Source organism: Nyctereutes procyonoides, unplaced genomic scaffold (genome assembly GCF_905146905.1).
Source record: "Nyctereutes procyonoides isolate TBG_1078 unplaced genomic scaffold, NYPRO_anot_genome, whole genome shotgun sequence".
Lineage (NCBI taxonomy): Eukaryota > Metazoa > Chordata > Mammalia > Carnivora > Canidae > Nyctereutes > Nyctereutes procyonoides.
In genome coordinates this window covers 41,692,140-41,764,228 of record NW_026575052.1, presented here as the reverse complement: position 1 = coordinate 41,764,228, position 72,089 = coordinate 41,692,140, and positions in this window count along the sequence as shown.

The following is a 72,089-nucleotide window of genomic DNA, read 5'->3' as shown; positions in this document are numbered from 1 at the left end:
AAAAAAAAAAAAAAAAAAAACTTATGCTGTATAAACTTAACTATGCTTATTAATATGCTTTCCAGATTTCTTTGGGTTATTTTTAGAAGGCAAATAGTACTTTTAGCTATCTTAAGGCAAAATTGTATACCTTCCATTATAAATATCACATTTTCATTAGATTCTTCATAGCTTACCAAAAGTGCAGCCAAACCATTCATCAATCAAGAACTATAAAGTCGGGACGCCTGGGTGGCTCAGCAGTTGAGTCTGCCTTCGGCTCAGGGCATGATCCCATGGTCCCTGGATCGAGTCCCACATTGGGCTCCCTGCATGGAGCCTACTTCTCCCTCTGCCTATGTCTCTGCCTGCCTCTCTCTCTATGTCTCTCATGAATAAATAAACAAAATCTTTAAAAAAAGAAAAAAATAACTATAAAGTCAAAAGGAGTCCCTATTCCCTGGATTTGAAAGTATTTAAAAAAAAAATCCTGGGGGCGCTTGGGTGGCTCCATGGTTGAGCATCTGCCTTTGGATCAGGTCATAGGATCGAGTTCCATATCAGGCTTCCTGCTTCTCCCTCTGCCTATGTCTCTGCCTCTCTCTCCATGTCTCTCATGAATAAGTAAATAAAGTCTTTAAAAAAAAATTCTAGAGGGTATAATGCTAAGTGAAATAAGTCAGTCAGAAAAAAGACAAATACCATACAATTGCACTCATATATGGAATTTAAGAAAGAAAACAAACAAGGGGGAAAAAGATTTAAAAAACAAATTCTTAATACAAACAATAAACTAGTGGTTGCTAAAAGGGAGATGGGTGGGGAGATGGATAAAATAGATGAATGGGATTGAAAGTACATTTATGAGCACTGAGTAATCTACCAAATTGCTGAATCATTGTATTGTACATCTGAAACTAATATAACACTGTATGTTAATTATACTTTAAATTAAAAAAATAAATTATTAATTTACTTGTTAAGCCATGATATTAACATTACTACTCAGAACTTGTCTAGCAACCTCAATCAATTCAAAACGTGGTACTGATCAAACAAGGACAAAAGTTGGGAGGAGCTTCTGAGTAGGCAAAGTAGATATTAAAAACATTTGTACGTAATAGACATGAATTTCATTCATAATAGATATTTCAAAATATCGGTGAAGGCTAAGTTACCCTTACTTTATCCCCAATTCTGACTAATTTTCATTTGATTTCTCCCATTGTCAGGAGATAAAAAAACAGCAAATCAGAAGTGTGTAGACAGAAGGAAGAAGACTTCTTACAGCTGTCAGCCAATAATCCAACAAGAATGGTAATTATATTCTGGCACTTTAGTGGGTTTTAAGAGACAGAAAAGTAGAAGTTATTATCCTTGCCCTCCATAGCTTATACTTTGGTTGTGGGTAGAAAAGAGCACCACACAGGAAACAAATAAATTATGTAGCACTGACCATAGCTTTAAAAATGTCAGAGAAGAGAGAAATCAGCATGGGAGAGAATAAAAAAGATTTCTCTGAGGCCAAATCTCTCTCTTTTTTAAATTTTTTTAAAGAACACACAAAAAAGATTAGAAAATTTAGAACAAGCCCTGTGTCTGAAAGACAAAAAACAAAATGTGTGAAAGGTGATGCATTAGAATCACTGTGGGAGACATTTAAAAGTTAAAAAAAAAAAAAAGTTTTGCTCAGAAGAGAAGGTAAACAGAGAATTGGGAAGTTTCAAGTATCGAGCACAATGATTTCGAAAGACAGTGTTTATATCTAGAAAACCAAATAAGGAGAAATCAACTTACAGTACAGAAGCAAAGTCTTAAATAAGGCATTGGAATGTATTTATAAAAACAATTGCTTTTTAGGTTTTCTTCTTATATACTGATCTTTAAATGGTTTCAATGAAATAGCACAGAGGCAGAGTAACGGGTGCAATGACCCATTCAGTAGCGCTGGGTTGCATAACCTGCGTAAGGTCAGTCTCCCCTGCTCCCCTCTACCAGCTCTGCCAACCTATAGGATCACTGACACCTTCCCAGCAGCAATGACCCTTCTTCAAGGAGTTTCACAGAGACCATAATCTGTAATCAGGATTCTGAATAAGAACTTCATAAACTGCTCTATTCATGACCCAGGTTCGGAAAGAGGGCCAAGTCTGTCTGCCAGCATCGGTGGACAACAATGACGATAAAGACCATGGGCCAAAGATTCTGTAGGAGGACAAATGTGCACACACCACACTTGCTGTCTGACTCCTTGGAGATAGACAGATGCTGGCTTGGATTTGAAGGGCACCAAGAAAACCCCCAATTAAATCTCTTTCCTACTTACAAGAAAAGCAATACAGTATGGTAAAGAGAGGATAATGGTTATTTCACCCCCAAGTAACATACAGGTAATAAAAACAATAAAGTTCCTACCAGCCTGAGATAACAAGTGACATAAATTCCAGGTAAGTGGCCATTTGCAAATCTGTCCTAGATCAAAGACAGCAGAGAATAGTCTTCAAAAAAATGAAAGAATATTTTCCCATATTCTTTGATGCCATTTACAATGTAACAAAACAGACATGACATATTTTTCCATTGGGTTTGCATTATCAACATTTTCTCTATCAATTTTTAAAGTCTAGACTCTAGACAATCAACAAAGCATTAGATCAAGCCCCAATCTGCAACATTTGTGAATGTCTATGGTTTAAGTACTTCCCCCAAGGCCAATTTCAAGCTTCCAACATAACATCATTGAAAACAGAGTTGGGAAAGGATTAGAAACAGCCCACCACCATATAGTGTTTCTATCACAAAGATACAATAGATAGAAGAAATCTCAAGAGCACAGAAATCTCAAAATGCAGTAAAATAATTAGGAAGTGATGAGTTTTTTGGATGTATTATCTTTAAGTTTAATATAATTTTTAGTCATGAGTTTATCTAATTTAACTTTTAATAGTGGCTACATATAATGGCACTTACAAAATTCCTAAAAATCGAATAATCAGCTCTCAAGAACAGTATGAGGCAGATCCAACACAGCATAGGTTCCAATCATTCCTGAGACCTACCTATATTCCCATCCTGATTCCAGGAACTGACAAATGCCCTTGTTTGTACAATCTATATAGATCAAGTTGTTTTCTGGCCACCTGCAACCAAAAAAATCTTGGCTTATTAAAGAGATCCCTGACAGCTAAAGCAGATGAGGATGACTTCATCTAAGAGGCAGGGCTGAAGCTAACACCTCTGAAGGCCAATCTTCCAGGCTGCTTAGCTTTTTCTGTCTTTTTTTTTTTTAACTGGGCTTCCCACCTTGTTAAATGGAATGTCCAACTATGAAAAACCTGGTCATGCCACGCAATGGTCCCTTTAAATGTCTTCTCCAGATGAAGAATGTTTAATCAGCTGAGCAGAGCCTGCAGGCCCCACAGGAGTTGGGAGGATGTTAACAGCTCACAACCACTCCTGCATTCCCAGAGGCCACAGCATCACTTTGTGAAACTGCACAGGGTGGAGTCTTGGCTTTTCCCTGGGGAGGAAGTGGCTACTGAAATGCCAGATGTGCCATTCCCACGGCAGCTGGTGGAGGGCCCATCTCTCCCAGGGTGAGAAGCAGCTTCTGCAGAGACCAAGCCCCGGAAGTCTAAGAAATTTCCACACACTTTCCGGGAGAACCCAAGCTGCATGGGGTCTGAAGCAACACAGGATGATAAATACATCATTATTCAGGACTGATGCTCCCACCCACCTCCTTTGTTTCCGTCCACCAGTGTTTGGAAAACCTGTTAAAGAGTTATTCCAAGTGTTTTCAAACCTCTAATCTGTCTTCAAAAATATCCTTGAAGAGGAAATAAAGGTTGCTTGCTAGCAGTGAATGGGGTGAAAATGGCTAGGAAAAGTCTTTTCAGCACACCTAGATGAAAGCCACAAATCAGGGTTGAGGAGAGCTTGGACAGAAACCAGCTGTCTACCAGTCTGCTGCCCTCTGCTTGTCCTGCATTTTTAGTAGGAGGGGCAACTCAAGTCCACTCCTCTGTGTGAAAGCTGGAGGTGGAAAGATGAGGGCAAAAGGGAAATGGGGGGCAGGGGTAGAGAGGCTACAGATGATTAGAAAGGGGAAAAGGGCTAGACATGGGAAAACAGGAGGGAAATCAAGTGTGTGGTTCATCCGAAATCTTGTTTAATGTACATTTTCTCAAGGGGGTTGAGCTGAATCCTTCAGCCATGCATCCAGAGGTGACTAAAAAACCTGAAATTTCCTGTAATTGGACCTCATTAATAAATTCCTCAGGGTTCCAGGAGGCTCTGAAGAGGTAAAACAAGGGTCTGGAGAGATGAGAGCAACAGGAGGTTGTAAGATCCCAGACATGGAGTTAATTCCATTTAATCAGCCTGGAAAAAGTCTGCATTCACAACAATCCCCAGGACATGCTGAGCCCTCCTGCCCTCTTCAGCAAGGCGGGATTTTCTCTCACTCATTGTGCCCTTACTTTTTAACCCCTATGTCCAAAATGGATAACAAACTGCCCCACAAGTTCTGCAAGTCAACTGTTAGGAAGTGATGACTCTCTTCTCACAAGGAACCTCACTGCTGCTATGGCGGGTGTGATTCCAGTAGCTGAAGCAGAAACGCTGCCACCTTCCAACCTCCTCTGTTCATTCCCATCCACGAGGTCCACAGCTGCTTTGCCAGAACCCATCTCCTCCCCTCTTGCCTTTCTTCCCACCTCTATCCCCAGTTGTTAGCTTGATCCCAAATTCTCACATAATCCCAAACCTTTATTGAGACATTAGCATTGGCTTGTTACCATACATTGGCTTCTTGAATGATTAATAAAGTGGCAAATGTACTTGGTGTGAAATGTACCTTCTCTGTTTCCTGTACTGGAGTGAGTCTGAGCTACAAAAAGCTCAAGGATCAGAAGTCTAGGGAAAAAAACAAGAAGCAAAGGGTAATGTCCAATTAGGAAGTCAACTTCCAAATGGGAAAGGAAAGGAAAAATCAAATGCAGATTTTTGCCAGGATTCCAAAGGGCCCCTTCTTATAGTTCTCTATATCTTGCAATTTCTCCTTCCCTCTCTGGGGATTTCAGTGAGAAGTGTCATTTGGTAAGACCAGAATGGAAGAGGCATAGTAATATGACCCTCCATCCCCAAGAACCCGAACGTCACTGGTCCTCAGAGCAAGACTCATCCCAAGGCAAGGGCAGAGTATCTTCTGTAGGATGTGATTGTTTTCATTGTCCAGACTAAAGTTAAGGTGCAGAGAAAAGGGATAGAGATGGAGAAGAGAGAAAAGGTCAACTTACCAGAGACAATGGATCCAGAAGAGGTGGTTAAGGCAGATTGGCAGTTACCTTCCTTTGCATCCACCCACAGACATCTTCATACCCCAAATTTGAGCTTGGGAACATAAGAACAAGTTGCTCCTTTCACTTCTAACTTAAACTCTATTTTCCTGTTCCCTTACCAGGCTGCCTTTGGAAATGTTCTTCCTCTCAACTCTTCTCCATCCCTTACTCTAACATCTCTTCACCCCCACCCCAATGTAGAAAAAAAGAAGCTTCTTTGCACTACTCTTCCTTACAATTATAGAGAAATCTCAGGTGACCCAGTGTCTCCATCATATTGAATGGTAACTAAGCTATCTCTCCCTTTTTTTGAAAGCCATCTTTGTGTTCTTCCTCACAGCATGGAGCATTATACTCTGGCCATCATAAAGGAAAAGACTGATGAATGTGTCTACAAAAAAATAAAAATTAAAAAATAAACTTCTATAAGGCAAATATGGTGCAAATCATAAATGAAATCCAAAGACAATGGGGATCCCTGGGTGGCTCAGTGGTTCAGACCTGACTTTGGCCCAGGGCATGATCCTGGAGTCCCAGGATCAAGTCCCACGTCAGGTTCCCAGCATGGAGCCTGCTTCTTTCTCCTCCTGTGTCTCTGCCTCTCTCTCTCTCTACATCTATCATAAATAAATAAATAAATAAATAAATAAATAAATAAATAAATAATCTTTTAAAAGAAAGAAAGAAAGAAAGAAAGAAAGAAAGAAAGAAAGAAAGAAAGAAAGAAAGAAAGAAATCCAAAGACAAAAACTGGAGAAAATTTCTTGAAATATATCTGACAAAGGTCTGGTTTTTTAATAAACAAAAAGAATCCTTACAAATCACTGGGACAAAAGGGCAAAGGAAATTAACTATCTACTCATTAAGAAAAAAAGAGATTATACAATAGGTGTGCAACATCACTCAACATTAAAAAGATAAAAATCAAAACAAACCGCTGTTTTTCCCTATCAGATTGGAAAACAGTAAAGGTGTGGTAATTCTCCAATGTTGATGAGGATGGGGAGAAACAGATAGTCACATACTATTGGTGGGAGTCTCCATAAGAATAGCTCTTCAAAAGTAAATTTGGCAGCATCTAGCAAAGTTAAAAAATGTACATACACTCTGACCCAGAAATTCCACTATGAGAAATGTATACTACAGATATAAAAATACCCAAAAATACTTGTACAAAGATCAAAGAAACTTCATTTGAAATTTTTAAAAATTATCCATATATAGGCCATTATTATATATATTAAGATTTTATTGGGATCCCTGGGTGGCGCAGCGGTTTGGCGCCTGCCTTTGGCCCAGGGCGCGATCCTGGAGACCCAGGATTGAATCCCACATCGGGCTCCCGGTGCAAGGAGCCTGCTTCTCCCTCTGCCTATGTCTCTACCTCTCTCTCTCTCTCTCTCTCTCTCTCTCTCTGTGACTATCATAAAAAAAAAGATTTTATTTATTTATTCATGAGAGAGGCAGAGACATAGAGAAAGAAGCAGTCTCCTCACAGGGAGCACGATGCAGGACTCAATCCCCGACCCGGAATCACACTGAGCCACCCTGAGCCAAAGGGCAGATAGATGCTCAATTGCTGAGCCACCCAGGCATCCCTATATTGTTTTCTTTTAATTCTAGGAAAGAAAATGGTAAAGGCAGGTAACTTAATCCATTCAAACTACTATAATAAAATACAGCAGACTGAGTGCTTATAAACAAAAGAAATTTATTGCTCACAGTTCTGGATGCTGGAAAATCCAAGATGAAGGCAGCAGCATGGTCGCCTCCCAGTGAGAGTCCCTTTCCTGGTTCACAGGACAGCAACTTCTCACTACATCCTCACACGGTAAAAGGATCTCTCTGCAACCTCTTTTACAAGGTACTGATCCCATTCATGAAGCCTCTGCCCTCATGATCTAATCAGTTCCCAAAGGCCACCTTCTAATACTATCATCTTTGGAGGTTATGACGTTGACATATGAATTTTGGGATGACACAAATATTCAGACCACAGCATTAGGACTGGAGGTAAGAAGAGAGGCTTTTATTTTTTTATCCAAAATTTATCTGTCTTAATTTTTTACCAGGTGTATTTTTTTTTTTACAAAAACATTCATTTTTAAATCAAAAACCAAACACACACACACACACACACACACACACACACACACACAAAACCCTCCAGCTGTACCTGTTGGTTGCTAACTCCTTTCTGGTGCCCAAGAACTCCCCCAGACAAACACGTGATTCACCTAACCAGTCCCAACTAACCAATGCTTCAAATTGAGCAAAACCTTTGATGGAAACACCCTGCATCAGAACAGTTGACAAATGACCCCCCCCAAAATTAATTTCTTGATGGTTTCTTTCCAAGTGACTGGTTCAGAAACAGTAGAAAGAGGATAGGTTATAGGCAATCAATTGGGATTTTGAAGTAAGCAGCCACCAGCTTCACCCTGCTCCCTCGTGGTGGGGGCTGGCCAGGGTGGAAATGGGAACAGATCAGCAGGGAGATGAGTAATCTCAGGGGCACCTACTGCTCTGACATCAAGTGGTCCTGCTCTCTCTACTGTACCTACTGTCAGGCAGAATCAAGGAGGCTTAGAATCCGGCCCCAAAGTATGATTCCAACCGTATGACAGTAGGTCAGATGTCTGCTCAAGTCTGCCTTCATTCATCTTCCTCTTTGTCTTTGCCCTGTTGCCTTCCCATGAGCTGTCTCAATGGAATCCACACCAGGATGTCCTCAGATCCCACCACCTTCTCTGTTCCCCCAAGAAATGCAGGCATACTCAGCATTTAGTAAGTTTAGTAACTCTTTGGGGAGTTATGAGAAGTATAGCAGGGCTCCATCCCCAAATGCCTGCTCCCTACCATTTTCAGCTGGTGGGAAGTGGAGTTCATATTATCTCACTACCTGCCTTCCTCGGTTCCCCTTTGGAACACTAATGAATCCGTTTCTTTCCATTTATACAAACTAATTCTAGTTGATTTAAACCAAAAGAAGGATATGCACTAAGGATATAGGGAGTCTCAGGAAATTCAGATGGACTGTAAGAACTGGAAAGCCCTGGGCAGGACTGTCTCTGTATCGCCCCTCTCTGCTTATCTATGTGCTGCATTCTTCTTTACATATAATGCCTTTTCTCTGCTTCTCTATCCACATACGGATACATATTTACACCCTGGTTACCAAGTATCCAGCTACAAAGAACAATAAACTGGCTGCCTCAGAACCCCAAGCCCAAATTCCTGGGAAAGAGTGTCAGATTGGCCCTTGCCTATTATTGTAGCCAGGAGAAAGAGGGTCTTATGGCAACAGGTCACATGAAAGGTGAATGGCTCATGGCTAGGCACTTCTCTGGTCTTTAATTTCCTTGTCTAGGAAATTAATATAATTATAAATCTAGAAGGTGGTTTTGTGTGTGGAATGCTCAAATTTACCTAAAGCATCCACTTCACAGTAGGTTCTAGGAAATGCCGACTCTCTTTTTCCTTAATTCTATTCTTGATGGAGTGAGACTAATCATTCTACACCTTAAGACTTGATGAAGTGAGACTAATCATTGATGCCGTAAGCCTTGATGTGGCTCCCCAATAAATCCTCAGAATTATGTCCTATCTCTTCAGGATAACATAAAAGGTCCTTAAAATCTCTCTCTTCTCCACACTATTCATTCCCAATCACATCTATCACACCTATGCCTCTGCCATACCAAGCTATATGTAGTTCCTCAGCAACCATCAAACTGTCATTGTTCCTCTTCTCCCCACTATGCTTCCAATCTTGTCTGTCTACTTCTTCCTTGGCTGGCAAGGCTGACCTAAGACTCTCTCCCATTTACTCCTGCACAGAAACCTTCCTCTGCTTTGCTGGGAACCAGATTTCCTAGTGCTTTAACAGTTTTAAAGGCTGTGTACTTCAAGGCAGCCCATTCTACAGCTAATTTCTAGAATATTCTACCACCTTTATCCCAAATGGCAAGAGAACTGAAAAAGCCTCCCCAGAACTCCTACTCAGTGGTCATAGCTTTTACCCTGGAACAATGTTCAAATTACTGGAAGCTTGGGTCAGTTACTCTCTCCCCCACTTCCTCAAACTTCTCTCTCCATTCCCTTCCACTTAACCTCAGGAGGTATAGTTCAGAGAACATTCATCATCCCATGACATACTCTGGTTTACCCCTATTTTTCCCAAAGCCTGGTGTTCAAAGGTGAGTTCAACCACCACCACTTCCCTCATTATGGATTCTACAAAACTGTGCAGCCTGAGTTACTGAGGCAAGCCGCCTACCTAGGTTCTGTGGAGCTTCTAGTCAACCACACATACTCCAGATCCCTATCATATAATCTGCTATCTTGCCAAGTTCCATATATCCCCACCCCTGGACTTAACACAAGTGACTGAAGTTACCCAACAAGCCAAGGGCAGAGACCAGGAGACATCTCAAAATTTATGATTTTTAATCTAGCATGGTTCAGCAATACATCTGTTCACAATTCTTTGAACTGATGGCCATATGTTGAAAACATCAGCAAGTGTGGCCACTGAGGGTCTACCCTGTGTCAGGCTCTGAGCTGACCAGTACACATCCATATTCTCATTTAACCCCCATGGCAAGTACCTTACAGATGAAGAAACTGAAGTCTACAGAGATTAATAAATGTAATCAATAGCTCTATAGAATGGAGGTCAGGTTAAACAACAAAGTAGAAAGGTCTCAGAGCATATCAAATATGGAAGACTTAGATGCCCATATTTCTGTCCCATAATTAGGACTGTGGCAAATTCTTGTTCATATATTTAACACAATTCTGAGAGTTCCTTATATTTAATTTTTAAAAGTAAAAAATGAGTTATTATTATAGGTAAACCATGAAATGAGAAACTGACAGCAATTGGGTTGATTCCAATGTAAAGAAAGGCTCATAGGCCTAGTGGCCTTCTGGTGACACTGATCAACTTGACAGGCAGATAAAGAAGTCTTCAATCACATCACTTCCCTTGTAATCACTGTATAATGATGAGAGATTTGTCCACCAAACCTCTCACCCAGTTCTGGAGCTCAGGAGGACCAGAGGCTGTCAGCCAACATCCTAGACAAGGGCTCCCCATGGAAAATTTCTGCTGGTCTAACTCAGAACTTGCCTTGCTTGTTCTGAAGCAGGATCAAACATCTGACTGCTCACTGTGTGGTTTCCCAGAAGATTCAGAAACATGCTTGATGTGGGTATGAGATGGGGACAGGGGAATTCTTGTGGCCTACAGGGTAGAGGAAGGTTCCAAACACAACACTAGGGTTTGGCAAAACCCAAGAACATCATGCCAAGACCTTTTCCCTTCACTTTTGAGCCCATATGCATTTCAAAGGGAACTTAGTCCTTATTTCAGGAGTAACTGAACAGTTATCATCAGTATTCAGTAATTATACCACTAAGTCTTAATATGTGAAATGTCCACCTTTTTATTTCTTACCTAATTTCTGTTTATCTGTCAGAATCCAGTTCCTTTCCACCAAGACTTCTCCATTAAGTCTTCAATGAATACTCTACCCCATAGTAACCACTAGCCTATGACAACATTATGCCCATAGCTAGCAGGATGTCTCTGGACCATGTGCAACCTATAGCATCTTTCAAATTGCTTTATTTGCATATACATACATGTATCCATATACGTGTTATAACTTTTAATGTACTTACTCAAAAATGGTTTACTGAGAACCTGCTACTGCCAAACCCAACTTATAACTGAGGATGCAATGGAAAACAAGATAAGCAGGTCTTGGGCCTTCCAGACCTCACAGTGGGGAATCGTATCAGTCAAAATTCAGCACAGACAAGAAAACTCGCTGTAGGTTATTTCCAACTGAAAGGGAATTAGTGTAGGGAAAGGAGTGCTTATAAAACCACTAGATGGGCTAAACAGGAAGTCAAGGGACCACTGCTGGACAACATATTTCAAGGACATACAATTCTAACTTGGATCTTGAAGTAGGGCACATGCTACAGCTACTGATACTGTGATCTCCCCACAAGTGTATCAGTCACAGAGCTGGAGACTAGACATGGAATGCTTAGCCTATTCACCACAATTAACTCTAATGTCTACATGGCTTTGCTTACCAGCAAAAGAACTTAAGGTATTTCTTAAATTTTGGAAAGGGAAGAATGAGAAGAGTGGTTACAGATTGCTGTGTTCTGGACAGTACAGCACACCAGTCAGGCATATGCTAAATACACAAGACTGAACTGCCTTCTCCATTCTGTAGATGATAGATTTTTAAGTCAGGCAATGTTTCATAATTGACATTTCTCTCTTCAGCTGAACTGGTTTGTTTTTCATACATTTCATTTTAGCTACAAAACCCCCTTTCATCTTTGAAGAGACAGCTCAAGCACCACCTTTTTTATAAGGTCTTTCTCTGTGCTGCCAAGATAAGAAGTGCCACTCCCTCCTTGGGGCCTCATGGAAGCAGACTCTCATCATGGTACTTGCCATACTTCTTTCTACTCATACCAACTTTTCTGCTTAACTTTCAGCTCTTTAAAGCAATTCTGTAACACACAGTATATACAGAATTAATGACTGCTGAATGAATGGGCAAGGCTAGGGTCCTTACCATAGACTCACAAGTAGGTAGTGATTCCAGGGGTGCTTGTTACCCTACTGAACCAAAGAACTGAGTGAGTGGGTCCTCCTGTTTTCATGAAGGCTAAAATTTTGGACAAGGTTAGTACATCTTAGTACAGCTCTGGTACTGTTTGGAACAATTTTAAGACCCTGGGATAGCTTGAACAGGGAGTAAGAAGCAGAAAGAATGCTTAGTATCTATTAGTATTTTTTTCATTGCATTTGAAAGAGTTGAGCTAACAGAAACTAGTTGAGCTAACAGAAACTCAGCTCAAATGAAATTTTTAAAAAGGGTGCAGGGAAGGCACTCACCAGCATACCTGAAAGGTCATAATGCTGGTTTTAGGCATAGCTGGATCCAGTATATACTTTATGTCATCAGGGGTCTGTCAATGTGGCTCAGTTTTTCTCTGTGGCATATATTCTAATACTGACTCTTCCCATGTGGTGATCACCACAACTCCCAACTTATACCCTACACAGTCAGTAACCTTAGTGAAAACAGAAGGCCTCTTACCCAATACTTCCCCCCAAATTTTTCAAGATTGACTCTGATGTAGCCCAGGCTGGGTCCCAACTGTCCTGGACCCAAAGCCAGGAAAACAGAAGATGTGCTAACCCTGAAACCCAGGGGCCTTCGCAGTCTGGTTAACCTCACCAATGCCCATGGAAGGTGGTGGCCTATTTAAAAAAAAAAAATCAAGGTGGTGTTATGACAAAGAATAAGTACAGATAGTGGGCAGGAAAAATAATACATTTCCTGCAGTGAGCATCTAGTACTTTGCTATCTCCAAAGCCCTACTCTTCATTTTAAAAGAGACTTTCAACTATTCAGAGGATCAAGAGCAACAGCAAAACTATAGCCATTCTCAGGGTGCTTCTCTGATGGGCTATCCAAGGAGACTGGTACAAAACAGAAAAATCTGACATAATTTCTAAGTTTCAGTTGAGACTGGGGAGAGAAAGGAAAAACCCATCAGTTTCAGGTCTTGAGTAGTAAAATGAGAGTGAGAAGGAAGAGGAAAAATGCTTGGGATGTAAATGTAATGAACAACAGAAAATAATTGAAAAGGAAGTGGCTTCCTCTCGTGCGTCAGTTAGGCCTTGTGAAGAACAAGAGAAGTACCTTTTCTGGAGCCTCAGCTGCTCTGCTGCCTTTCCAGCCTCCTCCTTGGGAAGAATGAGGCTTTAACAACTAGCATGGTGTCAGGGCTGGCTTCCACCCAAGCCTGAACAGTGCCCCCATTGAGGGACCCCAGGGACAGCCCTGGAAGCCTCTCCCTTCTCCTGCTCCCCTCAATGGGCTATTTGTGGGACTAACAAGGACAGGGAGACACACTGCCCATCTCCTACAAGACCCCAGCAGCTGCAGGAATCCTCAGGAACTCCACAGGGTCCCTGTACATCTCTGGAAAGACATAAACAACAGGAATGTCAGATTCATAAAGGGGTCCCCAGGGGCCTTCTGGATGAGAGAGAAAAATACTCTCCAATCCCCTCTCCCTTCCAGGCCTTTCTTTCATTTTCTAAGATGGGAATCTTAGGAATCTTCACCCCTAAAATATTTGATTTCTTGCCTTCTTTGTGGCACTGATACCTTCTCTTTTCCACCCTCCTTGCTGACTGGCAGAGAAAAAAGAGAAGAGAAATAAGCTGAGAGTTTACAATTGCAGCCATGTTCAAACACTGTACCTCTATTGCCCACTTCCAATGCTGAGATAAAGTGACCTCAAGTAGAATAGGAAGTGGTGGAAATTCTCATCAAATACAAAACTTCTGTTCTTACTGATCTTTTAATCCCACAAGAGTATAAAAGGACAGTAGACAGATTCTAATTTTTCTAATTTTTCTGTGCCCATTAGGTAATGACTGCTACTACCCTGGGAAAACAGACAAACATATGATACAGAACATACAGGTGAGAATGCATTGTTTCTGGCTTCCTACTTCCGTAGGATAGAGAAGCGTGCCTATATGTTCTCATTTAAGAGGTACAAGTTGACCCCTACCCAAATCTTTCCCTGTAGCAACTTCTTACTGCCCATGAAAATCTCCCATCCTTATAACATTCTTTTTGTTTGTAGGCTGATGCAAATGGTGGTCTGCAAGAATAGAAACATACTTATTTGGTGGAAATTTTCAAAAGCATAAATTTCTCTGGGCTCCAAACATCAAGTCCTATAAGTGATAAATATCATGATGGGATACAGGTGATCCTAAAGTTTCCCAGAGTAATAGCTGAAATAAAGAGGAGAAAGGACAGCTCCAGAGACCAATTCTGACTTAGCAATGAACAGAATCTGAAGAGTAATCCAGTACAACGTCACCAACTTCATCCTTGAATTCCTCCACAACCTCCTTGACAGAAGGTTGATATCTGGCCATATTCTTCAGCATCAGGGGACTCCCTCTTCCAACGCCACTCCGTTCCACTTTTGGTTTTTTGGTTTTTTCTTAAGATTTTATTTATTTATTCATTCATTCATTCATGAGAGAGAGAGAGAGAGAGAGACGCAGAAACACAGGCAGAGGGAGAAACTCTCCATGCAGGGAGCCTGACATGGGACTTGATCCTGGATCTCCAGGATCACACCCCGGGCTGAAGGCAGCGCTAAACCACTGGGCCACCCGGGCTGCCCTCCATTCCACTTCTGAACAAACCTTATTCACCCGAGAATTTCCAATTTCATAAACAATTTCCTTACAATATCCAGACATTGACCTGGGTCCTGCCCCAGTGCTACATACTCTAATCCAGGAAATCCTCAACCCTTCAGATAAACATTTCTATGCGGCAATCCTGAGCTTTTCCTTTGTGTGCTAAATCATGGCTCCTGCAATTCCTGCAAGTTTCCTATGAGAACTGTTGCCTGATTTTTACCACCTGGTTGACTGTGCCTACACAAAATCCAATTTGTCTTGGACCCTGTAATGATAAGGAACTCAGCTGAGGCTTGGCCGAGATTAAAATACAGGACCATTACCAACCCTTGACAGGAGGATTCTACTTCCATGGATGCATTCTTGGGTTGATGCCTGTCAGGGGACATAGGGCTCACACTGAACTTCATAGTGATGAAACTCATGAGGCTTTTCACATGAACTTCTGTTAAGCCAGTCATCTCCAGTCAATTAATTGTTGTAAATCTAAGATCTAATACTGATTAAACTTTATCCCCTTACATTTCAATCCACCAATTTAATACATACAGATCTTTTAAGGATATTTAATTCAGGTATTAGAACCTCCCAAATTTACATAAATATCCAAATATATTTTCTGTAATTTCATTTAAATTATTAATAAAAGTGAAGGCAAAACTGAGAAGCTGAGGTAAAGAGCACTAAAACCCAGTGTCAGAGATTTTTCAATGCCACGTTCAAAACCGTATCAATACAACAAAATGGATTCTGGCACCCTGAGAGCTCTGTCCTTCTTTCCAATCCAGAGAAACCTCACATAAAAGAATATCTGACTACTTGACATAAGGAAATATTTTTATGTTTTCCTTAAGTTGATTTTGGATAGGGGTGGTCAGTATTGTTTTTCGTATTATACATACACAAAATTCTATGGAGATAAATCACAGAAGCAGTGGCCTTTTAACCTACCTTATGCATTAGGTAATGAGTCTCAGTCTTTAAAAAGATTGCTTTTAATCAAGAAAGGATACTATACTTTGTCAGATGCTTTTTCTGCATGTACTGAGAGGGTCATACAGTTCTTGTCCTTTCTTTTATCAATGTAGTGTATCACACTGGTTGATTTGCAGATGTTGAACCACCCCTGAAGCCCAGGAATAAGTCCCCCTTGGTCATGGTAAATAATCCTTTTAATGTACTATTGGATCCTATTGACTAGTATTGTAAAATGGTGAGAATTTTAGCATCCATGTTCATCAGGGATATCAGTCTATAATTCTCCTTTTTGGTGGGACCTTTGCCTGGTTTGGGGATCAAGGTAATGCTGGCCTCATAGAAACAGTTTAGAAGTCTTCCTCCATTTCTATTTTTTGAAACAGCTTCAGAAAAATAGGTATTAATTCTTTGTTTGGTAGAACTCCCCTGGGAAACCATTAGACCTGGACTCTTATTTGTTAGAGATTTTTTTATTACTGCTTCAATTTCTCTGCTGGTTATGGGTCTGTTTGGGTTTTCTATTTCTTCCTGTTTCAGTCTTGGTAGTTTTACATCCTAGGAATGCATCCATTCCTTTCAGATTGACTAATTTGTCAGCATACAGTTGCTCATAATATGTTATAACTGTATTTCTTCCATGTCAGTTGTGATTTCTCCTGTTTCATTCATGATTTTATTTATTTGGATCCTTTCTCTTCTCTTTTTGGTAAGTCTGACTAGGGGTTTATCAATTTTATTAACTCAAAGAACCAGCTCTCAGTTTCATTGATTGGTTCTACTGTTCTTTGGTTTCTATTTCATTGATTTCTGCTCTAATCTTTATTATTTCTCTTCTTCTGCTGGATTTAGGCTTTACTTGTTAGTCTTCATGCCAAAATCCTATGTCCTCCTTTTTAAGGCCTCTAAATCAATGCTAATCCAATCAATATGACAATAAAAAACACACCAAAACCTTATCCCTTATTGTGTTGGGGTTCTCCAAAGCTGCCCCCAAGAGGCACTATGTATTCATTACTCATAGAAAAACAGAACCATTCTATACATTATTTGCAGATAATAGCATGAATCTTATATCTGAATTTTTGCAAAGCAGATTTGAATATTCAGCTAAGGCAGCTCTAGAGTGAAAGCCTCTGTTTGAATGCAGAAACCCCGTCTGGCAAAGTCATGTGAAAAATGCAAGCATGTCTCAAATCAAATGTTTTTCCTAAGCCATTCCCTAGCTTCATGTCTCAAAGAGGTTGAGTGCGAGCTGAAAAATGAATTGGATAATAACATGAGAATAAATAAGTCACTTATTTTGGGATTCTAATGGAAAAAAATTTTGCCAAAAAAAAATTCACAGCTAAATTCAGGTTTTGAACTAGTCTAATCCTGGGATGAACCACCAGAAAGAAAACTCAAGTAATTCTATTACTTTTTTAGTTCATAGTAATCCCTTTCCTACATGGTCCTATTACAAATAATAACTTGGATCATAGCATACCTTGCCACAATTCAGTCTTACAAAAGGAAGTTTACCTTTCTCCAGAAGTTGTTTACCTCTCTCCCTTTCCAAAAACTGTTCAAAATATCTTGTATTCTTCTCATTTTGCAGTTCTCCTGTGATGAAATATTACTTCCTTAATGCAGTTCTAATGCCCAGCACCTTCGTACACATCTCACCAAATCCTTCCTTCACAATATCTCCTCATTCATTCTGTCCTTTGTTTTCCCTTATTACTTCCCATTAGAAGGAACTATACTTTCAAGCTGCAGGATCACCTTTTCCATCAATAACCAAATAGCAGTCTTAGAACCACAAGAAGTGTAGTACCCATTGCAGTATTTCAGAAGACGAGCCACAGGATGCTGCTTCTGGGAACTGCCAGCCACCTATCTCCCTAAAACCCTTGTTCCTGGCCCCTCTGAATCCACCTGCCCCAATTGTCTACTCCTTACAGTCGTTTGTCCTTCGCACATACTCTGGTCTTGCCCCTTCCTCACACAAGGCATTACTAACATAAGGCCATACTGTATAATACTTTGGGAAATTTTGGAAAGGAATTACAGCAGCATAAAATTTAATTCAGTCATCTTCTATTGCTAATGTCTACCCATAGAGTAGACAAGTTACTGGTCAAGTTACTGGGCCTGCGCTCAGAATGGAGTCCCAAGCATCATTTCCTCTTTCTCATCCACCAAAGGAAAATTCGATCTTCCTTGATATTAAGAATTACAAACAAAAAAAACAAACCAGCCAAAAATCTACAATAATTCAGCAACCTTGAAGCACAGATACATCTGTAGTCAGGTTTGGTTTTTTTGTTTTTTGTTTTTTTGTGGGTTTTTTTTTTTTTTTGGTAGCAATTTTTTAAATTCAGCAAGCAAAAAGTATTTTTTAATGACAGAGATGCAAAATTACTGGAGCACTTTTAAAATCATAGTACATCCATATGATATAATAGCACTTTGTTCTTTAAAATTATTATGCTATCTCTAAAGGAGCAGATGTTTGTAACTTCTTTCAGTTGTGGGAAAATTGCTTATTGTGAAATGGTACAGAAAATCAGGACACAAAACTGTAAATAGAGTATGATTTCAACTGTAAAATATTGGAGGAAAGCATGCCAGATTATCAACAGGGATTACACGGGAATGGGTGATTCCTATGTTATTGTTTAAGCTTTCCTGTGCTTCTTAAAATCCACTAGATAATCAGTTTTTTATGACCAATGTAGACCACTGAGTTTACTTACATGGACACCTTCCTGGCTATTTTCATGCTGGGGTTTACCCTACTCCCAGGGTAATATCTTATTCTGTAAGATTCAGCTCAAACATCACCCATGAAGCCCTTTATACCCACCCATCTTCCCTTCTCACTAGGCAGGTGGTTGCTTCCCCTACTGTCAACCTCTAATACTCTGAACAATCTTTCTTAGTATTTCTCATTTCTGTATCAGTAGGCAGCAAGAAACAAATAGCACTCTTATACTGAAGACAGTTTATTACAAAGACTCTTTAAAAAGAAGCAAAGTATATGGAGATTATAAAAGATAGTGCATACCCCAGATAAAATAAGAGGGAGTTCTGTTACCACTCTTAGCCTGAAAAAGTAATGGGAGAAAGTGGCTCCAGAGCCTGGATAAGGGATGCAGCTGCCACCATCGCTAGAGGGATTCAACTGGCCTATTACAAATCCTCAGGAAAAGAGCCAATGCTCTCTCATCCCTCCCTCCAATTATCTACTGATGCTCAATACTGGCCATTCCAGCTGGAAGCCAGGGTACAAGAGAGTCCTTTGATGTGGTCTATACAGGGCAGCCTCCCAAGAGGAAAGCAGGGAGAAGAATGGTGAATGGATCTGGAGGGGCAAATCAGAAATCCAGTAGAGCAACATAACTACTGATTGACAGGTGTGGCCCTAGTGTATTGCCTGAACTTGAGGTGACATTCCATGCCCTGCAAAATCCAGACCCAACACCCTTTCCATCTACTTTCCAAAGTAGCTCAGAGGGGAGGCTTCTCTTGAGCCAGGCCTTGCTACATCCTGCATAGTTCCTTTCCCTAGACCACTTCCTCCCATGCTGGACACCACCCATCTTCCTTCCTTTTTCTCAAATCAGCATGAATTCAAGGATTATTGTATGTATGTGACTTTTAACTAAAGGGTAGAGAGTAGAGGTGGTAGCAGCAGCACAGCATAAGGAACAACTTTAAAACCTTTATTACTTATCTCTTTCATAAATATTCATTAACCATTCTCTACTATGAAGAATTTCTTGACTATGCTCACCATCATCTTCCAGGGACTCCATCTTCCCAAGGGCTCTCCCCAAAGACAACCCTCCAACCCTAAACTCTTGTATACAACTCTTTGTCTAAACCTTTAGATATTTTACTGTGTTAGTATTGAAAAAATCAAAATTGGCAAATTTTATAGTTTTTTTGGAACCAGGGCCAGAATTAGGGTGAGGAAAGTAAGGCAAAATCATACATATGCGGGTTCATATCTTCTTTTTACACAAAATTTTCATAGTCCTGGCTCTGCCAGGGAGGGGAAAAAGGGGGCAGAAGCGGAAGGGAAGAGGCAGAGGCTCATCTTTCTACATTAAATATGCCCATTAAGGTGCTTTTACAAACCAAAAGATAACTTATTTTCCCAAGCATAGTTTTCCCTTCAAACTCCTGCCAGTTTTGAGAATAATTTTTTTCTTGCTATCCCTCCTCCACTAGACCATGAGATCCTTCAGGATAGAAAATGATGCTTCATCTATTTCTTATATCCCCAGTGCCTAGATTTAGATGCATTAAAAACATTCACTGAATACAAGGGTCTAGTGTAAAAATTCATAAGCAAGTTCAGTTTTTAGAATGTTGAATCTATTTAGAGCTTTTCTTTTTTGCATTAAAATCCAAAGTCCTAAAAAATTAGATGGCAAAGGCCCGAAGAGATCATCTAATCTATAATCTTTTCATTTTACACATTAGGATACTAAGGACTATGTCGATGGTTATATTTATAAGCAAGTTGCTCAGGATTTATCCAGAATAATTAATATTTCCCATGTTAGGGAGCCATCCCATATGAATAATTTTTTTAAAGATTTATTTATTTATTGGAGAGAGGGAGAGAGAGAGTGTACGCAAGCACATGCACACAGGAGGGAAGAGGGAGAGAGGACCTCAGCTGACTCCACACTGAGTGCTGAGCCTGAAGAGCCGCAGAGCCTGATGCAGGGCTCAGTCACAACCCTGAGATCACCAATCTGAGCTGAAATCAAGATTCAGACTCTTAACTGACTGTGCCACCCAGGCACCGCTGAATAATTTTGATAGCATCCCAGTAGACAGAACAGAGGAAAATTCCTTAAACATGCTATTGTTTCTCCCAACAGAAATCTCAAGCCATGGAAAGGGGAGCTTACCATGTGAAAACACACAAGAGATGCAAAATAAGGAAACTACTACACCCAACCAATGACCTGAGTCAGAATACAGCCTTTATCAGAGCCAGATATAGAAATACTAATATCAAGGAGAAACTGGACTTTTAAATCAAAGTCAGAAAAACGTATTTGCTAAAGGTAAAGGCATGAGTGAAAGATTTACAGAGAGAAGGACAATGATAAGGAAAGCTTGCTTCTTTACAATGAACTCATTGTATCAAACTCGTGAGACACCCAGCAAGCTGAGAAAGGTCCCTTCACCCCTGTGTCCAGGACAATTTGGCCAAAGGACATTTAGGGTAACATGCCTCAAACAGTCAGCACTAATCTCTCATCCCGGAATAGACCAACAAACCAGTCAAACCTGACTGGCTGACTTTTAGAAACACCTTTGGAATTCTTTGTTCAGTCCTGCTTGGTTTACACTGGATGGCCTCTTCTGGGGCTTCTCTAATGACCTAATCTTTGTCCAGGACAACTTCCCCAAGAAATCTACCAGCCCCCAGATCTACCCAGCAGGTGACAATAATAAGATCTAATTAAGAGCAATGCTTTCAAAACAGATGAGGCACACATTTACACACAAGTCAGAGCTGCCAGCGTCACTTCTTCCTCGCAATATTCTCCTGGCAGGAAAAAGGTCAAACTGACCTTGAAGAAGAAATATCCTTTTTTGACTAGTTACCAAGACAACACCAACCGTCTCTCTGCAGGGTACCTGCCTGTGGGGTTTGCACCTGCCAGCTGGTAGCAGAAGTGGCCCAGCAGCCTTAGTTCCCTGTCACTGGGCTCATTTCACCAACAAAGGTGCCAGCAGTGCCAGTTGGCTTCGCGAAATGGATACCTGCCCACTAAGCATTGGCCCAGAGATTGGGGACTTTCACAAAGGCCAGCCAACAGCTGGCAGGCAGGCACCGCCAGGTCATTGTCATCCTGGGCTGAATAGGAGACAAAGACACTGTCTGTAACACGGTATCCTTCCCTCTGTATTTTATTTTCAGCTCCAGGTCCCTTCCTATGGGAAGGCCTTGTAGCTGAAGGTGCCTTTCTTGGCTTTTTGTTGTTGTTTCTTTAGCATCACCCTATCTATGCATGCTGGTGTAGAAAAGCCTTCCCCATCCCGTGTCTTGTTTTACTGCCAATCAAAAAGCTCACTGTAAGTCACCTAGAGCCAGTGACTTCTAATGTGGAGCTGTAACCAGAAGCTGCATCAAACTTTTTCCCCTGGCTTCCCACTAAGGCTTCTGAGGATTCCTTGTCACATGAGGTTAGTGTAGTTTCACATCCTCTAAAGCAAATCTCTGTTGAAACTCTACTCTCACATGGCTTCAGCTCAAAAAAAAAAAAAAAAAAAAAACCGCCCCACTCAGCTGTCTTTCTGTTTCAAGCAGTGAGTCAGGAGACCTGGGTTCCAGTTTCAGCTTAATCTATATGACCCTGAGCAATCACTGGTCCTCCACCACTTCTTAGGGAATATTAGGGGCCAACATAGCTGTCACTAGGGTCCATTTCAACTTGCATTCTTTAAAAACAGAAGAGACAAACAAAAAAACAAAATCCTTTATTTTCCTTACTGCTTTCTATAGAAGCTGCTAATTCAAGAATTTCTAAATACTAACAAGAGATTACTTTGGCTTAAAAAATAAATGGGGGAGAAGGGGCGTCTGGGTGGCTCAGTTGTTTAAGAGTCTGCCTTCGGCTCAGGTCATAATCCTGGAGTCCCGGGGTTGAGCCCAATGTCAGGCTCCCTGCTCAGTGAGGAATCTGCTTTCCTGCTCGTATTCTCCCTCTCTCTCTCTCTCACTCACTCTTTCTCTCTCTCAAATAAATAAATAAAATATTAAAAAAAAAGAGGACCACCTGGGTGGTTCAGTTGGTTAAGGGTCCGACTCTTGATCTCAGCTCAGGACTTGATCTGAGGGTCATGAATTTAAGACCAGTGTTGGACTCCATGCTGCACATGGAGCCTACTTAAAAATAAAACAAGAGACACCTAGGTGGCTCAGTCAATTAAACATCTGACTCTTAATTTCAGCTCAGGTCATGATCTTGGGGTTGTGAAACCGAGTCTCCCCAAAATGGATACACACAACAAACATGGATGAATCTCAAAAATACGATTTGAGCAAAAAAAGTCTCATAAGAAGTTATAAAATAGGTAAGACTAATTTACACTAAAAGAAACAGGAAAGTGATTGTCTTTGGGGGTAGGGTGACAGCAGGGATTATCTGGAAGGGTGCATGAAGGAACATTCTGATATGGATATTTTATTTTATAGCTGGATAGGGGTTTGGATCACACATATGATAGTTGCTGTCAAAACTCATAAAATGCTACTCTTAAGATGGACTGATAGAAGGCCAGATAGGTAATAAAATAATTATAGCAAAATGTTCATTGTAGAACCTAAGCGGGTATATATGTGTTCACTGTGTAATTCTTACAACTTTCCTATATGTATGAATATCTTCATAACAAAATACTGGAGGGGAAAAAAACACTGTAATCAATTGCAAAATTACTCCCTCCCTCTTTCTAGACATATGATCTTTTTTTCCCCACTAAGTGAGTCAGTGGGAATGAGAATATTCATTGATTCAAGCAAACAAGTTGATGGTGCCCTGTGGTGACTAATTTACCATTGCCTGTGCTCTTCAAGAGAAGAGGACACAAGTTCTGCACATCTAGAATGCAGCCTTTGACCTCATATTCCTCCACATAATTACCAGAAACAGGTTTCCTGGGAGGCTGGCTACCTGCCCACTTGAGTGGTTGGTCTCTCATCACCCTATGTACACCTCAGCTCTCTGATTTACCAGTATTCTTAATAACCTACAAAGAGTAGGTTCCAATTAAGACATTTAAACCAATGCCAAATGTAATGAGGAAATACATTTTTAGAGCCACTCTAGGAGTAAGTCAATTACCAAGGGACATATTACAAGTGACTCTTTCACTAGACTCATTACACTGTTACCCATCCTAAATAAAAGTATCATAAAAATATGTCTCTAAAACATCGACTTCCTTAACCACTTTCTTTTAAGACTCTCAAAACATACTCTTCTTTGCTCCTCTCCAACTTGATTTCTTCTTCCTAAAAATCCTCAAGCCACACACCCACAAAGCACATGTTACTATGGTCTACACATGAACTAGCAGATACCTAATTCACTAATTTCATCGGGGGGGGGGGGGGAATTACAGGCAAGAAGCAATTACTAGGGGATCCCTGGGTGGCTCAGTGGTTAAATGCCTGCCTTCGGCCCAGGGAGTGATTCTGGAGTCCCAGGATCAAGTCCCATGTCAGGCTCCCTGCGTGGAGCCTGCTTCTCCCTCTATCTGTGTCTCTGCCTCTCTCTTTCTCTCTCTCTCTCTGTGTCTCTCATGAATAAATAAATAAAATCTTAAAAAAAAAGAAGCAATTACTAAGAAAGTAGAGTAAATCTATTTCTAGGGGCAGAATTCATGACTCTTGTCCATTTTTCTCATTGGTAATTTAATCAAATCTGATAAAAACACACATTTACTGAGTACCAGGCATCTTCAAGGCCTTGAGTGATCCCAGAAATTAAATTAATTTCTTTCCCCCCAAACAGTGTGTAATCTAATCTAGCAAAGGAGATAAAATATAAACTCACACAAAGTTAAACAATAAAATATCCAGATAATAGTTTCATATGTCTGTGGAAGAGGTATCCAAGCTCCATACACAATGAATTGATGAATGAATGGGGGAAATGCAAAGAATTTAAGAAAGGAATATAATCTCTAACAGGAGTGCGGGCAGAGGCCTCACCAGGTGAGATTTCAGCTATGTCTGGAAGAATAAGTAGAATCTGAGGAATGCAAGAAAGGGAGAGACCACTTTGGGCAGGTAAAACCAAAAACTAAAGAAATACTATTATTCACAATGCTTCAACACTAAAGCATCATTCCATGTGCAAACACCTCTATGATTCTGAGTTCCTTGAAGGAAATGGTGCCCAAATTCTCTACTCACTGTTTGGGGAAAAACTGAAATAAAGTTGAATCCTTTAAAAATCAATCTCAATGTGCCTTAACATTTCAAAGCAAACAGGATAGATCACTTCATCAAACTGGACCACTGACACATTAACTCATCACCACTCAGAAGGGTTGTCTCAATTACACCCCAAAGGACACACGTGAGAGAATATTAGTTCTAGGGGGATCCCTGGGTGGCTCAGTGGTTTGGCGCCTGCCTTTGGCCCAGGGTGTGATCCTGGAGACCGGGATCAAGTCCCGTGTCAGGCTCCTGGCATGGAGCCTGCTTCTCCCTCTGCCTGTGTCCCTGCCTCTCTCTCTCTCTCTCTCTCTCTCTCTCTCTCTTTCTATGTCTATCATGAATAAATAAATAAAATCTTTAAAAAAAAAGAATATTAGTTCTAAATGAGCCTTTATCCATCATTAGAAAGACGCCTCTGAGCCATTTTTCATTTAGTCACATCATAGCAGGGAAAGATGAGGCCTACTGTTCTTCACAGTTATGGTTAACTCGTTGACATAAATGCTTATTTCCAGGATAATTCTAGATTACCATAAGCCACTCCACAAAAAAGGAAAAATACAAAACCATTCTAAGCAATCAGAAAGCTTTCACTACCTTGATTTCTCACAGTTTTTATTTGACAACAGATGATTTATACTTGTATAAAAAGCCAAATTAAATCTGCATAGGTAAAGTCAATGTATATTCAAATAAACACAATAATTTTCCCAGATTTACTGAGATATAATTGACATTTAATATTGTGTAAGTTTGGGATCCCTGGGTGGCGCAGCAGTTTGGCGCCTGCCTTTGGCCCAGGGCGCGATCCTGGAGACCCGGGATCGAATCCCACATCGGGTTCCCGGTGCATGGAGCCTGCTTCTCCCTCTGCCTGTATCTCTGCCTCTCTCTCTCTGTGACTATCATAAATAAATACATAATAATAATAATAAATATTGTGTAAGTTTAAGGTATAATGACGATATGATTAAAAAAAATGTTATTATTGGGTTGTTTTAATTCAACATTTCCCCCCATATCCCCATCACACCTATTGGGGAATGAGCAAAGGAGATGGAGACAGAATATGGGGGTTTAAATTCCAACTTTGAAAAATAAAAAAATTCCCACTTTTTTCTATGTGACTTTGGTACAGTCTCACAACATTTCTGAGACTCCATTTCTTTAGATATAGGTCAGGAAAAGAATAGCTACCTCAAAAGGTTGATATGAGACTAAAATAGAACAGCAGGTGTAAAGGGCTCGGGCAGATAATGCTGACCCACCACAGACATTCGATATACAGGGCTGTCAACTAGAATTTAGAAGAACCTGTTTTGTGAAGAGAGAATCATGTTAAATTGGTCAAAAATTGGATTTGAACTCATTATTAATCAGCTATGCCATCATTTTTTTCCATTCTTCCTAAAGGGGTTCCACCTATAAAAGTTTGTTAGAAAGGACTGTAGTAAAAAAAAAAAAAAGGACTGTAGATTTGATAAGCATCTTTCAAAACCCCTATCCCCAACCCCAACACACATATTTGCTAAAAATTAGCATTCAGTCCCTTTTGTGAAGCTTTTATCAGGAAATCTCAAACATGGTGCCTTTGAAAGGAGGAAGTACATTCTATGTCCTCCATTTCTTTGTACTTATAGAAACTGAGGCACAAAATTAAGCTACAGGTGTGACCAGGCCTTTTGAGAAGTTCAGCTGACTGAATTGCTTTCAGGCCAGAATCATTCACCCAGGTACCCTAAAACAAGCCAAAGGAATGGAAAGTAAGAGAAGAGGAAATATAATTTAAAAAGATTGCAATTCCAATATAAATTGACCAGAATTAAGTTAAAGACAGATATCAGGTTTTTTGACACAAAAAAAAAAGGGTCATTTTCTGTCCTCTCACTGTCAAGTTGAGAGCATAAAACAAACCAAAAGGATGTATGTTTGCTCCATAATCTGACTCAAGGCACCTAGTACACCAAAGGCAAAATACATACACTACATCTACAAATGTATGTGACACAGCCTCACATTTTGTGTGTGTGTGTGTGTGTGTGTGTGTGTAACAACAACCTCAAAGAAATAAAAAATGCACCCCCCCAAAAGTATTTTTAAGTTAAGAGGTTTAATTTCCCCAGAGTTAGGAAAAACAAACCAAAAGTACAATGGGAGCAAAGAATGTAGACTTAGGGAAAATCTTACAGTCCGTTTTAGCCAAACATAATATAAATTGGACCCCAGAGAGATTTCCAATTTAAATGGAAATTACATCTGAGAGTCTGAATCTGAGACCTTCCATGGTAGTACCCAAAGACAAGATTGGAATTAACCTTATAAATAATGTATTCTGGAGCACCTGGATGGCCTTGTCAGTTGAACGTCTGGCTCTTGATTTCAGCTCAGGTTATGATCTCAGGGTCATGAGATCAACCCTGCATTGAGCTCCGTACTCAACCGGTAATCTGCTTGAGATTCTTTCTCCCTTTCCCTCTGTCCCCTCTGCTCATGCTCTCTCTATCTCTCTCTCACATAAATAAACAAATCTTATAAATAAATAAATAAATAAATAAATAAATAAATAAATAAAAATATTCTAAGTTCCTCTCTTCACTGGTGAGGAAACTGAGGTCCAAAGAAATGAAATATTGAAGAGACTGTCTTTCTTCCAATGGATAGTCTTTCCTCCTTTATCGAATATTAGTTGACCATAAAGTTCAGGGTCCACTTCTGGGTTCTCTATTCTGTTCCATTGATCTATGTGGCTGTTTTTGTGCCAGGACCACACTGTCTTGATGACCACAGCTTTGTAGTAGAACCTGAAATCTGGCATTGTGATGCCCCCAGATATGGTTTTCTTTTTTAAAATTCCCCTGGCTATTTGGGTTTTTTTCTGATTCCACACAAATCTTAAAATAATTTGTTCTAACTCTCTGAAGAAAGTCCATGGTTTTTGATAGGGATTGCATTAAACGTGTAAATTGCCCTGGGTAACATTGACATTTTCACAATATTAATTCTGCCAATCCATGAGCATGGAATATTTTTCCATCTCTTTGTGTCTTTCTCAATTTCTTTCAGAAGTGTTCTATAGTTTTTAGGGTATAGATCCTTTACCTCTTTGGTTAGGTTTATTCCTAGGTATCTTATGCTTTTGGGTGCAATTGTAAATGGGATTGACTCCTTAATTTCTCTTTCTTCAGTCTCATTGTTAGTGTATAGAAATGCCACTGATTTCTGTGTCAGTCTCTTCAATAAATGGTGCTGGGAAAATTGGACATCCACATGCAGAAGAATGAAACTAGACCACTCTCTTGCACCATACACAAAGATAAACTCAAAATGGATGAAAGATCTAAATGTGAGACAAGATTCCATCAAAATCCTAGAGGAGAACACAGGAAACACCCTTTTTGAACTCGGCCACAGTAACTTCTTGCAAGATACATCCACAAAGGCAAAAGAAACAAAAGCAAAAAGGAACTATTGGGCCTTGATCAAGATAAGAAGCTTTTGCACAGCAAAGGATACAGTCAACAATACTAAAAGACAACCTACAGAATGGGAGAAGATATTTGCAAATGACATATCAGATAAAGGGCTAGTTTCCAACATCTATAAAGAACTTATTAAACTCAACACCAAAGAAACAAACAATCCAATCATGAAATGGGCAAAAGACATGAAGAGAAATCTCACAGAGGAAGACATAGACATGGCCAACATGCACATGAGAAAATGCTCTGCATCACTTGCCATCAGGGAAATACAAATCAAAACCACAATGAGATACCACCTCACACCAGTGAGAATGGGGAAAATTAACAAGGCAGGAAACAACAAATCTTGGAGAGGATGCGGAGAAAAGGGAACCCTCTTACACTGTTGGTGGGAATGTGAACTGGTGCAGCCACTCTGGAAAACTGTGTGGAGGTTCCTCAAAGAGTTAAAAATAGACCTGCCCTACGACCCAGCAATTGCACTGTTGGGGATTTACCCCAAAGATTCAGATGCAATGAAACGCCGGGACACCTGCACCCCGATGTTTCTAGCAGCCATGTCCACAATAGCCAAATTGTGGAAGGAGCCTCGGTGTCCATCGAAAGATGAATGGATAAAGAAGATGTGGTTTATGTATACAATGGAATATACTCAGCCATTAGAAATGACAAATACCCACCATTTGCTTCAACGTGGATGGAACTGGAGGGTATTATGCTAAGTGAAGTAAGTCAATCGGAGAAAGACAAACAGTGTATGTTCTCATTCATTTGGGGAATATAAATAATAGTGAAAGGGAATATAAGGGAAGGGAGAAGAAATGTGTGGGAAATATCAGAAAGGGAGACAGAACATAAAGACTCCTAACTCTGGGAAATGAACTAGGGGTGGTGGAAGGGGAGGAGGGAGGGGGGTGGGGGTGAATGGGTGACGGGCACTGAGGGGGACACTTGACGGGATGAGCACTGGGTGTTATTCTGTATGTTGGTAAATTGAACACCAATAAAAAATTGATTTATTAAAAAAAAAACAAAGAAATGAAATACCTACTTTGAGGTCATCCAGTTCCTTGGTAGAACTAAATCTCTTATGTTTGTGCTTCTCAGGGAGAAAGCTTTGAAATTTTCCTTCCCCTATCCCAAACCCCATCCAGCAGCTTTTACCACTCTTTCATTCTATAAGATGGACAACTGATGTCTTTTACACATCAAAAATGTTTAAAGACCTACATCTCCTCTCCAACCAGGTCAGTATTTCCTTGTAGAAATTCAGGAATCACCAGTTAAGACAAGCCCAGTGCAAACAAGGTCAGATAGCATCCAGGCAATTTAAAGTATCTGTTTGTTTTATAACCACTCAAAGTTGGTCAGCCTTTAGGAGATCAACTAGGAGATCAACATTTTCCCATATGGCATTCTGTCTCTATTTACCAAAATAAACAATTAGGGTACTGAAAGATTACAATAAACAAAGATATTTTTACCCTCTGTTACAGTGGTTGTGTTGATCTTCTGCTCTCAGTGGTAAATACACTGAGATAATATTACCGAAATTTAATCAAATGCAGAAAGTTGTAAAAATTCTATGTGGTCCTGTAGAGAACTATTTTATTAGGAATTCAGAAAGACTCACACCTTAGAGCCATTTGTTTCATTCATTTAATAGTTTGACAAAACTGTTTAACATGTACCTAGAACTTTTGAGGTGCTAGAGATATAGCAGGGAACAAAGTTCCTGCCTTCTTGGATCTTACATTCTAATAAACAAACAAGTAAAGCCAGTTAAGTTAGTTAATACATGCCACAGAGGGAATAGAAAGCAAGAGAGGTTAGGACAGTGCCAGGCTGAGGTAGGGAGGGTGGTTGCTATATACTATATTTAAGATAGCCTTGCTGATAAAAAGAACAAAAGAAACAAGAAAGCAAGCTTTGTGTATACTGGAGGAAGTGCTTTCTAAAGAGCCAACAAAGGTAAAGGCCTAAATCAGGAGTAGCACATTCTTGGAACAGCAAGAAGGCCAATATGGAGAGCAGAGTAAGTTAGGGAGGCAGTGAAAGGAAATGATGTCTGAAAGGTGGTTGAAGTCAATTATGTGGAGTCTTATAAGGCATGAGAGGGGCTATAACTAATATTCAAGGTAAAATGGAAAGGCAATGGAAGGTATGGAACAGAGAAGTAACATGTTCTGATTTCCACACAACAAATCACATTGCCTGTGTTTTGAAAAACAATTGTAGCCTATTACTGGATTTTTCAATAATAGGTAAAAATTGATGGTTGCTTGGACTATGATAGTAGTGGTACAGATGGTAAGAAGTAGTAAGATTCTTTGAGGTAAAACCCACAGGATTTCTTGGTGAACTAGATATAGGTATGAAGAAAAGAGAATTTATGACTTCAAGGTTTTCCACTTGAACAACTATTGGGTCAAATTGCCACTTGCAAGAATGAAGAAGAATATGGGAGGAAGAGGTTTGGGTTGCAGGGAAAGAGGTTATTAATCAGAAGTTCAACCCTAACTTTGTTGGGCTGAAGATGCTTATATTAGATATCCAATTAGATACATTCTGTTACAGACACATCCTATTAGAGATGTGTCTCAAGAATACAGTTGAATATGCAGCAGCATTCAGAAAGGGGTCCAGTCTGGAGATCATAAATATTGGCGTTGTTAGCATAGGAGTGATATTCAAAGCCATGAGACCAAATGAGGTAATCTAATAAAGGTAGATTTAAAAAAAAGAAAAGAAAAGAAGAATCCTGAGACACTGCAATGTTTGGAGGAAAATGGGAGGAGGAGGATCCAACAAAGAAAATGGAGAAAGGACCCACAGAGGTACATGAAGATGAGAGACCAGTATTCCCAAGTCAAGTGAGTTAGTAGTTCTATCCAGTCTTGCATATAAACTTCGGAATTCTGGATACAATCTGAATTAACATGGGAAAAGCAAAAAACAGCTTCCTGTGTCTCCTGTTATCATACCCATAGGCCTCCTGTTAATAATACTAACAAGAATAGTAATCATGGAGAACTACCACCCACTGGTTATCTTTCAAATCTCAAGGATTGTGCTTTGGCACATCTCACATGCCAACTTTGATTGGTTGAAAGTAGTTATCGGGATCCCTGGGTGGCGGCGCAGCGGTTTAGCGCCTGCCTTTGGCCCAGGGCGCGATCCTGGAGACCCGGGATCGAATCCCACGTCGGGCTCCTGGTGCCTAGAGCCTGCTGCTCCCTCTGCCTATGTCTCTGCCTCTCTCTCTCTCTCTCTCTGTCTCTGTCTCTGTGTGTGTGTGACTATCATAAATAAATAAAAATAAAAAAATAAAAAAAGAAAGTAGTTATCTAGAGCATTGCATTGAGTAATCTGAGACTGCCTTTTAGCTTAAGGAAAAAGATTGAGTTGTGTGTGGTTTTTGTCATTGACACAGAATGAGGAATTGGCTTCATATTTACTGTGTGTTCATGATCCCTGTAGTAAGACTTTATATACATTACCAATAGGGTTCGTAGCACTTCAGTGGTAATGTAATTAGCCCCATTTTACAAATGTTGAAACCTAGTTCAGCGACATTTACTACCCACCCTGAAGTGGCACGGTTAGAGGTAGGAAAGGGGAGACGGCACAAGCCAACTGACCCTTCTCCACATTTGTAGTTTCTCCCCGATCCCCACAGAAAAATGCACAGAATTTCAGATTGGTAGAGTGTACCTCTTCTAATTTAAACCTATGACAAAGAAAGCATATAACCTAACTCTGGGAAAAGAACAAGAGGTAGTGGAAAGGGAGGTGGGCGGGGGGTTGGGGTGACTGGGTGATGGGCACTGAGGGGGGCACTTGGCAGGATGAGCACTGAGTGTTATGCTATATGCTAGCAAATTGAACTCCAATTAAAAAACAAGGAAAGCATATAATCAAACATATAAACTTCAAAGGTAATAGCTTCTTTATGCTAAAAGAAAATATGGTACAACTGATTCAAAAACTGATTTAAAGAGGTATGTTTGCAAACTTCTATACAATAGAAAAAGAAAACATGAGACAAGAGTAGTCAAATGATTCAAACGAAAGTTTTGCAACCTAGGGCAGTTGAAGATGACACAGTACGAACAATCATTAAAAATATGACTATTATTTTGTCTTCATCATTCCCATGGCAACTGTGTATTAGTCCCTGCCAAAAAATTACTCTGTAGGCACCAAGAATTCTTAGCCTCTCTTTTAGCACCAAGCCCTTCCCACAGTCATTTGTATTAACATTTGCAAAAGATTTATTTCCCTTTGATTCAAATAATTTCACATTCCCAAGAATATCTAGACTGGAGCATAGCCAGCTGCCTGCAGGGCCTGCAGCCATCTCCCTGGTCCTGGGTAGCTCCCTGGGTGCCCATGAATGGCTCATTGTTAAAGACAAACCCACTGCAGAGAACAGAGAAAACAGAAAAGGAATCAGTGTCATGTCCTGAAGACTGGTCTGGATTTTGAGCAATGAAATGGAGTGGGAGTGGCAAGCACCTAAGGCTGTTATGAGTCAGTGATTGATGCCTCCTGGAGCAAGGTTCCTCTGAGATGCTGCCTAGGTCACCATCAACATGTTGTCAACTCACTTCAGAAGATTCTGAATCCAAATCACTCCATGTGACCCAGAAGAGGGAGAGAGCAGGCCCCAAAGTGAAAATCATCTTCATTACCCCCAAGCATCTGTTAACCAGTAACTATGCAGGAGTAAACACTGGGTTTCAGAGAAAAGTCTATTACCACCTTCAAATCGTGTGTACAGCTTGAGCAACTGGCTAAAAATCCAAGAAAAGTGTGACCTCTAGATTCTTATATGATGAAGACTAGGAACCCATATCTTGCTCTGATTTTTGCTACCAACTTTTTGCATATGTTCTTTTTATCTATCCCAGCTAACTAGAGAAAGGTCCAGATATACACTTCAAATTCCACTCAAATCAAAGATAAAAAGTTCTATAACTTTAGCATTTCTTGGGATTAATCAACCTTTCACTAAATTCAAATTGCAGAGAGAATTAAATGTTTTCCTGATGTAAATTTAGACCACATTTATTATTTCAGAGACGTACTGATAAACCTCACAATTAATACTTAATAAGTATAATTTAGTAGCCATAAGCCTATAGTTCAGAATATGTTCATTTTCAAAAAGTTACACCTTCTGGTAATTATTCAGGTCTTTTATTGTTCTCATTTGAGCTTTTTAATAGTCAGAAAACCACTATATTTCAAGATAAAGTTCTCATTCTGCTATACTCCCAGCTCTCAAAAACCCACCAAAACATATCAGAGGAAAGTGATGAAGTGATCCAGGAACAATAGACCAATTCAATTATGGTCATAATTAACCTATCTGCAAAAACAATAGCTATATCTGCTCAAGTGAAAATATATCTGACTTTATGCCATGGAGAAAAATAAATCCAACTTGCTAGGACATGCTTTTATCCTTCAACTGCTCTACTTACCATTCTGAAAATAGGCAAAAGGCTACATAGAGTCTGAAGACACATCTTAGTCTTCATTGAGGCCATTAATATAATAAAAACACCGATGAAGGGCTATTTGTTGGGTAAAGTCATTTTTCCCTTGACATTTATTATCAGTAGAAAAGTTTTCTGTTTTAATACCCACATTCTGGCATATAATTACTGTAATAAAGTCTACTTCTTCACTCTGGGTGACTGCTGCCAGTATTATGAAATCATGGCAATGGTTGTAAAAATAAGGGAGGTCACAACCTTTCCACACACACACACACCCACTCTGCAGCTGATATTAAATAGCTTTGGTGGGAAAATGTAGACCTTTAAACTTTTTCTACCAAACTCCATGCATTCTGTATTTAACTTCTTCTTTAAAACAGTTTGTGTTGTAAGAATTCAAAAACTGCATATGGTCATGGAAAAAAAAAAGGAGCTTATACTTAATTAGCTCCTAAGTCCAACTTGGACGAAGCACAATAACAACTATTTCTTTGTACTAACCATTTTTAATGATATGCATTACATGCATTGGCCTGTCTACTGCCCAGACTGTTCCAGCATCAATCCTCCTTTAGTGTTATGCTTTTTGGCAAAGGAAAACATGGGGAAAAGTCTCCATTTCAATATTTTGTCATTTTGATTGGGATAATAACTCTTAACAGCATGAATTCCCTCTAAACTTTAAACCACTACCGCAGTTTCATGCCACAAGACAACTGACATCCAAATGTATCAGATGCTATTTAATTATTCTCCTTAAAACTCCAGCAATACTCAATATTTTGATTCATCCTCTCACTTCAAACTGCTTGAATATTTTAATCCAATTGCTTTCAGCTATTTTTTTACATAACTACTGGATATAATTCTTCTACTTCTAGCCAAAACCCAAGTCAAGCTAATTCAGGATCATAACAAGGACAGATAGGCCCAAGAGGGAGTATTTGTGCATTTAAATTTTTTTTTCTACTTCTTCATAGAATAGGAATTTCCTTAGGGAGGGTCTAAGGAAATACCTATTTTAAAAGTAAAATCTTGAGTTTCAAAAAGTAATCCTAAGTAGAGATGCTATTTGGGGGTTGGAAGGTTAGGATTTCTTCTTGCCCTTGAAATGGGGAAAATGCTAGAACCCATTATCTTCCAAAGCAACACACAGAGTATATATAATGGAATACTGGAATGTTGGAAAACAAGGTGTGTTAGACAACACAAAAAAGCGCCAAGAGAACACCATACAGAGCAAGTCGACCCTAGGACTGCCACCCTTGTTTCAAACAGAGTAGCTAGCTCTGCTGTCATCTACTTTATTTCCTGGCCTGATGCATCGGATTTTATATTATAGCTATTATAAACAACAGTTTTAGGTGTACATGCCCTGTGACCAGCAATTCTGCTCCTAGGTATCTATCCTGAAGTAATTTGTATATATGTGCCCAAGATTGTGTATGAATCACAGCATTATTGTCCATAATGGTTCCAAATCAGAAGCAACCCAATGTCCATCCTTATTACAATGGATCTATACATTGTGGTGAATTCATACAATGGGAAACTATATCATAGTAGAAGTTAATAAACCAGAAGTTTGTGCCACAACATAGATGAATCTTGCAAACACAATATTGTATATAAAAAGACACAAAAGAAAACAAAATTATCCTATTTATATAAAATTTTAAAATAAACAATAATAAGCTATATCTGTTTTTTTCTTGCAAGATTTTATTTAAATTCAATTAATTAATATACAGTGTAGTATTAGTTTCAGGGATAGAATGTAGTAATTCATCACTTGCATATAACACCCAGTGCTCATTACATCAAATGCCCTCCTAAATGCCCATTATCTATTTACCCCATCCCCCCACCCACCTCCCCTCCAGCAATCCTCAGTTTGTTTCCTATAGTTAACAGTCTTTTATGGTTTGCCTCCTCTGTTTTTATCTTATTTTATTTTTCCTTCCCTTCCCCTATGTTCATTTGTTTCTTAAATTCCACATATGACAGAAATCACATAGTATTTGTCTTTCCCTGACTTATTTCGCTTATCATTACACACTCCAGTTTCATCCATGTCATTACAAATGGCAAGATTTCATTATTTTTTATGGCTGAGTAATATTCCATTATACACACACACACACACATATGACACATCTTCTTTATCTATTCATCAGTTGATGAATATTTGGGCCCTTTCCATATTTTGGCTATTGTGGATAGTGCTGCTATAGACATTGGAGTGCACATGACTCTTCAAATCATTATTTTTGCATCCTATGGATAAATATCTAGTAGTGCAACTGCTATATTGTTTAGAGATGCAAATATAGACAATAAAACTAGAAAGAAAAATAAGTATATGATTTTCCTTAAAGTATTATGAATGTGGGCAGCCCGGTGGCTCAGCGGTTTAGCGTCGCCTTCCGCCCAGGACGTGATCCTAGAGACCCGGGATTGAGTCCCACGTCGGGCTCCCTGAATGGAGTATGCTTCTCCCTCTGCCTGTGTCTCTGTCTTCTATCTCTCAAGAATAAATAAAATCTTTAAAAAAAAAGATTTATTTATTAAAAAAATAAAAATAAAAAAATAAAGTATTATGAATGTTTCCTTTGTGGGGTAAAAGAAAGGTGGTAATCAGGATGGGAACAAGAGGAAATTTTGGGAATGCTATTAATGCTCTTTTCTCATCCTTTAAATTTAATATTTTATCTCTTATTTCAAAATTGAAAAAAAAAAAGCACCATGCCTGAAAAAAAGAAAATTTGAAAACTCACTGCTTCAATCCAACTTCTTCATGGTAAGGGTAAGGAACTGGAGGCCGGAGAGATTATATCAATTGCTCGTTTCTCCTATCATTCTAATGTGTAGCTCCTGGGTCTGGGGCTATCACAGAGCTTCATCTCCAGTGCTTTAAGAGGTCTAAGTCTGGAGGCTCAGAGGGTCTGTCATTGTCCCACAGGGCTCTTCAGTCCAGCTTCTAAACTGACCCATTCCTCTCCCTCCTTCACCTCACCACTCCCACCCATCATGGCCAGCCCCTAATATTTAGTCTCTCTGTGGGCCCACAGCCAAGATCCTCCTCTAAGGCCCACTGGACAGATGCACATACTATATAGGCATCCAGATAGATACACATGCTCATTTTTATCCTGTACACTCTCTTGATTACATGTCTCCCTGGCTTTCCAATCCTATGTAGATAATATGTAATATTTAATCTATACCCTAAAAGCTACTATACTTCATATTTTATAGATGTTAAAAACCAAAATCAAGTTTATCAACAGCAAATATTAAATATATTGCTCTACTGACACTTTTCAACCATCCTTCCAATAAAAAGTGGAAGTTGCAGTGTGAATTATAGACTTGCCACTTGTGAGGAGGCAGGGTGTCTTTTCCTGAACTACTACTCCTTGCGCTGCACAGAATATATTCCTTTTATAAGGGAGCCTTTTTAATATATATTTTTACTATCTCCTTCCTTTAAAAACAAAATCAGCTGCTGAGAAAACATCTAGCTAGAACTTTGTTTAGAAAGTAAAAGTATGACTTAAGAAATTTCACGAGACATTTGGGAAAGGCATCACATGCAGATATAAATAATATGATTAAACAGGAGTCCATTTACTAGATTTCTCCAATTCAGGGGCATTCTTGAATTTTTTTTTTCCTATTTAAAATAAACAAGAAAGAAGTGTCATTTCAAGAAAAACTGGCCATGGAACAAAAGGCTTCTGTCAGAAAAACAGCAATATTTCTAATCTCCCACCTTATCTGTAGGAGGCCAATGTAACCAAAAACATCTGAAGAAGTAAAAATACTCTATGTGTCACATTGGTATTATGCCAGTAACAGATAAAACCAAGCAAGAAGGGTGATTATTCTTTTCTTTGAACAAACCCCCCACACAATGACTTGATTTGCCTTCTGGTGTGCATCTTCAGTGGTATGAAAGCACTTAGTTAAAATTCCAGACCTTATCACTTCTTTAAAAGTCATTCCCAGCAAATTTGCTCTCTGGTCTTTCTATGTGTGCTCAGTTGTACTCTGGTGCTGCTCAAGCACAGAAGCCCACAGCAAGAGTCTCTGGCCTCTGAATTCCTAGAACATTAGCCACGCATCACTCATTTAGACTCAATTACATAAAACACTACATAGCGGCTTGACCATTCCCCAAGTGTGCATGGTTTTTTTCCTCACCCAGATTCAAAGGTCATGGAAGACAGACCTCTTCTGTTTTCTTATCCATCCTCTATCACAGTGCTGTACTCATAGTAAGTGCTCAAACCTTCCCCAGCAGTTCATTCAATCCATGCTGCCTTCCCTCCAGAGGTCAAGATTATCACCAGAAATAAATTCCCTTACAGCACTACCCATCATGGCAGCCAAAACTTCCCGTCTCTGTTATTTCAGTGTCTTCTCCTTCTTTATTTTGCTGTAAGCAGATGATACACAGAAACTAAAAACAAATTCAAGTCAGTGAGTGTGTATTTTATGGAAAACAATGACTCTCTCTACACTAGAATACAGGTCAGATCACCACTGAACTTTAATATACCATGATGGTAACCAAGTTAATAAACAGGTGACAAACATGGACAGGATTGCTGTGAACAACATACAAATGCAAGGAAGAGAATGAAGCTTTCATAGTAATTTGGAACCAGATTCTCAAAGATTTTAACAGTAGTGTTTGTTCTGCTATAATGTGATATGTAGATTGCTAAAAATAACCTGGTTTATCAAAAATTGTGATATTAAAACAGCAGTTTTAGCGAAAGGAGAAGATATTGAGTATTTCAGAGATGACAGCCAGGAAGAGAGGAATTTCATAGTTATAAGTATATGTTATTACTATATGTAATATATATGTAATATGTTATTTACTATAATCTAAAGTGTATAGATCCACTAATCAAAGTAGACAAAACAAACCCCAATGTTTCACTCTACACACTCAGGAATTTTGTAGTCTTTTCCAAGTGATTATGATTATGTTTGTTGACCCTCTATCTTAAAATAAGAAATAAAGAAATAAAAGTCAATCTTCAGAACACTTCACCAAGAATACAAGCAGCAGCATCTTCCGAGACTGTGCAAGGCTGTGACGTTTTCCTTGGGGTCCTAGTCCCTCAGTAATCACTAAAATCAAAAGTAGTTGCATAATGCAAAGGTGATCCTTAATCAGAACACTTCATATCTCATCTCCAGTATGAAAACTCCCAATGTACGAAAAATAGTTGAACTCCAGGCTCAAAATTAAATTTCGGCTTTTCATATCAATCACTGACTTGGTGGGGCCATATCTGTGATGCTTCTCCAAGGGGACTATGGCCATAGGTACATTAACTTTGCTCGTTCTCAACCAGTCCCTGAGATTAACTTTTTCCCACCAATGCATAACAATGGTTATTGCCCAACAAACAAAATAAAAAACCCAGTAGAGAAGGTCAGGTGTATCTTCTAAAGATATAATAGGTTCCTCTCCATAGGAACAATGATTTTGGAGATGAGATTGAGGGGGCCTCTTCATGTTATAATGGTTCATTGAGATACAGTTTCTTAAAGGAATGTCATCAACAGTGAAAACTAGCATATTTCTGAGGAAGGTGAGAATAAAAATGCAATAAGAAACAAATCATCTGGTTCATCTTCTACAGAATCTACCAAATCCATCCTATATGAGTAGATGAAAAGTATGTCACCAATCAAGATCATTAATCCCTTCCAGAACTGATATATTAGTATGATCTTACTGGGGACTTTGACTGCAAAGCTTATACAAGTCTTCTGATGAGCTCATTCTAAGTTTTTCTGAGGCTTTAGTAGAGTCAAATTTGGATTCTAAGTGTTCTACTTAATGACACAGTCCATTCTTACTTACATTTCAAGAAAGACTTCAAAAGTCCCATTTCAAAGATGAGGAAATTAAGGCTTCAGAAGTTTAAGTATCCTACTCAAGAACATGTGTCTGGTAAACTTAATGGAATCAGGATTCAAACAATTAACCACTATGTCACACTGCCTCTCTTATATAAGCCACTAGGACAAAGAGTAGAAATGAACATGGGCGATTTGTTATGTTCAAATTATATCCCCCTAGTCCATATCTGATTTCAGCCACAGTTTTTGGCAGAAAGCTCCACGAATCTCAGGTTGATATTTTTCTTTCCTGCCTCAGGATCTCTTCTGAAAGTGCAGAAGCCCATTCAGCCCATATTCAAGTGGGCTTTAAGGTCTTCAAGCAATGCAGCATGGAAACCAGGAAAAATGCCTCAGCTTTCCAGCCTTCCAAAGAACAATCCCAGAGATATCCCATATGCTTCTCAGAATACAAGTGTAATGGAGCTTCTGTTGCCCACAGCAATACGCCCTTCTATTGGCTTTTCTCCTTCCTGCTACTCTCTTCACATTACCTCACTCATGCTTCTGAGGCTCATTTCCCAAATAAACGACTTACACCTAAGATTTCCCCCTGCTTTTGGGGGAACCAAACTAAAATACTAAAATATCTGACCTTTATGGCATGACTAACTAGACAGGTTCTTGTGGCTCCTCCTTTCTAATCTATTACTCAGCAACTTTAAATCACTTCAAAAATCTTACACTTAGCCTTAAATGAAGTTCATCAAGGCAAACATTCCAGAAGAAGCTAGGGCTACTGTAGAAATGTGGAAGCATAATCATGGAACAGTTCCCTCATGTTACAATTTACCAGGATGTGAACAGCTAGATCTACATTTCTATCTAGGCCTGGAAAGGCTCATTCTACTCACTAGTCTGTACAGAAGGCATAACATAATCTTGTATTAAATAATCCAGAAAAAAAGAGTTCTGGTCCTCATATTTTAATTTGCATGTATCCAACCAGACAGATCTTAAAGCCCAATTAACAGGTTCTCCTCATCCAAGTAATATTTTTTTAAGGCTAAGCCCTTCCTAATTAAATGACCAAGGGGACATATTTATGACCATAGGGACAGTCCCCAAAAATCCCTGGAAGTAAGCCTAAAGGAGTAGGGACAGGATGAGAAGAGATACAGGTTCAACTAGTACAGCCCTACCTTTTCACAGATGAGAAAAGGTAATTGCTCAAAAAATTGTTGACTTGTGTGCCATGTCCCACAAGCCAGTAAGGACTAGAAGGAGTCCAGGCCTCCCCACACTGTGCTGCCTCCTCCACAGAAAGCCAATTGCTGACAAAATCTAGCCTAAAAAATTCTTCATAGTCCCTGTCTCTAGTTGCCCTATATCAACATGGTATACTACCTTTTGAAAAAGACTCCCATCCTACCTGTGTGAATAGTAATGAAAAAGCCAGAGTTCCTCAGAAATATTCCATGCTGTCAGTGCTAAAGAAAATATCTGTATAATAATCACAGGCTTGTAGAGTGGTAGAGCTAAAAGAAGTCTAGTTGATGGTTGTTCACTGTGAAGTGCCATTAATTTGAAAAAAAACTATGTATTTCTATCTAAGAACTAGCAAAATGTCTTTTTAAAAAAATTTCTCTAATAGTTTATTTTTCGTGAGAGCAACAGCAATAATAATTAAGACTTATTGTGTGATTATTACATTAGCTGCTTTAAATGTATTATATATTCCTTATGTTATTGTTCCCGTTAGCCTCTAAATATGCACTATAAACTCAGAGTAGTAACTTAACATTCAAGAAGAATAACAATTTCTATATTTGCAATTCCCCACATAAAAAGACAATGTAAACATTTATTTAGAGTTCTGGGACAACGCTATTTTGGCCTATTTTCAGTACATTGATCATTATTGGGAAATGTTACTTGTTTGTTGTGGTAAAATATAAATAATATAAAATTTACTGTCTTAACCATTTTTAAGAGCACAGTTCAGTACTGTTAAGTATATTTACATTGTTGTGCAAACCAATTCCACAACTTCATCTTGCAAAACTGAAACTCTGTACCATTAAACAACTCCCCTCTCCTCCCTCCCCCAGTCCTTGGCAACAGCTCTTCTACTTTCTGTTCCTATGACTCTAACTGCTTTAGATACCTCATATAAATGGGAGTCATATTTGTGACTGCCTTATTTCAAGAAGCATAACGTCCTCGAGGTTTATTCATGTTGTAGCGTGTGTCAGAATATTCTTCAAAGTTGAATAATAATAATATTCCATTTTGTGTATACACCATATTTTGTTTATCCATTCACCCATCAATAGACACTTGGGTTCCTTCTACTTCTTGGCTACTGTGAATAATGCTGCTGTGAACACGAGTATACTAACAAATTGCTATTAAAATAAACTGAGGAGCATCTGGGTGCCTCAGTCAGTTAACCAACCAACTCTTGATTTCAGCTCAGGTCATGATCTCATGGTCCTGGGATTGAGCCCCAGGTTGGCTTCCTGCTCAACAGGGAGTCTGCTTGTCTCCCTCTCCCTCTGTCCCTCCCCCTGTCCTCTCCTCATCCCCTCCCTCTGTCTCTCTTAATACATAAATCTTAAAAAATAATAAAATAAACTGATTATATTCTGCAGTGTTTCTTCCAGCTCATAGCCTTAGATTCCTGTTCTCAAGAAAAGCTATCTCATTCTTTTTTATCCAATTATCCACACCTGGAATAAGCTTAGCCAGTTGGCCAGAGTCCTGACCAGGTGTAGTCATTTATCTCACAGTACAGAGGAAAAGGCAATCTGCCTAGGAGGATAGGCTCACCAAACACTGGCCTTGCAAAACCCATTTCATGAAGTGGTGACAAAGTTCTTTAAGGAAATTATATAAGCATAGTAATTATAAATGTGAGTCTGGGATCAGAAATTCCAGCTCTAGCACTTACTTACTACCTGTATGATCTTGAGAAAGTTATTTAACCCCTCTAAGCCTCAATTCTTAATCTCTAAAAAAAGAGGCAGTGATAATAGTTCTTACATCCTAGGGTCATAGCAAGGAATAAATGAAATAATCTGTGTAAAGAATTTAAATTATTTGTGTAAATAATTTCCAGCATACATTAAGTACACAATAGTTGTCACCTTTTATTCTGTGGTTATATGTCACCAGTTGCAACTACCTCGATTAGAGATCAGGATCAATAAGAGGAAGGAGCATGCACTTCTGCCAATACAGCCAAAGAGTTCTGAATAGACAAGAGACCCCTTGTCTGACATGAAAACCATAGTGATAAGGGATTTACACTATCTTTTTAATCATAAAAGCCTGGTTGATTTCAAAACTCCAATTAAAAAAAAATCACTTAACCTAATGTTGACCCTTCTAAGCCCACAGGCTTAAAATTAGGAGCTAAGAAACAGGAACTGAAAAAGTTAAAAAATAAAATCTAAGCAAAATCAAGTAAACATCACAGACACACCTTTCTGCTAGGAAAATTCCTGACCTTGTAAGTGTGCCTTAAATTATGTTGAAAAGATATTTGATTTTCTATTGCTTTAGCATCAAATATGGACCATCACAGCCATCATGCAGAGACCACTACATTTTAAAAAGCCTCCTAGCTTCTGGGGCACCTGGGTGGCCATTGGTTTGAGTTGAAATCAAACTCTTGATTTCAGCTCAGGTCATGGTCTCGAGGTTATGGGAATGAGGCCCACATTTAGCTCTACACTTAGCACAGAATCTGCTTGGGATTCTCTCTCTCTCTCCTTCTGCCACTCCCCCTGCTTGTACATGCACACTCTCTCTCTCTAAGTAAATAAATAAAAATAAGTAAAATCTTTTTTTAAAAATTAAGAAAAATAATAAAAAGCCTCCTAGCTCCAGTGTCCTCTCTAAGCCCCTGGACCATAGCACCTGTCAAGTACATGGTGCTTCCTCTAGCAGTCTTGGACAATTTAAGAAACCCATGTGGCCCTCCTCCTTTGATCAGATTGATATTCCACAATATCCAGGGTTCACAATGCATAGCAACATTAACAATTTTTTTTCTTTTTCATACCACCCTGCTTTGCTCCTGCTTACTGTTGATACACTCAGCCCAAGGACCATCCAGCACATGAGTGGATAGCAACGCTGGCTGTACATTAGAATCACTTGGATCACTTTTTATAAAAGTGTGGATGCCTAGATGTTATTACCCTGGAGCATCTAAAGCTAAAGTTCTGAGGATGGAGTACAGAATTCAGCAGTTCTCAGGAGCTGTGCAGATGACTGTAATGTACAGCGAGGTTGAGAACCTCTGCTATAACCAAAATAGGAAGTCAAAGTACACTGTCAGGCACTGAACTCTAAGCAGGCCATGCTCAAGATGATGGTTGCCACACCAAAGATTTAAATTAGTAACCCAAATTCACCATTAAAAGGGGAAAAGTCTTTCCTCAGCCCGCCTAGAAGTCAAGCCTGCCAAACCATTTCTACCTGGGGCTACTGAGGGCCTGATCCCACTCTCTAGCCAACGTCATACCCTGAGTGCTCATCTTATCTGGCTGAACTCTGCTCCCAGCCTTTCTGCAGAAGTTTCTGCAGCACAACTCAACTTTGCTGCAGAGTAAGCAAAGTTGGAGAGAACCCTCTACAGTCATGGCTCTAGAGGAGATCTCAGGAGCCACCAGCAGAGTTCTCTATAGGCAGTAGGATCAGTAACTGTGAAATTGTCAGGACCTAGAAAGCAGGCAGACCCACAGAGCTAAAGTGTCATCAACAAAAGATGTAGGCAAACATGCTGAGGGTATTCAACAGCAGGACTGAAAATAGAAGGATGTGCAGGATGCCTGTTCCTGTACAGCCAGCATGGCAGATAGAGAAACAAGGCAGAGACTGAATGTAGAAGCAGGGCAGAGAAGCAGTGTGACATAATGCAACTGGGCTTTGGTAGTAAGCTGCCTGGATTGAACTCTGGCTCTGATTCATGATTTGAGGCAAGGGGGGAAAAATAAAAAAAAAAAAAAAAAACAACAACAAAAACAAGAACACCAGACTCTACAAATTGCTGGTACTCAATCAAATATTAGTCATATTATTATGAAATAAAGAGGTAGCTCCTAGGACCTAAGCAGAGGTTTAGGCAAAAGGAAATAAGATAAAGGCCAGTTACAAATCAGAGCAGGCCCTAGAATAGAGCTGAGAAACTAGTTCACCATAATAGCAATGAACTAGAACTCTTGGTTCTAGTTTCTTTATAAAAACAGGTCTTAGCACCAGTCTTGGGCAAACCAGGCAGCTATGGCTTTAGCTGCAAAGGTTAGAGGCCTGGAGACTGAGGGCACCAAGCCAACAAATACACTGACTGGCCTGGCACAGGTTCAAAGGCAAGTTCATCCCTGGGACTCCAAGAGTCCACTTCCCTTTCACTCAGCAGGTCCTTCCCAGGGTGGCCATTACCTTCAAGAATTACTTCTTCTTGTTATTTTCAATAACTCCTACTATTTTTTTTACCTCCAACTCCAGGTCTTCATTCCTGCCCTGGCCAATGGCCTCCTTCTTCCTGTCCTCTATCCTCTAGTCATTTTGGTTTCCTTCACACTTTCCCTGTTTTGTTCAGTCTCCCCTCCAGCCTTCATTCTAGGCCCTTCAACATGCCCAGAGTCCCCATTGGCCAAAAGAAGTCTTTCTTCCCTACCCTTTTTCTCCACCCCCAATTGGTCCCACGCTCTGCCTACCATTAACCAGCAAGGGTCTCATTAGCCTCCAACTCTACCTCATAAAGCCTTCATTTAAGAATTCTCCTACATATTTTCATGTTAATAACACCCACCATCTTCCCTGGAAAGTTCCCATTAGCTTTTCCTTAAACACTGAAAATACAGTAAGACTGCACATTAACGTCCTAACACAGAAACCTCTGTCCTCCTGGCAGGAGGTTCAGCTCACTCTCACTGGGGGGAAGGAAAGCATTTGACCATACTCTGAAAATAAACCAAACTGAGAAGTGGATAAAGAAGAACATTTTCTAAACATGTTTGTTTCTGATCTTCCCTCTCCACTCTTACCCCCCATAAAGCTGATATACCCACCAGATTGGACCAGCACTCAAGAAATTCTCCCACTGCTTCTCACTGCAGCAAAGAGATCTTTGGAGTCTGTTCCCAACACAGAACATTTTTTTTGTTGCTTTCCAGGGTCAAAGCTTAAGCCTTTTTTTTTTTTTTTTTTTTTTTTTTTTTACAAATTCAGTTATAGATCAGTTATAAATCTGTCACAAGGGGGATCAAGAGCATGGAGGCATCCATGGTCATCAATCAGGGTGGCTGAAGATCAATAGTTCCAAGTGGCAGGGCCTAGTAGAAGAAGGCCAAGAGGTAATTATCCATCTGACAGAAAGTAATCCTGTGTCTACAGGGTACTACCTTCTGCTTATTTTCTGCACTTGTGCAGAGGAACTGAGGGAAGAAAACTGAATGATGATATTGTAGTCAGCTGCACTGTCAGGTTAGCTAGTACTGGAAGGACATTTCCATTTTTATAAAGATACCAACTATTTGACTATTTTAAATATTTGACTATTTGACCAACTATCTGAAACTCAGGAAAAATCTCTTTAACTGCTTCATCCTAGAGATGAAGAAACTGAGATCTTGAGAAGTGAATGGACCCACCAATCGTCACCAGAGCAGAACAGGAACTGGCTTCCCTCTTCAGTAATGTATCCATTGCACCATACTATTCCTTGGACATCTTCATCTTGGCAACTTACAAAATGTATTTTTTAAGCGTAAATATGTGACAAGAACTGAAGAGCATATGAAGGGACTTTTCTCTTGAAAAATATTTGTCAGGCCACAATATTTTTACAGCATACATACCTAAATTGTTCTTAGAGAACAAACAACTAAGGAAAAAAGAAGTTATTTAGTGGCAGAGAAGGAAAAAAGAAGGTCAGGTGAGATAGAAAAAAATCAAGATGGGACGTTTAAATAGTATGAAGACTAACTAGGATTGAGGAGAGAAGAATGGGGCTGAAAAAAGACATCCATGGAAGGATATGAGAGATTAGGAGAGAAGAAACATCCCCAGAGAATCCTGAGAAAGTATTTTGAATGGTAAAGTGTGAGAATTCTTAAAGTCAGAGATGGAAAAGTACAATGGGGAAATGATTTCTGTTAAGCATGTGATATATATATTCTCATTTAATCTCACAAAAATCCCATGAGGGGTTATTAGTACACCCATCTTACAGAGGAGAAACCATGTCTCAAAGAAGTTAACTTGTTTATAGTCACAAAACTAAAATGTAGTAGAGTCAAGACTCTATTCAGGATTGACGCCAAAATTCATCTAACAATCTAGGGCATGGCTTCCTTTCCACTGGAAACAGTTACACAAGTTATGGTACAGAGATAAAACCTTTTCTTACAGCTACATTCAAAAAATAACACTGGCATGTCATAGTAGGCTTCTGATATCATAGCCTGGACTAACCTTTACTTTGGACCAGAAAAATTATCTCCGAGCATTGTAGGACATTGAACCTGGGTTTCTGGGCAATCAAAAAAGTGACGAAGATTGGGGGTTCTTTAATTTGCTCAAGTGATAAGAAGATTGTGTCTCCATTTCAAAGAGAGACAATGTAAGTCCTCACCTAGCAACCCATAATTTATTTTTCTCCCTCATTTCAATTCAGATTAGGTTTCAGAAGTCTTAATAGATATTCAGTTTCAATTCCTTCCTTGTTATGTATTTGTTAAGTTTGATCACATTTTTAATAAAATGTAGCTCCAAAAATTCTCATAATCTTCTATTAAAATATACCACTAGATAGCCATGTTAGAGAAAGGCTCAAGAACTGATTAAAATACAGATTCCTTTGCTCCTGTATTCTATTCCAAGGAAACTGGTTGGACATATGATAGTAACTTCTTTAGAAGATACATTTTGCTTTCTCTTATGACTACAATACAGATGGAAATTAATTTAAGTGATCACTTACATGAGTTTCTCCCTTTATTCTACAAATCACTTCCAAATCCTCCCTTTCTAAAAAAAATACTATAACATCAAAATAACTGAACTGATATCATTTTTTAAAGTCCTAACATGAAAAAAAAAATAAAGTCCTAACATGACAAAAACATCAAATTGCCAGAAAAGAGTTTCTTCAGTAAGACAAGTCTTGTGAAATCTTTTTTAAACCACAGATTGAATTTGCTTTTTATTCATTTCCACATCAAATTATAAACAACATATTCTGAGGTGTTATTTTTACATGTTTTTAATTTGTCTAGTCTAATACACAACCCCAAAATTTTCCATTTAGGGTGTGACAATGTTTAAAAACAAAACCAAACAAAACCTTTTTCCTGTTCTCTTTAAGGTGGGTGGATCAAAGAATGTCTAGGCAGATAAGAGAGCTTCAGATACTAAGCAGTCCCAGTTACTGAGAAGAGTAAAAAGGAGGGTTCTTGCAATTATCCCTGTGAATATGCCCAAAAAGACAATTCTCCAAACAACTGTTTGTAAATGTTCCATTTAGTATGCTATATTTCATATCTTCTCAGTCTTCAAAGGCTACAAATTTGAAATTTTTGGGGGTAGGAAAGTTCTGAAATTCCAGTTCCATTTATTCTTGGCCAAATTCAGCAGTCTGATTCCTGGGATGGTGGGGGTCGGGTATCAAACTGTTGAAATAGCTTCGTATGATTTCCCCATCACTAAAGCTCCCCAGAGAAAGAGTTAAAAATGTTTGCTGCTGTTTTTAAAGTATGAGTCTAAAATGCAGCTAAAAAAAGTGTTTTGTGTTTTAGATGCCACGGAACAAGAAATTCTCATTCTGAAAAAATGAGTGGGAAATATCAGAAAGGGAGACAGAACATGAAAGACCCCTAACTCTGGGAAACGAACTAGGGGTGGTGGAAGGGGACGTGGACGGGGGGTGGGGGTGACTGGGTGACGGGCACTGAGGTGGGCACTTGACAGGATGAGCACTGGGTGTTATTCTATATGTTGGCAAATTGAACACCAATAAAAAATAAATTTATTAAAAAAAAAAGAAATTCTCATTCTGTAGATTAAATCCCTCTTGTCTTCTTAAGTAACTTCTCACTGAAATCAAGGGTCTTCCCCACAGCGATGGTTTAAAAAAAAAAAAGTGTTCACTGTCATCTGGAACCAAGACATAAAACCTATCTTAAAGGGCCAGTTACAGCTTCAGTACCACACAAGGTAGGTACTTAAAGGGTCATTAATGTAGCTTTTTTTTTTCTTTTATGATGGTTCTATCTCACAAATATGAACTTAATTTGACTTTTCATAATACAAATAAGGAAGTCACTCTGATATCTTCAGTTTGACTTCTACGTGAGCTACTCTATCACCCCCCCCAGTACTCCCCAGTACCCCCCAACCCACCAGTCCTCAGGCTGCCATCACATTTGAGATAAAGCAGGTAAAAAAAATTATCAGAAGAGAAATGTAACCTCTAGAGAAAGAATTGAACAATCTTTCTCTTGCCCCCTGCAGTGCTATATTCAACACAGGGTTGGAAGTTGATATCTCAATGAATAATAGTATTACCTCAGTTTACAAACTCTCTAGAAGGAAGCTCCTTTATGAGCAACTCATTGTGTTTAAACAAACAGAAAGTTGATAAATCACTGCCGCTGCCTAGCAAATCTGTTCTGTACCATCTTCCCTTGCCCCAAAAAGATCCCCCTTAGACAAATCCAAGCCACCTCTTGTTTTCCATCCCATCTTCAGTTTTAAAGCCCATTTCCTCCAACACTTCCTTCAGGGCCCAAAGCTCTCTTTCTTTACATCACCCTCAATCATATTAAATAATGGGTATAAAATATGTAGTACAGTGCTTGACACTGCACTTATGAAAAACATGAGTTCATTTCCTTCTCTTTTTCACAGCTCTGATTCTCCCTACTTCCAGCTTTCAAGCTTCACTCCAATCTCCTGTAATCTTATTATTATCTCCCTTCTCCTGTTATATACACCTCATCTTTCTGTGCTGATCCTCATCTGCCTTTTTCTTGCCCTCACCAAAAAAGATCCATAAACATATGCTTTTTCCCACAATTCAGTTCTAAAGACATTTATTAAGGACCCATGTCAATGGTTAGCGACTGCTAACACCACCATCATGTTTGCCTTTTCTACATATGACCTTTGGTATCAGCCACTCAGTATCTTTATTTTAATTAACTCCACTCTTGAAAACTAAAAAAACAAAACAAAACAAAAAACAAACAAAAACAAAACCACTGTTCTAGGCATTTAGCCTCCAGAAGTACGAAATAATCAATTTCTATTAATTAAGTCACTCAGCCTGTGGTACTTCTCAGCCCTAGCAAACTAATCCAGTGAACTAGTTTCTTATTGCCCCCAATCAGTGTCCACATGGCCCTAGGTAAATTTACTCCCATGTTGCTCTGAGCAGACCACTAAGACCCTCCATGCCTCTCTGCTGTTTTCAGCAGGATTTGCAAGCTGGCACCTGCCTTGCAGCAGGTTTAATTTTGCCTATTTATTTTTACAAAATTTTATATTAGCTTCACATTTGAAGTTATGAGATTCCCCATTAAAATCTGGATCACCAACTTCTTTTGAAAAATCAGAAAATATGGCAGCAAATTCAAACTCAGTAAGATTCTAAACCACCTTTCAGCACATTATCTTATCTACCTTTAGTTATTTTTTACCTGATTTTCCCTCTTACAAACTTAAATGAGTCTTACTTACCTATCCTTCCCCTACCACAGAGGTTCTCAAACTTCAGCAGGTATCAGAACCACCAGCAAGGCTAGTTAAAACCCAGATCAGTGGGCCCCACCCATAGTTTCTGATTTAGTAGGTCTACAGTGAGGCCAATTATTTCCATTTCTCATATCTCCCAGCTAATGCTGCAATGGCTAAAACTAGGATCACGCTTTGAGAATCACCTCAAAGTGTGCCTTCCTCACATTCCCAAAAGGAAGTTTACTTTACATACCCCAGCAGGAGGAAGGAAAGAATTTCTCCTTGCCCAGGAACAGCCCACACATTGGGCATCTGCCACACTCAACCAGTGAGAACCCATAACAGCCCCTTCCAGCTTCTGCCTTTGGCCTATAAAAGCAAGCCCCTCTCCTCTGTTCTCCAGACTTGCCTATGGTTCACCATGGTTTGCTTGTCTCAAATTGCAATTCTATACTATTCCCAAATAAACTCATTTTGCCCATAAAAGAGCTGGCTTTTGTTTTTTAAGGTCAACACTGTATGTCAAGAGCTATTATCAATGTTAAATGAGATAACCCATGTAAAATTACTGCATTTGATAGTCCTCTGTACACTTTGGCTGTTATTATTATTTCCAGGGTGCCTGGGTAGCTCAGTCGATTAAGCATCTGCCTTCAGCTTAGGTCCTGGGATCAGCCTCCAATCGGTAGGCCTCCCTGTTCAGTGAAGAGCCTGCTTCTCCCTCTTCCTCTGCCCCTCCCCCCAGCTCATGTGCACACATTCTCCTCTCAAATAAATAAAAATACTTAAAATAAAAATTAAAAAATTCCCTCTTTTCCTAATCTGTAAATTTGAAGCCAGAGACTTCCACTCATTTCATGTAACCACCTACCAGGATCCTTTAACGCTGTGCCTCACACATAATAGGTAGTGAATAAAGATTTTTCTGAATGAATAGATGAAGAAACAAACTAATGCACATCCAAATCTCATGGATTTGAGGACAGCCAAGCTCAGAAGGACACTTTTATATAGACCTTGTAATTACAACACAAAACAATTAAAATGGGTATTTCCGGGCAGCCCCAGTGGCTCAGCAGTTTAGCGCCGCCTTCAGCCCAGGGCGTGATCCTGGAGACCTGGGATTGAGTCCCACAGTAGGCTCCCTGCATGGAGCCTGCTTTTCCCTCTACCTCTGCCTCTTTCTCTGTGTGTGTCTCCAATAAATAAATAAAATAAAATAAAATCTTTTTAAAAAATAAAATAAAATGGGTATTTCCACATTTAGTGTAAACTCAGAGTTGATTGGTAGATCTAATGATTCCCCAAGGAGCAGTAACAGCTAGTGTCTATGCACACTTACTCCATGCCAGGAACTGTTCTCTGTCTTCTGTGTGTACTCATTGAATCAGTCTTCAGTTAACGAAAAACCTCAGGTTGATCTATCAGAAGTTGTACTTGGCTTCTCATGATAGAGAATCCAAAATAGTGACCCAGACACAAAGGTATTTTCTCTCATAGAAAGAAAGAAAGAAAGAAAGAAAGAAAGAAAGAAAGAAAGATCTGGAGGAAGCAGGTCAGGGCTGGTATGATGACTCAGCAAAGTCTCCAAGGACCAAGAATCCTTCTACCTGTTCCACGTCTCAACAAATAGCTCTGTCTTCAAGGTCACCTCCACATTCAAGATGGCAAATTGGGGTGCTAGCCTCATATCAGGGTTTCAGCTAGCAGGGAGACAGGAAGTACCAAAGGCAAAAGTGCCCTCCCTCCTTTTTAAGAAGTCTTTCTGGGGACACCTGGCCGGCTCAGTCAGTGGAGCATGCAACTCTTGATTTCAGGATTGTGAGTTTGAGCTGAGATCAAGTTGGGTGCAGAGATTACTTAAAAATAAAATCTTAAAAAAAAAAAAGCCTTTCTGGAAGTCTCACAGAGTACTCTGCCCAACTCTAGTCAGCCAAAGCCTGGCCACATAGCCACACCTACCTGAAGGGAAACCCAATCTTTGCTGAACACATTGCTGTCCTGAGAAAGCAAGCTTCTGTTGGTAATGAGAGAAGAAGAGCCTATATTGGTTTAAAGCATAAGCTATGTCTGCAACACAGGTCTATACACACACATACACACAAAGTCAGTCTCTCTCTTTCTCCCCAACCCCCACCCAACTCCATTCTTGGCTCCCACTGAACAACACAGAACACATTTGGAACACATTTCAATATGTGTTAAGTAAGCTACTGTGAGAGTAGACCTCACTCACACATTTTTGCTATCACATTTTTGATGAGGCAAAACATGAAACTTAACCATATCTCAGCCTTGGAGAAAGCAGCTGGCCAGACAGCAGGGCCACATGGTGCTTATATGCAGAGTGTAAATTTGGATCACACACACTGTGATGATGCTGGCAGTCAGGATAAAAATAAGTACCTCCCAACACCCTCCACATTGTGATTATAGTATTCAAACTGTGAGCGCAAGGGTAGTGAAAGCAAACAGTGGGAAAATGAACTCATTGTAAAACCTCCCTCAAGGAAAGCTGATAGGGTCTGAAAAAACTTTAGTAGAAAACTCTTCCTTCTCTCTCAGCCTATGTGTGTGTGTGTGTGTGTGTCTATCTCTATGTGTCTCTGTCTCTCTTTTACTCCCTCCCCCACCCTACCTAAGATGTATCAGGACTGCAGTGTTACTTAACTATTGTGAGCTAACTGTAAAGCACCTATATGCAAACCTCCAAAGAGAGGCTCCCTCCATTTAAACACTTCAAGCCATTGACTAACCTGGATTTGCAGTTTCTCTCAAATTGGAGCCTCACAAGGCAGACAAAAACTCCTTTATAAAGAAGCTCGGAAAGAACTGAACTCTGAAACGATAGGGTCTCTGTGTTCTTTGTGTAGGTAGGCAATTTCCCAGCAAGGTTTCGGGTTTTGCAGTTAGCTTTTGTGAATACAATAAAAGAGAGATAGTAACCTTTACAGTGAGTCGCAGCAGCACCCTAATACTAGGCTCTGTGAAAACAGATCACATTACCTGGAGCCTCACACTGCAGCCTGGGGTTATTGTGCAAAATTGGGTTCTGTTGTAGGCATCCAGGTAGTCTTTCTTCATCGAGGCAGGTCATTGTACCTCTGCAAGACTGATTTTTTTTCATTAAGGGAAAACTGTCTTTCCCCCAATTCAATTGACGTTGAAAGTCATTGCTAAGTGGACTCGTGTGGTGAGCTCGTGGGTACAGGCAGAGAAGGAGAAAATCTTGTGAGGGGCAGGAGAAATGTCCACAAGCTATGTAAACTACCGGGTAAATCACCTCAGGGGCACAACTACCATAGACAATAACTCAGAAGTATAGCTACCTTGACCAAGACACCAGACCAACAAAGTTTGGAAATTACTGATGCCTCCCTTAGCATGAGAATGGGTGGTATTAAATTAAGACCTGTCTTCACCTCTGAAGACTTTCTTCCAGCTTGGTTCATGAGGCAATAGCATTGCATACAGCTATATCCTACCTAATAAAAATCAATATTACAAATCACACCCTAAAAGAAACTTGTCCTTCAAGCTACACCTCTACTAGCAGAAGAATTTCAAAGCACTGTTCTTATCTATCACAGTTAACTGGTGTTCTCCACATTACCATAGAGAACTCAAGACTATACAGAAGAGGCTATGTGTAATGAATATTTGGTGGCAATAAAGGCTGTTCAGTTGACAAAAGACCTAGAAAATGTGAGTGAGGAAAGCATTCAATCAAAAAATCTTTGTTGGTTGCCAGCTATATGCCACTGTAAGACACTATTCTAGACTTAGACACTGTTCTAGGAACTAAACAGACCAAATACTTGCCCTGGTAGAGCTCATGTTCAACTGACATTTCTTGTACAGGCCATATAGGCAAAGTTTCCCAGAAGGCACCATTGGGGCACAAAGATCAATACTTCACAGCCAATAATAAATTTTCACTTCTCTTACATCTAGTGAGGGAGATACCAGTACTACATTAAGAGCTTTACTGGAATACTGTCTGGGCTCAAAGGAAGTATGCATGCATGTGAAGTGGTCTGAAACTAATAAACTTGCAAAAGCAAAACCAAAATGGCCCAAATTGGGTAGTGCTAAGGAACTACAGAAGGGAGTATGGTAAGGTGAGGCCAACCCAGAAAGAAAGTTTAGATTAAGCTGATTTTGAATCAGGAGTTTAGGGCTCTTAGTCCCAGGTATCTGTTATAACTTACAATAAACTCCTGTTGGACCTAATCAGGCCATTCACTGGGGGCCAGAATGCATCAAATCTGGAGCCCAAGTGGCTAAAAGTAGGTACAAGGGCTATCAGAACATTTTAGGTACATATATGTGTCCCACTCTCTATTTCAGGCTTTCTGAAGGACTGAAAAGTACATACCTGAGAGGTCACAACGCAACTCACAGAATTATTTTGTTTAGCCTGCAAATTATTAGAAAAAATACATTTCTGTGTGCCAAGATGTAAAAATCAAAATATTTTGTCTGCTAAAATGGAGCTTTGCAGCTTCTTTAAAAGAAAGGCGAGGGGATCCCTGGATGGCTCAGTGGTTTAGTGCCTGCCTTCGGCCCAGGGCGTGCTCCTGGAGACCTGGGATCAAGTCCCAAGTCGGGCTGCTCCCTGCATGGAGCCTGCTTCTCTCTGTCTGTGTCTCTGCCTCTTTCTCTCTCTCTCTCATGAATAAATAAATAAAATCTTGAAAGAAAAGAAAAGAAAAAAGAAAAGGCGAAGGGGCACCTAAGTGGTTCAGTCAGTTAAGTGTCTGACTCTTGGTTTCAGTTCAGGTCATGATCTCAGGATCATGAAATTGAGCCCCATATCAGGATCCCTGCTCAGCAGGGAATCTGCTGAAGATTTTCTCTCTCTCCCTCTCCTTTTGTCCCTTTTCCGCTGTTCATGTGCACTCATACTTTCTCTTTTACTCTCTCAAAAAATAAAAATAAACAAAAGAAAGAAGAATATATGGTAACACTGGGCTTACACTACTGAAATATAATAAGAGGCCAGAGCTGGAGAGTTTTCTGACCCCCACTCCATCCTTCTGGGTAGATGGGCCTTACACCCCCCCACACAGAGTCCCCACATCTTCCCCTGGCCTTCCCTAATCTAAATAAACCCATCAGTTGCCTTTTTTTTTTTTAGATTTTATTTATTTATATATGAGAGAGAGAGCACAAGCAGAGGGAGAAGCAGACTCCCCATTGAGAGTGGAGCTGGACATGGGACCCAATCCCAGGACCCTGAACTGAGATCACGACCTGAGCAAAAATCAGATGCTTAACCAACTGAGCCACCCAGGCACCGCCTGTTGCCATTTTTAATGGCATTACAATATTCATAATTCACAATCAAAAAACAACTTCTTCCCATGTCATTATCAAGTATGGGGACATGAAAGACCTGAGCAACTATATATCTTTCATGAAAAAAATCACTTTCCTTCATTCTACAAGTATTAATTGACAGCCTATTAGAAGCCACATACTGTTTTAAAGTCTACAGATATAGCAGGGGTGGGGGAAAGGGGGCATATGTCTCTACCCTTGTGAAGCTGTTTCCTATTTGTGAGAGATAGATCATAAACAAATATACAATATACCTTCAGGGAGCTATATGTAATATGAGAATGAAAAAAAAGCAAGGGTAGGGTTAAGGGTAGAGCATAGAGACGGAGTAAAGAGTTAGATATATTGGTCAGGGAAGGCCACTCTGATGAAGTAGCATATGAACAAAAACCTGAATGACCTGAAGGAGTGGGCACTGAGAAAGTATATCTCTGTATAGAAGGAAAAAACATTTCAATGTATTTAATATGCAAGGGGCATTTGTGCCAAAAGAACCTAAATAAACCATGAAATAAACCAAGGTAAAAACTATGGAACAGCACACAGAAAAACATGCATTTGTGCCAAAAAAATCTAAATAAACCACGAAATAAACCAAAGTAAAAAACTATGGAACAGCACACACACACACACACACACACACACACACACACACGGTCCAGTCTTTAAGAAGCCTGCTTTTCAACTGATTTTTTTAAACATCTATATTTTATTTATTTTATTTTTATAATCATTCTACTGGAGAGAAAACCAAAATCCAGTTTAATATTAACAATCTAATTATATTTCAACCTTAGTGACCTCTAGGAATAAGTAAGAAAATCTCCATTCTACAGATGACAAGGCTCAGAATGGTTAACTTCCTTGTTTACAATAATATGGTTACCAAGTAGCAAAGACAAGACAAGGCTATCCTGACTCTAGTTTTAGGGTCTTTCCAAGGCTAGTCCTTTAAAAACTTCCTCTGAAGCACCTGCAACAAGAGAGACTGAAACAGAAAGAAGTGAGGGAGTCCAGAGGTTTCGAAGTCCAGGAATTATTTCCAATCAGCTGTAAAAAGAACTCTTCAGATTTTATATTATCTTTGAAATGTATACATATTTTATGTTTTTTCTATAATTTATCTTTTTCTTTTTTTTTTTATAAATTAATTTTTATTGGTGTTCAATTTACCAACATACAGAATAACACCCAGTGCTCATCCCGTCAAGTGTCCCCTTCCGTGCCCGTCACCCATTCACCCCCACCCCCCGCCCTCCTCCCCTTCCACCACCCCTAGTTCATTTCCCAGAGTTAGAAGTCTTTATGTTCTGTGTCCCTTTCTGATATCTCCCACACATTTCTTCTCCCTTCCCTTATATTCCCCTTCACTATTATTCATATTCCCCAAATAAGTGAGAACATACACTGTTTGTCCTTCTCCGATTGACTTACTTCACTCAGCATAATACCCTCCAGTTCCATCCACGTTGAAGCAAATGGTGGGTATTTGTTGTTTCTAATGGCTGAGTTAATTTATCTTTTTCAATTTTGATCAAAGAAACACACCAAAGGAAGATTAATGCTAATTTATGGCCCAACTTTTCTTGTCCTCCCCCCAGATACAGTGAACCCCCTCTTTTTGAGAATAATGTCAAAAGTCTGCAGAATTTCACTAGCAGACCAGTAGGGAATTAAAGATGCAGCAGTATGACAGACCACAATATTCTTACATCAAATGCATAATAACTGAGATATATAAAAGTGATTAAAATACTTTTTATATTACAAACATATGCATGCATGAATGTATTACAAAGTGGTATTCAAATGTCAAATTAATTTTATTTACTTTATTATAATTTGCAAGATGATGTGCTCATCTGTAGATAAAATAGCATAATCCAAGAAAACTGGGGAATGGTACATTCTAAAAATAAAGTTATAGTCATTAAGCACAAATCAGTGGATTGCTAGGACAAGTTTTCCTTTACTGAATAATAATATATTGTTTCATTAAGGATAAAATACAACTGTTCTGGGAATGTATCACATAGATGTTTCCAATTGGTGTCTCTGTACTCTTCTAGTCATGAGTTGTTACAGATGTGTCTCTGGGGCTTCTACAGGATGAAAATAACTATTCCGTGCCTTAACTTTCAGTCTTTATATAATTGCAAGCCTTAGCAAATTAGGAGTTTTTGGCTCATCTATAATGGCAAGACTCTCTTCCATGACTTTTCCCTGAGGGACTATATTTATATTGCACCTGATATTTTACCCAATCTCGAAGGATAAGGATGAATTTGGAAAGCATCTTTGCTCAAATCATTCATCACTCTTGAAAATGGCTGGCGTGAGTCCACATTATTTCTCTCACATTCTAATGCATGTTGTTCCAAGACATATTTTCATGTACCATGTAGGAAAAAACTCCACAACAAGCAGAAACACCCAAGGCATCTAATAATCTGTCCAAAGACCTACTAAGGAGATACTGGCGCTGGTTCACTTGAACCAAAGGCTTCTAGAAATAAATCTGGGTGTGAGTTGGCATGAGACTTTAAAAAGGAACACGGACTGTCCTTTTAGGGCCCATTTCAGCGGTGGGGGGGTGGGTATCTGTTTCATCTATGAGCCATCTGAGGAAGCACCTGACAGGGCAGTTCTCCTTTAAGCACTTTGTTGTGGTCTATCAGAAGAAAAGCTGCCACTTCATCCCTTCTCTTCTGGCCTCCTAATCCTGTCTCTTAAAAGTACTGATTATGCAAATCATTCTACAAGTCCCCACTTGCTCAAATGCCAGGTTAGGCTGTCATTAGTCCTCTCCCCCATTTCTGAAATGGCCTCCTAATTCATCTATCTACCTCTGGTAACTCCTTCCTCCTATCTATCCTTCCCACTGCCATCAGAACAAAGTAAAGCACAGATCTGATTCTCTACTGACTACAGTCTTGGAGGCTCTCGGCTTCCCTTTCTCTCTTATCTCTGGTGGTTCCCTGTCTCTTGCGTTCTGGGCCTTGCTCTTCTTCACCTGCTGGCCTCTCCAAAAGGAAAAGCTTTTCCTCCTCTCTGTCTCTCTAACTTCTATTCTCCCTTCATGATTAAGCTCTCCTCTCTAATACAGTCATTCCTCCAGCTCCACTCACTCAGTGCACCTCAAACACACTTTAATGTAGCAAGTATGTTTCAATTATTTTTTTTTAAAGATTTATTTATTTATTCATGATAGACACACAGAGAGGGGGTGGGCAGAGACATAGGAGCAGGGAGAAGCAGGCTCCATGCAGGGAGCCCGATGCGGGACCCAATCCCGGGACTCCAGGATTGTGCCCTGGGCCAAAGGCAGGCGCTAAACCGCTGAGCCACCCAGGGATCTCCCAATTATTATTTTTTTTAACTCTACACAAGCCTCATCTTCAGAGGATAACTACTAGGTCTTCATTATCTTTAATATACCCACTCCCATCCTGGAGAGCATTAACTCCACAATACACCCAGTCTGCCTTGCACTGAAAAAAACCCCAAGGAAGAAAGCTGAGAGACACTGCAGCTTGAGGCACTGCTTGAAATGCACCTCCAGCAGCAAAACCAAGACCTGTCCACCAAAGCTGCAGCAGAAATCAGGGACTCAGGGCATGCATCTCAGGGCAAAATGTGTCTGCTACAGGCTCACAGATTTGAATCACTGTGGAAATTCAGAGTAGGGGAGCACCTCAGAGGTCTCTTGGTTCAGGCTCCCACTCAATGCAGGGATGCTCTTACAGATCACTGACAGGTGGACTCTCCCCCAACCCCACCCCATAACACAGGCAAATGAGAGTATTATACAGTTCACTGCTTGGCATTTCTGCCAAAGATAAGTTGATCCAAATTTAATAATAATATTTAAAAATTAAATAATAACATTATCAAGTGCTTATTAAATGCCAAGTATTATACTAAGAGCTTGGCATGTACCATTTAATCTCTTCATAAGTACCTCATGTGGTAAATACAATCATCATCATCTCCAGTTTCTAGGTAAAGACTAGCAAATGCCAGTACCCCCATTTTAGTGCATGCTGGCAGGACTCCCCAATGTCTGCACCTGTTTCTGTGGGCCAGGAACCATTCTCTGGTACCAGAGCACACCTTCCTGCAGTATATTTAGCCAGAAGTGCCAGAGAATTAACACTCCCCAGAAGCATCCTTCAACCAATGACTGTGAGGGTTGCCCATCAAGTGGCTTGATCTGTAGTAAATGGTGTACACTGACTCCCAGAGTTCCCCAGCAGGGTAGAGCTGCCATTGCCCACAATTGTAGCATGCTTGATAACTCACCCTTTCCTTCATCAGCTCACTTTCCCACTCCCTACTAATATTTCTTGGGATTATCTGGTCTCTGGAGCTTCCTTCTAGAGAAACCCAACAAAAACAAGGAAGTGAAGGCACAGAAATTCAGGGACATGCCCAGGATAGGATCTCCACCTCAGGGCCCATACTCATCTCCACTGCACTATACTGCATTCAGCTATCCCACGAGAGCAAGAAATGCATCTTTTCTTTCCTCTATAGACAAATATATGAAGACAGACAAAGCATCTCCTACTCTTCCACCATGACTGTTATCATACCCACCATCCCCCCTCTCAGGGCACCGTATTTAGCTTCAAATCTTCCGCTTAAAACTAAACATATGAAATTATTCTGTTTTAAACCTTTCATAATTCAATCCGTTTCTTAATCTTGTGTCATTATAGAAGCAGAGAACTGAAAATATGTATACTAAGCTATTCAATTTTAACCCTGTTTTAATACAAAAATTCCTAGAACTATTTCTGTGTTCCATATGGCATCCATGCAAACAAAATTCAAAATTTTATTGAACTGGCTAAAATGAATCTGATTAAATCTTACAATATAAGTAATAATTATGTTAATAAGTACTTATCAATTTAGCAAGATGTAAATACTAAATACTTACTATGTATTTATTAACAAAATAACAACAAACATTCTAATAGACTCCTCCTGCATATCTTGATCAATTGCAACCTCATCCAGAGGTATCTCTATTTATTTAGAATCTTCCATGTCAGCTATAAAATAAAAATTCAAAGATCATAAATTGTCTACCAAAAACATTCCCAGAAGTAAGCAACTCCACAGCGAGATGTGCAAAACATATTTAAGGTTCCTGAAGCTATATGGAATCAATCTAGGTACAACATATTCAATGTAAAATGATTGATAACTTCAGGAATTCTAACATGTTATAAACAGATTATGAAATGAAGATTTATAGAATTTTAGGGCAAGAGGAACCTTAGGAAACAATTCACATTTTGATTTCTTCTTTTGTAGAAGGCTTTACAACTAAGCAGAGACATAATGAGCAATAGAACCAGGTTTCTTAGCTCCTAATTCAGTGCTTAGTTGGTTTACCACAGTTTGTATCATTTTCTGAATAATTCACATAAAGTATCTTTCTATATTGAATCACTAGTTCATCCCCATGATAACCAACTCCAAGCTTGAAACAGATAAATGAAACTAATCAAATTTATGAGTCAGGAATTTAGAATTAGGATAATGGGGGACTAAGTCAGGGGGAAAGTACTTGAATTGAGAAGTCACCCTAAATAGTACAAAGTTAACATTGGGTGCTACCTTGGGTATATGCAGTGGCATAAGGTAAACCACTGCAGAACCCCCAAGAGACAGAAAATAGCCTGAGTCTCACTATCCCAAACTGCTTCTTCTGGGGGCCTGGTGATATTTGGACTTCATGAAGCTTGTTTGTATTTTTAAAGCCAATATCCCTCAACCATTCAAGCTACTTGAGTGAACCAACTTAAGTAGATTTCTCTTCCCTGTAACAAAAAGTGCCCAGGGCAGAAGACTCTTCCCTCCTCTTGCTATTAACAAAACAACTATAAAAAGAAAATGGGTGTTGAGGGGCACCTGGGTGGCTCAGTGGTTGAGCGTCTGTCTGCCTTTGGCTCAGGGAGTGATCCCAGGGTCCTAAGATCAAGTCCTGCATCAGGCTCTCTGCAGGGAGCCTGCTTCTCTCTCTGCCTGTGTCTCTGCCTCTGTGTCTCTCATGAATAAATAAAATCTAAAAAAAAGAAAGAAAGAAAGAAAGAAAGAAGAAGAAGAAGAAGAAGAAAAAGAAGGAAGGAAGGAAGGAAGGAAGGAAGGAAGGAAGGAAGGAAGGAGAAAGAAAGAAAGAAAGAAAGAAAGAAAGAAAGAAAGAAGAAAGAAAGAAAGAAAGAAAGAAAGAAAGAAAGAAAGAAAGAAAGAAAGAAAGAAAGAAAAAGAAAGAAAGAAGAAAGAAAGAAAGAAAGAGAAAGAAAGAAAGAAAGAAAGAAAGAAAGAAAGAAAGAAAGAAAGAAAAAGAAAGAAAGAAAGAAAGAAAGAAAGAAAGAAAGAAAGAAAGAAAGAAAGAAAGAAAATGGGTGTTGAATATTGGAATAATAAAAATGGCCATTGGAATCAGCATGAAGAACTAGAAAAAAGCAGGAGACCAAGTTTATTCAAATGCCAGCTGTGGTTAAAGAATGTCATTCACTGTATGGGAAAAAGAAGCTGAGATCCCTCTCTAACTTCTTAAGTCAGTTTAGGAGCAGTCCCTTGATATTATAAATGTATGAGTTTTGAATGGGGAGTTTCCTGCCCTCCTCCTCTTTTAGACTTGCCCTGGTGGTTCTAGACCAGAGAACAAAGGAACCTAATCCAGGAACATGAAAGGGCATTTTCCCTCTTCCACAAGCTACTCTTCTGACCATGAATTTACAGTCCTTCTGAGCTCCCTGCTACTCCCACCTTTTGGGGATAGCTCAGAACCTTAAGTCAACAGGGCCTCTTCCAATTTACTACTGGTTCTATTGGTTTCCTATAGCTTCAAGACAATCACTATACCTAAATTAGTAAGGCATTTTAAAAGTTCTTCTCCCGGGATCCCTGGGTGGCGCAGAGGTTTAGCGCCTGCCTTTGGCCCAGGGCGCGATCCTGGAGACCCGGGATCGAATCCCACATCAGGCTCCCGGTGCATGGAGCCTGCTTCTCCCTCTGCCTGTGTCTCTGCCTCTCTCTCTCTCTCTCTGTGTGACTATCATAAATAAATAAATAATTAATTAAAAAAAACTTAAAAAAAAAACCTTAAAAAAAAATTAAAAAAAAAAAAAAAAGTTCTTCTCCCAACAGCATTAAACACAATTGAATTAGCACTATTTGTTTTCAACCAGCAGCCATTATCTTAACTCTTTGTTGACAAAACCCTGATTACCCATTTGGCCATATCCCCAGCTCATTAGCTCAGAAGAAAGTCCAGATGAATTTCCGATATTCAAGACAATGCTATTTCTTTTGTCAATGATTCGTAGAGGCATGGGCATGTAACATAAATCTAGCCAATAAGATCTTGGTAGCTAATATTTATTGAATGCTAACTCTGTGTCCTGGTCTAAGTGTTTCATAAGAATTCATCCTTTTTTCCTTCATTACAACTCTGTAAGCTAGAATCCATATTGTCCCTATGTCATGTCTTACATGAAATGTAAGATAAGCCATTTTGATTCAGATTTTCTGTTACCTGTCATTACAAACATCTGAACCAATACTCCAATTAACCTGTCCTTTTCTCTTTAGAACCACACTTAAGCATGAATGCAAGGACAGCAAGAGAATATATAAATGCCATACATCCTATTGCAATTCTTCCCTTCCCAGTTCCTGTAAAGGTTTTTCTTATACTTTACTGTGAGTAAAAAAAAAAAAAAAAAAAAGACTCATTCTCATGTATTTTTATTATTAAAATACCTTACTATTGGCTTGTTTTATTCATGAAAAACCAACCTTGTAAACAAATGTAACAAATGAACATAAGTTTTCAGTATAAGCTCTATCAAAAAGATAGACAAATAGCCTTTTCCAAGCCTGTATTATTTCACTTAGGACTATTATTTGCTGAAGCAATCCCAGTTCATCCCAGGACTTCTGATTGCATGGTTATTGAATTAAATCCAATCTTCTGCTCTATCATAATTTATATTTTTATGATTTTAATTTTGGACCCTCTGAAATCACTGCTCACTACTCAAACCACTGCCTCATAAAATAATATTTTTATTATATGTTTCATGTTTCCAAGTACCTTGGTTTTATGTCTACATATTTTTGGAAATGTAAGGAAAATTATTTTTAAGTCCTTTAGTAAATGTATTAAATAGCCATTAGTTAGGCTCTTGGCCATTAAATTTCTAATATTAAATTACTATTCAGGTGTTTCCTTCTTGCTCTCTGGCCAAAAATAAAGCAACTCACTTTAACTGTCTTTATACAGTGTTAAAAGTAATTCAGTTATACTGACATAGTTTAATATAGTGGCAGAATCATATGTCAATATGTAAATGCTGTGTGATTTATTTTCTTTGTAACATTGGGAAAGTTAACATTTGTGCCTCAGTTTCCTCATATATAAAATAGAGATCGTACTAATAACTAATTTTTAGAGTTGTTGTGAAGATTAAATAAACCAATACATATGAAGCACCTGATAATTACCAAGGACACAATAAGAACTCTAAATATGATTATTCCTATTATTATTATCAGGGTTAGCTCGTAATTAACAGAGAACTTGATTAACAGTGACTTAAACCATTAGAACATATGTTACTCACTAAGCATGACACTTGTTGGCTCTAGGGTTGGTTCATAGCTCAAAGATGTCATGAAGGACTGAGGCTCCTGCCACCCTTCTGCTTTGCCATTCTCAGTGTACTGGCAAAGTGTCCCTCATAGTTATAAGACAGTGACTCATTACAAGTTCTTCTGACAACAGTAAGGTAAGAGGATGAGGGCAAAACTGAAAAGGGAAGAAGGAATGAACTTTCTCCTGATAAATATTTATCTTTTCAAAAGGAAAATATTTCCCAGAAATGGCCCAAAATGTTTCATGTCTTAATGGCCAGAACTGGGTCACATGACCATTTCTAAACCAATTACTGAGAAAGAACAGAATTACTATGACTGATTTAGACCAGTGACAAGTCATTTTCTGAGGCTGGAACTTTAGCTGCATGATCAAAACCAGGTTTCCATCACTAAGGGAAAGAAGAGAATAGTCACTGGGTATGCAATCAATAGCGTGTGTCATCAACAAGCACTCATTTTTTTGCATACTACGTGCTTAGCTAGTGCTCCTACTAAAACTATAGAAACTGTCAAAAGAATGAATGACATCTTCTTGGCCCTTCTGGTCCTGTTTACTTGGCATCTTTAACCTGAAGGCTATTCCTGCTAAGGCCTGCCGAGTAACTAAACCAGAGCCTTTAAGGCCTCCTTCCTAATCACTCTGGATGGCTTCACCTATTCTCCCCAAATAAGTTTGATCTTCCTTTTCCTGGTCACATTCTTGTGTTGCATCTTGAAGTGTTTCATACTCTGCATTGCTTGCCCACTTTCAAGTAATGATAACTGAAGGATGGCACAGAGTTAGTAATTCAAAATTCCATGATTAGAATCTCTGAGCATCCCAGATACCCAGGAGCAGATTCCATTTCTCTCTTTTTTTTCCTTCCTGCTACTGTGAGACAGGCACTTTGATAAATTCTTTCCACTCATCCCCACCAAAAAAAAATTCATTAAATATAGGATTCAGGGATCCCTGGGTGGCACAGCGGTTTGGCGCCTGCCTTTGGCCCACGGCGCAATCCTGGAGACCCAGGATCGAATCCCACATCAGGCTCCCGGTGCATGGAGCCTGTTTCTCCCTCTGCCTGTGTCTCTGCCTCTCTCTCTCTCTCTGTGTGACTATCATAAATAAATAAAAATTTAAAACAAAAAAAAAAGTTTAAAAAAAATATAGGATTCAGATAAAAGCCAAAGACATAAAGACAGTGATTTTCACAAAACCAGTGGCTAGAAATAAGAAAACTATCCCTTATTGAGCCTATGCTACATATGGGCCAAGCACTGCCCTAAATGCTACATATGAAATCATTCCTTTAATTCTCTTAACCACCCCATAAGGTAAGCATTCACTCACAACAAATACTTTCCAAGTACTCTCTACCTGTCATTCTATAGGTAAGATATCTGCAGCTTCAAAAGCTAAGTAAGTTCAAGTTCACCCAATTAGAAAGTAACAGGTATTATTAAAACTAGATCTAATTTTAAAAGCTTTATGTTGAAGCCTTACCCACCCCACACTGCAGGAATTTGAACCAAGGCCTCCTTTAGGCCCATTCCATAACTGCTAAATCATAGATGGAACATGTTTTATTCTATCTACTGTTCATGTTTTATTCTATCTACTGTTCTGTGAGATGTTCTCCAAATAGTTCAAGACTGGCCTAGGTGTCCAAAATGAAGTTGGGAAGCTCTCAGAAAATATTTAGCAAATTAGTAACTCCCCTTTTGCCTTTTGAAAGTAGAGAGGCAGCTGATCCCTGTTGAGTTTAAGTAAAGGGGTTTCTGGGGAGGTAGATTATCAATATTTATCACATTTCCACTCTGTCATCAAGCCACAAATTAAGTATTGACACTTGGATTAAGCAAAATCTCTTGCACATGCCTTCTCCAGCAAAAGGTGGGCATATTCAGAGATACAGAACTAAATGAGACTGTTGCCCATTTTACCCAATCTAAATTTTGTTAGCTGGTCTGTTTTAGAAACAATATGGCCAAGAGATCTGCTATAAAACATTAAAACCTTTATTCTCTGTCAGCCCCAGATTACAGTTTACCAGGAAAGAGATTTAACAATTGGTAACTGCTCCAAATTTGCCCCTAAAGGAAGACTTCTGTCCCTGTTTCTCTCTTTCGTGTAACCTTATTCAGGTAGTTTCCTACTCAGAAACCAATTGGAGCTCTATCTGTAGAAATATGCAGTTCAAAAGATCTTCCATCTTCCTTGCCTGTTTCTAGCACTGTTAGAGACTTACAAGAAGAAGGAAGTGGAGAGACATTTCTTGTGTTCATTCTGTTTGTTTGTATTCATTATTTTGCTTCAGGTACTCAGGTTTAAAACATGCTACAGAGCAAAATATTACCAAATCCTTTCTCTAAGTGCATTTATTTTCATGAAGGAGTGAAGTTTCAGAAAGCAAAACCTGACATCTGAGCTCTAACACTCACTGCATCACTCTCCAGAGTTAGTTCCCAGGAGCTGGAAAATCAAGTTGTTGGGAAGCATGTATGTGCTGATCAACACAACTATATAAACAATCCAAGTTAAAATAAGATGGATATGACAATCCCAGTGACCATGATATTTCAAAAGCTCCAAAGGATGACTAAAGAAAACAATGTAATAAAGTAATACTTACAGTTTTCTTTCATTTGGATACAACACACACACACACACACACACACACACACACACAAAGCATAATGCAAACTTTGAAGTCCTTTAATGAAATGAACATACTGAAGTCTTCTTAATTCTGAGTCCCAATTTTCTCTCTGTGAAAGAAATTTTTGATGAAGAATTATCTCTAAGGTCTAAAAAAAAATAGCTTCTTCATCTTGCATCCCATGCTCTTTACAAATCCATCTATTATGGCACTAGTTGCGTCCCACTGCTCTGTAATTAGCAAGGACATCTTTCTGTCTCCTATCGCTAGACATGAAGGTACTCTGTCCTAGGCCAGGCATTAACTTGGATACTGGCCTAGGACATGGTTTATTATGAAAATGTAGCCAATGTTCATTAAAATAAGAGGGGTCTATGGTTCTATTCATTTCAAAGCCTCCATCCAAATTTTGATTGCTATTGCTGTCACAAAGTTTTCAAAGTCACCACTATTCTAGAAGTTCCCAGAAAGCAATCAGCCAACTATTACTAAAAACTATTTCAATAATAATTGGGATAAGACCCTTGGGCACTTATCTGACATTTGTTGAATACAATTATAACACATATAACCTTGCTTTAATGAGATGATAAATCAATGGATTAATTTTTAAGTGATTTTCTATGGGATTATGGCAGCCCATCCCAAACCTTTCCCAGTTGTTCTTCCATATATTTCTTCCCTCATTGGAACTACATAAATTTCAAACACTACTAAGTCACTATTTCTCATAATTCATTCTATGGACCCCTGTATCTGAACTACCCAGAGCGTTTGTCACAAATACAATTTCCTGGGCCTTCCTCCAGCCCTGCTGAAGTAGACTCTCCAAAGGTGGACCCCTGAAGCTGTATGTTTCATAAACCCCACATGTGATTCTTATGCAGACTCAAATATGAGAACCACTGCTCCGGACCCACAAATTAAGACTGAAGGGCAAACAGGATAGGACTGTGAGCATCTGCTGAAGCAATTAAAATAGGCTGAGCCTCCACAAGGTTATAAGATTACTTTGAATCTAGCACCTAAGAGAAGCATCTTGATTCCTGAGCCCACTATCCTGTACTTTCACTCAGAAGTCTATTACCACCAATAATTACATGATCTGTTTTCACTCTGCCTTTCTTTGGAAGAAAATCATCTCTATATACCTGGTAGTTAATATACATTTTATATTTAGAAAGCAGCATTCCTTCACCCCTCACCTCCCTTCCACATTTCCTATGACTTTTATCAAGCCTCACATCTCTGCCTTTCCTATAAAGAAGGGAGGCATTGTTTAGGCCCCTCCCTCAAAGCCATGTCACCCAGGGTTCTGCTCCATGGTAAGGTGCTTTCCTCTAAGCCAAAAACAAAGCCACCTTATTTAATCGAGAATAAAAACTCCACATTAAGGAGAACATATCTTACTGAAAAGATAGGTGTTTTTAAAGTTTTTAAGTGGCACACAAAAACACTGTTTTGGGGTAAAAATAAGCTTTTTGGTGAAAACAAAACAAAAATTGACTTTTATAATGATTGTGCCATTTGGATGGATTTTCCTCCTGAATAGTATTGTTCCAAAGAGAAAAAACACAGGACTTCACAGAGACTGATGAGAAGACCTTCCCAAAAAACTGTATATTATGGAATGTTCACTGATCTCTTGCACATGCCTTTTCCAGCAACAGGTGGGCATATTCTGAGATACAGAACTAAATGAGACAGAATGCTTTTGTTCTCTAAGAAATCAAGTGCTATTACAGAATGGTTACTCAACAACAACAAAAAAAGGCAATGGATGAATAAAAGGTTTATTCCTTCAAAAGAAAACACAAAACAATGTACAGAAGAAAGAAACGGGGGGGGGGGAGGGAAGAAAAGAGTAAGGAAGGCCCTAATTCCATTCGCTGGAGAAAACCATCACAAGACAAAAGGAGGAAAGAGGATGGATTTCAAGAAAGAGCATGATATAATGGGAGACCTAAGAAAAGCGAGAGACTCTGTTCATCTTTCTACTTCTCATGAGTTGGAAGAGGCTCCCTGAGCAGATTCCTCATGCCCTGCAGGAGAGGCTCTGAGAAGCAGCTCTGCCAAGGATGTATGGTTCTTTGAATTTTCCTTTTCAACTGCTAGATAACAGCTATATTAATGAAGGAATTCACCAAATTTCATCGTGTTAGTACCCGCCCAACACAAAATGGAATGCGTGTCTTCTTTCCAAGAAAGATAGGTGTCCTCCAAATCTTCCCAATGCTCAGATCCTGTCTGGATTGGATCACCTCCAAGTCTCTACATTAAAAAAAAAATAAATAAATAAATAAATAATAATAATAATAATAATAATAACAACACACTGAGTGGGAAAGAGGATTGTTGTTGAAATAAAACATCTATCTCTCCAGATCATTTGCCACATCCTTCTGGCCATCCAGGAGAGATCTGAATTAAGCCCATCTCTTAATTAAGATAAATTTTCTGGGTCATTGCATAGCTGAGTCATTCCATAAAGGCAAGGTAGGGAAGTGGGCAGCAGAAAAAGGAGACTGCAAATGATGAGACATGTTATGCATCACCATCCTTTCCCCATGCCCCATTCCTCCAAGAGAAAATGTTCTTTGTAAGGAGCTCAAAATGTGAATAACATAAAAACCTTAGAATTGAGACAGACTCTTAGTCTAAAAACAAGAGCACCACTGCTATAATTAAAACTGTTTTTTTTGGGATGCCTGGGTGGCTCAGTGGTTTAGCGCCTGCCTTTGGCTCAGGGCCTGATCCTGGAGTCCCGGAATCAAGTCCCACATCAGGATCCCTCATGGAGCCTGCTTCTCTCTCTGCCTGTGTCTCTGCCTCTCTCTCTCTCTGTCTCTCATGAATAAATAAATAAAAATATTTTTTTAAAAAAACTGTTTTTTAACACAGAGGAAATACTGTCCAGTGCTGGCCAACTTACAGCCCTAGAACTTCAGCTAACCACAAGGAGTTAACATTTATTGAGTGTTCACTATATGGGCTAAGCATTTGCATGCATTATCTCTTTCAAAAATCATATTTGCAACAAAGATTTGTTACTTTCATGCCTAGAGCACAGAATCCATGGGTAGAGAAATCAGAGATTATTATTCTTTATGCGTAGAAAAATTATTTCACCAAAATAATTACAACCACTTTATTTTCAGTTGCTTTGCAAACCCTGATTTTTTTTTTAAATCTTGGCCCCAAAACAAACAACAATACCCTAAACCCAACCTTGAAGTTGTCTTTGTCTCAATTTCATGGTTTTGTTCACAAACCTTGCCTTTACATAAAAGGCCAACCTTGTTGGGTGTGGCTGGCATGCCCACACAGGAGATGTGCACATTTCTTTTTGGGGATCAGCTTTTGGGGCAACCTCAGAGCAGTGTCACCATGTGGCTATCACCCAAATATCAGGATGAAAGCTGAGGTGCTGAATAAGCTGAGTAAGAGAATATCTCAGAAAAAAAGAGAGAGAGAGAGAGAAAACCTGACCACAGGTTAATGCGAAACAACTGTCAATTCTAGAGGTCAGTTCAGGCTGTAAGGAGGCAGAAGCATCATAGTGACAGCATGATCATGATAGAATCAGACTTGGATTTTCCAATGTGTCCACTGGTATACTGGGAAAACCCAGAAAGCCAATGGTAGCACCACCACACAATACCAGCTCCAGACAGTGGAGCTGCCCAAAAAAGGGGCCCATAAAGCAACTTGTACAGTCAGCAACTCTGAAACAAATACTGTTTACAAATGCAATGCCAGTTTGGTCACTCTGCTAGGAGCAAATGTGATCTTTCTTGCAATTACTTCAGAAACTTGCCTTTTTAAGATTAGAAGAAATCAGCTCTGGAGAGATTGGATGCAGTCACTGAAAGAAAATGCCTTTGGAGCTTTGGAGAGAAAGTTGTACATGCACTTGACCCAGTTACAATCTTCCTTTCTCTTTTCCTCTACCCACTGTTCAGGAGCCTCTTTCCTTACTTCTAAGGCTTTTTTCCATGGCAATTTATTTTCCATCTTAGAGTTAGATTGCATTTCATTCTTTTCTCCTATACTGTTTTCTTTAAAAAAAAAAAAAAGTCTATGAAAAGAAGTTAAAAGTTGTCCACTATAGGATATACAAAAAAAGTGAAGAAGTGGAATATGCCAAAAAATACAAAGAAGCAAAATAAAATCACATCTAATCATACCACCTGGATGATCAAAATCTTTTTCTTTATCAATTCAGTATCTTTTAATTTTTCTTTGTGTCTATGTGTGTGTATATGTATGTATATATATTCAGTTATTTTACAAAACTGGGATCATTCCAAAATACAGTTTTGTTATCCGCTTTTTTCTAATTATAATGGCAGCATATTCTCAAGCCTTTAAATACCCTTTGAAAACACATTTTTTAAATGACTACATAATTACTATTCTTTTTCACGCTTTGACATTGAGTGCAGTACATTAAATAGAATAATATATGGATTTTCCCCCTTTTTAACGTAACTGAACCATTTGTGTTTTATTACATTCACTTTTAATGTACTTCTCTATTGTTTTTTCAAGATCAGACACTTTAAGTGCAGCCAATTAAGTTGAAAACACTTAAGAACATCAGGAAAGATTTATTGGTGGTATAATACTAAAGATATTTGAGCCAGCTACAGTTCTCAAAACAGCCCTTATATCTACAATCAAATAAAGTTCACTTCCTATGAATAAGAGATTGTTTGTTTCTTACAATTTCAAATATTAAAATAGGCTGGCTTAGTTGTGTTGTGAATTGTGATGGCACTGTATCCCCCGCCCCCACTGGCCATTCACTTGCAAATATCTTAAACATTTTATCCCATTAGATGGCATTTATTAGCATCACACCATCTAGTCATTTAGAAAACTCTGGATAACTGACTGCATTATCTGTAGAACTTAACTTTCTAACAACTATTACTCCCAATGTCTGGTTTCAACCTGGTTGTTTGGAGCTCTCAGAAAATATTCTCCCAAAGAAACAAGCTCTAAGTGGTAAAGAACTGACAAGGGCCTGACACACAATATGCCATGCTAGGAGTACCATGTTGCAGTGTCAGAGTGATACTGGGGACAATGAATTCAGAGTACAGTAGTAGGATCAGTGACGTTCTCACTTTTTGTCTCAGTTACCCAGCAGCAGGAGTAAAGATTTCAGAGGGCAACTTTGGGACACTCAAAGAGGCAGAGCATGACAGGAAGACTCCAGGGCACCAGAGAAACAGGTCTCTTTCTCAGTGTGGGTCAGCTTTCACTCTGCACT